Source organism: Dendrobates tinctorius, unplaced genomic scaffold (genome assembly GCF_039654945.1).
Source record: "Dendrobates tinctorius isolate UK_male_01 unplaced genomic scaffold, ASM3965494v1 ptg000020l, whole genome shotgun sequence".
Taxonomy (NCBI): domain Eukaryota; kingdom Metazoa; phylum Chordata; class Amphibia; order Anura; family Dendrobatidae; genus Dendrobates; species Dendrobates tinctorius.
The window spans coordinates 2815426-2876373 of record NW_027361688.1 but is presented as its reverse complement, the minus strand read 5'-3'; the positions used below and the strand labels follow the sequence as shown (position 1 = coordinate 2876373).

The 60948-nt window shown below is 47.0% G+C and overlaps 1 protein-coding gene and 1 pseudogene across 2 annotated transcripts; both read left to right on the top strand.

The window, feature by feature from the left end:
• The first annotated feature begins 7636 nt into the window (after positions 1-7636).
• LOC141083283 (aldo-keto reductase family 1 member C2-like) lies at positions 7637-32626 on the top strand. Of its 2 annotated transcripts, none has more exons than XM_073567460.1 (9): positions 7637-7794; positions 8455-8622; positions 8812-8928; positions 9090-9167; positions 10629-10751; positions 23270-23379; positions 28787-28952; positions 30009-30091; positions 32129-32626. In XM_073567460.1, the coding sequence occupies exons 1-9, from the start codon at positions 7708-7710 to the stop codon at positions 32169-32171; spliced, it is 975 nt and encodes a 324-aa protein (XP_073423561.1). In that variant the 5' UTR covers positions 7637-7707; the 3' UTR covers positions 32172-32626. The 2 variants fall into 2 exon arrangements, with proteins under 2 accessions (XP_073423561.1, XP_073423562.1); XM_073567461.1 differs by lacking the exon at positions 7637-7794 and adding an exon at positions 8012-8215.
• Positions 32627-32757: 131 nt separating this feature from the next.
• On the top strand, positions 32758-47276 carry LOC141083289 (prostaglandin F synthase 1-like; annotated as a pseudogene).
• The last annotated feature ends 13672 nt before the right edge of the window (positions 47277-60948 follow it).

Sequence of the window (60948 nt, the reverse complement as noted above, 5' to 3'; positions counted from 1 at the left end):
GATAAGCCGTTTATCCTTGAGGTAGACGCTTCTTCCGTCGGTGCAGGAGCAGTCCTTTATCAAAAGGATGCTCAAGGTCGGAAGCACCCCTGCTTCTTCTATTCCAAGACCTTCTCACCGGCGGAGAAAAATTACTCCATCGGCGACAGGGAGCTGCTAGCCATGAAGTTGGCTTTTTCTGAATGGAGACATCTCCTGGAGGGAGCCCGGTTTCCCTTTCTGGTATATACGGACCATAAAAACCTGGTCTATCTACAGACGGCCCAACGCCTGAATTCCCGTCAGGCCAGGTGGTCGCTCTTCTTCTCACGATTCCGCTTCACCCTCCACTACCTCTCTGGAGAGAAGAACGTCCGTGCGGATGCTCTCTCACGTTCAGTGGTCTCAGTGGAGGAGGGAGAAGCTGAGCCTCGGTTAATTCTCCCGCCGGAGAGTTTTACGACCGTGGCTCCAGTTGCGCTCGAGTCGGTACCACCGGGCAAGACCTTGGTGCCTCCTCAGCTACGGCCGGAGGTCCTCGCCTGGGCACATGCCTCCAGAGTGGGTGGCCATTTTGGTAAAAAACGGACCGCCGAACTCCTGGCAAGGTCATATTGGTGGCCACATATGGCTCGAGATGTCAAGGAGTACGTGCAGGCATGTGTTTCGTGTGCTCGGAACAGACCCTCTAGACAGAGGCCGGCGGGGCTGTTGTTTCCCCTGCCAGTGGCGGATAGACCATGGGAGATGGTTGGCATGGACTTCATAGTTGGCCTGCCCAAGTCTGGTGGCAGTACGGTCATCTGGGTGGTCACCGACCATTTTTCCAAAATGGTGCATCTGGTGCCACTCGCACGCCTGCCTTCCGCTCGAGGTCTGGGCACCTTGTTCATTAAACACGTATTCCGTCTACATGGCATGCCGGACAAAATCGTGAGTGACCGTGGTCCCCAGTTTGCGTCTCGGTTTTGGAGGGAGCTCTGCAGTTTACTCAGCATCGAGCTAAATCTATCCTCCGCTTACCATCCCGAGACGAATGGCTTGGTCGAGAGAGCCAATCAGACCTTGGTCACCTATTTACGACATTTTGTCTCTGCCAGGCAGGATGACTGGGCATCCTTGCTACCTTGGGCAGAATTTGCCCTAAACAATGCGGTGGCTGATTCCACTGGTCAGACGCCCTTTCTCCTAAACTATGGCCAACATCCACGTGTCCCTGTCCCGATGCCAGTGTCCTCCACTGACTCCAGGGTGGCAGACTGGGCAGTGGAGGCCCGGGACATTTGGGATCGCACTCAGGATGCTATCCGGGCATCTAAAGAAAGGATGAGGGCGTCCGCCGACATGCATCGGCGGCCTGCGCCAAGCTTCTCCCCTGGCGACATGGTATGGCTCTCCACCCGAAACATTAAACTGCGGGTTGAGTCTCCCAAGTTCGCACCGCGATACATTGGACCATTCAAGGTCCTCGAGCGACTTAGCTCGGTGGTCTACCGCCTGGCTCTACCTCCACATTTGGCCATTTCGGACGTGTTCCATGTGTCCCTCCTCAAACCAGTTCACATGGTCCGGTTTTCTGAGTCATCTGCCGGGTCATCAGACTTATCGTCTGATGAGTTTGAGGTTAACGCCATCGTGGGGCGCAGGTTTGTCCGTGGCAAAAAATTTTATTTGGTGGACTGGAAGGGTCATGGGCCCGAGGCTCGGACCTGGGAGCCGGTGGAAAATATTCACGCACCGCTCCTGATCGCGGCCTTTGAGCGCAGTGAGGCTCAGGCCCTAGGAGGGGGGGTAATGTTAGGCGTCGGATTCCTGGCACTGCACAGCAGGAATCCAGAGCCAGACATCCTGCGGTCTCCCATTCTCCTCCGACCGCTCGGACTCCTGCTCAGCAATCTCGGCGAGCCAGGCATTCCCCGCAGACTCGTTCTGTGAGCCTGGATGTTGCTGCCACTTCTGGTGCAGCAATGATAACGCAACCTGCTTTGCAGGGAACTGCTCTAGAGGCTAAGTCCTCGCGCCGTGCGACTGGGCATGCCCGCAACTTGTCCTCTCAGTGGAGAGCAGGGGTCACATGTGAAGGTCCTATGTCGGATCTGATTGGTCCTTCCTATAGTACTGGAAGGTCCCGGAAGCGCATGGCTATAAAAAGCCTGCATGGCGGCTCGGCCATGCGCTAGTGTAGCATATTATGCTGTGTGTGTATGGTGATGGATGCATGGACTGGTGTCTGACTTATTATGAAACCCCTTCCCTCGGATATTACGAATGGTGACAGTATGTTGGGTTAGTCAGCTCCAGATTGTGGCAGGCTACACGCCACTGAGCCTTCCTCACCTACACTAGCGTCCGTCGGTGCCCGGCTCCTCCGGCATCGTCGCTTAGCGGCTTCAGTTACGGCCGCGCTGCAGTAGTAGCAGCTTTTGGTGTTCGCGGCTGCGACGCCACACGCCGGCTGACCTGTGCAGCTAACAGGTTCAGCCTTTACGTCTAGTTCATACTTTGGCGTCTCTGTGACTAAACAGAGTCCGCTCTCAGGCTCTCGGGTGACGTTAACCCGAGCGCTGTATCGCACTTCTAGCGTATCTGCCATTGTCCAGCAGCGGTCTTGTCATCTACCGCACGGTGGACCCCGGGCGGCGAACGCGCCTTCCATTATTTATATCTGGTGCGTTCCGCCGACCCTAACAGTAGTTTTATTAACCTCAACAGGAAATGCCTATTACGTGACTTTTGTGTCGTAGCGTTTCAGCCCAATTCAATGTCAAATTTTATCTCTAAGATTATAGCAGAGCCAAGTCTGGAACTGGTTCCTGTTTGTTACCCCTGCAGAAATATACTGGCATCTTGTACCTGGGCCAGAAAAGAAAAAGAGGAGATATTTAAAGGGGTTTTCAGCCTTAAAGGGATTGCCAAGAAGTTTTGTTTTAAAATCTGCAGTCACTCTACGGTGCAAAAGTTGCGATGATTCCACGGTATTGCCAGTGCGAGCTGGCGGTCTTGTGACTGCGGTCACATGCCAACTAGTCTCGTCCAGCTTCTCTCAATTCATTAATATTGTGAAAAGCCCAAAGCATCTAGTTGGCAGGTGACCGCAAATGAAGAGACAGACTGTAGGAGTTGCCATAGTGGCTGGGAAAATTCTTCTACAGAGAGGTAAGGTGCAAGACCCAACTTGATTGGTATGGCTGCAAAGCCAATCCACTACAACGAGTATGGTTCACTGTGACGAATGCCCATACTAAGGTGTGGACGCAAACTTCTGAGATGCCCATGGCCCAAATCACTGAAGCCAAGTGATTAATGAGTTAATTTACACTTAGGAAATGAAATCTCTGTTGAGCTCTCCATCTAATATATAAAGCTGAATGTGTGTGTGTGTATGTACAGTATGTATGTGTGTATGCCCGGGATTGGCATCTGCACCGTCGCAGCTACAGCCACAAAATTTTGCACAGTCACACGTCTGGACCCAGAGAGCGTCATAGGCTATGTTGTGAGGCGAAATTTTAACCCTGCGCGTTCCAATTCACCAAACAATTTTGCCCCTAGGTACATAATGGGGAAAAAGTGTATGTGTGTATGCCCGGGACTGGCATCTGCACCGTCGCAGCTACAGCCACAAAATTTTGCACAGTCACACGTCTGGACCACGAGAGCGTCATAGGCTATGTTGTGAGGTGAAATTTTAACCCTGCGCGTTCCAATTCACCAAACAATTTGGCATATTATTCTTATCATTTCTATGGTGTTATCGTCTTTCTGTTAAGCTGGAAATAACACAATTTATTACCGTGCCAACACAGACCACCCTCTGACACAGACTGCAGGGGGAGCCCAGTATCACACAGGAGAGGATTAGACACATGGCTCAGCATTCAGTATCACACAGGATAGGAATACATACACAGCTCAGCAGTCAGTATCACACAGGATAGGATTAGATACACGGCTCAGTAGACAGTATCACACAGAATAGTATTAGATACATGGCTCAGCAGTCAGTATCACACAGGATAGGATTAGATACATGGCTCAGCAGTCAGTATCACACAGGATAGGATTAGATACACGGCTGAGCAGTCAGTAACACACATGATAGGATTAGGTACACAGCTCAGCAGTCAGTATCACACAGTATAGGGTTAGATACACAGCTCAGCAGATGGTATCACACAGGATAGGATTAGATACACTGCTCACCAGAAAGTATCACACAGGAGAGGATTAGGTACACAGCTCAGCAGACATTATCACACAGGATAGGGTTAGATACACAGCTCAGAAACAGGATGTGCCAAAGAAGAGGACATTTTCATTCCAAGAATTCCACTCATTCCATCTGATTTGTTTTTTGATTTTAAACGCCTCTGGTTTCCAGTTCAACTGCTATTTGCAATGTCCATTAACAATGCTTAGGGACAGTCCTTGAAAGTAGTAGGGATCGATTTGCAATCTCCATGCTTTTCTCACGGTCAACTTTTACGTGGTCTGTTCAAGAGTTGGAACTGCCAAAAATCTGTTCATCTTTGCACCGAAAGGAAAAAACAAAAATGTTGTTTATCAAAAGGCTCTTGAATGAGTTGAAAATAAAATACTATCAATACTTGGGTAATCATTTAGTTAATTTGTGTTGCAAATCTGTAGTGTTGAATATATGATGTGAAATGTTTTTATGTGAAATATAATCATTATAATTTGTTACAACTAACGACAGTTGGTTACTACGCCCAGGCAACGCCGGGCTCTTCAGCTAGTATTCCATAAACTTTGAAAGAGGAACGGATTACAGACCACGTAAGGCATTGATACCATGTGCATCATGGTTTCCATTCTTAAGGGATGTCACAATGCACCAGAAGAATGTCTTTGACTTGTTAATGGGTGCATTTGGGTTCTTTAGAATATTGCTCAACGATGCACTTTTTGAGCCTCCTTAGATTGACTTTGGAGAGGGTGAAAACCTATGGTTGGGACTTTTATCCTAGACTTTTGATTCTGGCCACAAGACATGGTCTCAGGCCACTACAAAGCTCGCGATCACCAACCACAGCCATGAGCAACAACCACCATGAGCATGAGACAAAACCTTGAAGCCTCTTGGATCTACCACGTCCACGTCTTCCATGGCATTTATGGAAAAACTCTACGTTAAAGTCCGTCAGTGAGCAACCGAACCACAGTGGGCACGGTGTCTGCCCAAACTTCTTGGACCCATTGCCCAGGAATATTGTCAATAGAAAGAATCAAAAAGATTCACAAGATAGTCTCACTGGAAAAAAGACAGCAAAAGAGGCAATGTGTAAGATCTTGTGTAGTGAAAAAAGTATATGGAAGAGCAATACTCTCCATGTTAACGCAGTATGTTGCATACTCTGATCTGGTCAGCTTTACCAGGGGTCGGCACCATTTATGGTTGCACTTTGGTTAGTTCAATGTTTACTATCAGAACTGATGATCTCAGCATCAACGTCTAAGATGTGGTCAAGAGTTCCCTTAAGTTGGGAAAAAAAAGTTCCCATAAATAGCACACAAAGCTTGTTGGTTGCTGCATTCTACGTGAAGCTGTTGTGCTTGGTGGTTACTTACAAAATGGTAACAATGTCATCTCCAAATGGACCTGTTAGACTCACCCAGTGAGGTGGATATACTAAGCCTCTGGTCTAGGTGGGCATATGGACACTGGGCGTTGGTGTAGCAGGTAGGAAGGCTCATGTGGAGTGAGGATTTGGCACACTGGAAACCACAGGAGGACAGGTGCAGAGACAATGCAGGCAAATCCGAAGTAATGAAGACAACAGGTATGTGGGGTCATAAGGCAGATGTAGACCAGGAGCTGACTGAAGAGCACAACAAGCAAGCAGAAATAGGCTTAGGCAGATGATGTCATGGGAGCATGCCAGGCCACATGTGAAACACAATGTGGAGCACAACAGAATGCAGCGGCCATACAGGAAGGTGGAGAAGCCATGCCCGGCTGAGACAGGTGCGTAACAACTTGAAACAATGAAATGACAACTCAAGGTATAACTAGCACAATACAATTTTTTTTTCAATAGTACAGGAGGATGGTCACTCTCACACCTGGCTGTTGTGAGTTCATTTTTCCCTTCACCGTTGAGGTCTGATGAACTCCCTCCTCTGGTGAAGGAAGGTAGTGAGGCTGATTACCAAACACCTGGGCAGCTAGATGATGACTGGGTAGCTGGAATTGAGGACTGGATATAAGGCAGCCGACGCCCTTCTGCCTTGCTGGTGATCCTGCTGGATTCTTGGAGACCAGTCTGATTCCTGCGTCTCAAAGCTAAGTTTTTCTGCTCTGCTTTGCACACTTCAGTTTTGTTTTGCCTTGTTTTTTGGGAGTTCTGCCATCCCCGGCCGGGGGTGAGCTGAATTCCATTTTTGTCTCTGATCTGTTGATCTGTTGCTCTGTCTTCAGAATATACCTGAGTGCTGATTTAGTCTTTTGAAGCCTAGCGACTTCAGGGCCTGTTTTTCCTATCAGTCGGTTGGCACATTTTGGATAGGGTTTTTGCGGATGGCAGACAGCAGCTTTCCTATCGTGTCCTATTTTAGTTAGCTTGGGCCCCATCATTTACTCAACCTATCTTTCTATCTGTGTTAGTGTTTTCATCTTGCTTCACCGTCATTATATGTTGGGGACTGCCTATTGCTTTGGGGTCTGCTCTGGGGCAGTTTAGTTTTTCCCCTTTCTGTCTTTAGGCTATGTAGTTCTCCGGCTGTGATTGAGGGGTCTAGGGCACCGTAGGAACCCCCCACGGCTACTGCTAGTTGTTGTGGATAGGTTCAAGGGTCTGCAATCCGATAGCTGCCAACCTCTCTGGTTTTTCTGGACTTAGCTAGTATTTTGTTTTTTCCTCCTTCGGTGACTCATCTAACACCTGGCCTTATCTTAAAAATACTCTTCTTTAAGCAACTCCTATTCAGTCCTAAGTATTATAAGACTGATCTCTCCATGTTACACCACTGACCTCAAGGCAGACAGTCTCCTGCTCCTTGCTACCTCTCACCCCATTTCAAATTAGGTTTGTTACCAAAAAAATAACAAATGTTCTGCTTTCTGCATCAAGAGCCTTTGAAACAACTCAGTACGTGTTAGATTTCAGGTAATTCACCCCAAAAGTCCACTTTTACTGTTTACAACAGTCTAAGAATTCTTCCAAAGTGCTGCCAGACCTGCAACAGGTCACAACAGCCAGAGGGGCTGCAAGTTATAACAGCCAGAGAAGCTCCATTTAGTACTAAAGATGTTTGTCATGAAGGGGTGTATAATTCTGAGGCTGCAGTAATCAGTAAAAGTGGCATTTTTGCAGAAATCACTGGTTAATGTAGTGCTCTTGAGCTATTTTATTATTCACGTTTCATTGGTTTACTGAATTTGCAATGATGGAAGATGGGTGGGGAGGTCGTTATAATTATAATTGCAGCTGTATATAAATAAACATGACATTTATAATATACAGTATGTACCAGCCAGTAACAAAATGAAAAGGCATTCTCTTAAAAGTAGAAGATAAGGCTTTCTCCCACTGCTCAGAAGCTGGCACAGGCAAGCAGTGACCCAGAATAATCTATGCTCAGTGAGAGCCGGCTAGTCAGTGGACTATAATAGAGCCAAGAGGTGGGGCGGTGCTCCTGGGGCTCAGCCAAAACAAGTCAATGTTCACAGAAGAAACTTCGGGACGGATCTGAGCCACAAGCAGGATTATGGCGCTGACAAAACACTCACGATTTACACTGAACGATGGGCACAAAATACCGGTGGTGGGACTGGGCACCTATGCCCCTCAGGAGGTAAGTTGTGATAGCTCATAGCTACAAATTTAGGATGGCTTCTTAAATCTTCGGAACTTTGCGATACGATTCTAAAAGTTAATGAGGGTGGAATAATTTACTGCCACCATCATAGCAGTGCTTATAATAGTACGGGCATGATATAAGAGGAGTGGTTGACTTATGTAACTGTCTATAATGTAATCATGGAGGGCAGGGAAATTTCTGTGCTTCATATCATTCATCGCATCGAAGAATGCCATGAGAACAGTGGTTCCCCTTGGAATTGTCCAGGAGACATTCACTCATTCTTCTCTTACAGCCTGAACATTCAGTAGGGCAGATAGTGCATGGCAATGAGGAGCTAACAAGAGGAGCTGATGTTGGCATATTGCTTGGAGACACAGTAGACATAAGAAATGGCATACAAGAAGAAGCGCAGGTAGAAAATTGTGGGTACCTGGAGGGGCGTAACAAGCACAGTGTTAGAGATAATCAGTCAAGTTGTAGCCTGAACAAGCCTTGGTGAAGGTAGAATAAAGAGGTAGGATAAGGGGAAAGGACACAGTCGGAGAAGATGTCAACTATGATGGAGACTTCGACCTGGATGTGGTTTTGCAAAATGAAATGTTCACGTAACCCTATGTTCCTGTCCACCCTTGTCTCCTATCATTATTTTAGTTCCCTAAGTCTATGGCGGGGGAAGCTGTGAAAGTCGCTCTTGATGTTGGGTATCATCACATTGATTCCGCATTAATGTACGGGAATGAGGTTGAGGTCGGGCGAAGCATCAACGCGAAGATCATGGATGGAACGGTCAAGAGAGAAGACGTGTTCTACACCAGCAAGGTGATCATGAGATGCTTCCATAGGCAGCCATCAGTTGTCCTGTTTGGCCGCTATCTCGGTCATTGTCAAAAGTAACAGATGCAGGGTGGTAGCTCTTTTTTACAGTATTTCGTAGCCATCATCCACTCTTCCTTGGATGCTTAACTTTTAAATCAATTTTTAAACAATTTTTACCTTTCCCCCTTTTAGCTGTGGAGCACCTATCAGTCCCCCGAGTTGGTCCGTTATGCTCTTGAGAAGTCTTTGAAGGATCTACGTCTGGATTACTTAGATCTTTATCTTATTCATAGTCCTATCGAATTCAAGGTCTGTACATGACCCCCAACATTTTCTAAACTGGTCATAGCTTGAACTCTTGTGGTGGCTAAAGAACAGATCCAACTTATTTCACGGTCTTCCTTCTTTTTGACACTGAATTTCATAGATTATGTTTTGATATACATATATTTTTTATTTTTACTTTTAAGCCTGGTGATGAACTACGGCCAACAGATGAAAATGGAAAACTGATTTATCACAATACTGATATTCGAGACACTTGGAAGGTATGTAGACAAACCTTAGACTTTTCAGAGGTTTCAGTCTGATATTGTAGTCACATGGTCCTTCCACATGCCACCGGTGACATCTCAGTTTACGAGTGACTCTAATGGCTTGTTTCTTCTTCAATGATGATGAATTCAACACTTACGTAACAGCAACTCTGCAGAATGACTAAAAGAGAAGGTATCATCAGAAAATGACCAATTGCATAAATCAGATTTTTGTGTTGCATGCATTTTTTAAAAATTTTGGCAATTTTTTTTTAAACATATCACAATCTGTATTTATAATGAAAAATAAATACTTTGCAGATTTGAAACTGGCCACTGGGGCTTTTATTTTAGATTTTAACTTTCTACTGTTTCAGGAAACAACATATGTACATAGCCACAATGTTCAGACCCAGAATGTATCTTTTGCATTGAAGCATCTAATGAAGGTCATCATGAAGGGACAGGGAGCAGGCTCAGCTTCGATATACCCTATTGTTAATGGTGAATCCTATGTTATCTACTGTACATAGCGGTGTTATCAGTTACTGTATAGAAGAAGGAGGAGGTGATCTGTGACATCACCTATTGTGAATGTTGAATCCTCTGTTATCTTCTGTATATAGAGATGTTAACAGTCATTGTACAGGAGGAGGTGAGCTGTGACATCACCTATTGTGAATGGTAGATTCTGTGGTCTCTACTGTATATAGAGGTGTTATCAATCATTGTACAGGAGTAGGAGGAGGTGAGTTGTGACATCACCTATTGTGAATGTTGAATCCTGTGTTATCTACTGTAAATAGAGATGTTATCAGTAATTGTCCAGGAGGTAGAGGAGGTGAGCTGTGTCATCACCTATTGTGAATGGTCCTGTGTTATTAATGATGTATAGAGGTGTTATGAGTCTTTGTACAAGAGGGGGAGGAGGTGAGCTGTGACATCATCTATTGTGAATGTTGTATCCTGTGTTATGTACTGCATTTAGAGGTGTTATCCGTCATTGTCCAGGAGGTAGAGGGGGTGAGCTGTGACATCATCTATTGTGAATGGTATATCCTGTGTTATCTACTGTTTATAGAGGTGCTATCAGTCATTGTACTGGAGGAGGTGAGCTGTGATCTTTGGAAACACATAGGCTTGTATAGGAGATAAATACCCAATCCATGTTGTCATACTTCCAGCTAAAAGTTCAATCCCATGTACCGATATATGAGATGTTATTTTAGAGTGTGCATTGGGATGTCACTTTTATAAGCAGTGCCACCGGAATATAAGGGGTAAAAAATAAGTCCTGGCCAATGATTGGACGGGGAACATTTTTGACTATCTCGTGAATAGGTTGTGACCGGAATCCTCCAGTAGACAGTGATAACAGATCTACAAGGCAGAAATGGGCTCAGTATAGTTGTCACTTCTCATCCCACTCTTCTTAGAAGGTTTTTCCCTTTTTGAGATTTTTTTTTCTTTTAGGCTATGGAAGATTGTAAAGAAGCCGGACTGGTCAGATCTATAGGCGTCTCCAACTTCAACCATAAGCAACTGGAGCTCATCCTCAACATGCCGGGGCTGAGATACAAACCTGTGTGCAACCAGGTAACGCAGAACTTATCTGTCTCCAAGATCATGGAACACATAAGTTTTTTACATTTTTTTTTTTTAAATAAGACATTGCCAATAGCAAAAAAACAAAAATCCACTAGATTTAGATATGACGTATGCTTAGAAAAGATTGTCTAATAGCACATTGGTAATGTAGTCACTTGAAAACCTTAGCATTGTAGCTGGATCCACTTAGAGGGCCCCTGTCAGTAGGATCAACTCTCCTAAGCTGTCTATATGGGCACATAGGATATAAAAAATGAATAAAATGATACCTTGATATCTGCGATCTGATGGCTTATGCCAGAGAAAGCCACATTTTTCATAATATGTAAATGAGCAGTCAGGGCCGGTTTTAGGCAAAGTGGGGCCCTAGGCAAAGTTTAAAATTGGGCCCCAAATGCTGACATATTGCACATCACACAGAAGCATTTCGGTTCAGGCCGCTAAATGAGTGTGATCGACAATATTGAAGTCGTTCAATACTTGTTTCCCGGCCTCTTTCCACCGTCTGAGAAAGAATGATGGGGACAGAACGATCACTAGTGGATCACTATGGGTGTGTGCACACGTTGCGGTTTTTGCTGCGGATCCGCAGCGGATTTGGTCATCAGTTTCCATGCGGTTTACGGTACCATGTAAACCTATGGAAAACCAAATCCGCCGTGCACATGCTGCAGAAAATTCTGTGCAGATTTGTTGCGGTTTATTTTCCGCGGCATGTTACTTCTTTTTTGCGGAACCGCAGCTGCAGTGTACGTTCCAGGACATACAAATCAATCTCTCTCTCTCATCCTCACTGCCAAACCGCACTAGAACCTTCATCAAATCCACTGTGCACATGCTAGGAATCCGCAGGAAAAATGCATGTGTTTTACCCTGCGGTTTCTGCCAAGAGATATAGATTCTCTGCAGAAAAAGATGCAGACTAATCTGCAACGAGCGCACACACCCTAACAGATCACCATACAGTATCATGTTATCAGCAGCACATCTACAGTTTACACCCCATAGTCCTCCATGTAATATAATCTGCCCCATAGTCCTCCATATAATACACTCCTCAGTCCTACATATAGTATAATACACTCCTCATAGTTCACCATATAGTATAATGCACCACCATAGTCACCCATGTAGTACAATTCACTTCCCATAGCATAATGCACCCCATAGTTCTTCATATAATTTATTCCCCATAGTCCTCGATACAGTATAATGCAGCCCACATATAGTATAATGCAGCCACCCAATAGAGCATAATGCATCCACCCCACAGAGTATAATGCAGCCCTGCCATACAATATAATGTAACCCCCATATAATATAATGCAGCCACCCCTTAGAAAATAATGCAGCTACCAGAGTATAATGCAGCCACTCCACAGAATATAATGTAACCCCCCATAGAATATAATGCAGCCCCACCCCCCATATAGTATAATGCAGCCCCTTCATAAAATATATGGCAACCCCCTCATAAGATATAATACTGCCCCTTATATAGTATAATGTAGCCCCTCCATGGAATACAATGTAGCCCTCCTCATATAGTATAGTGCAGATCCCATTGAATACAATAAATATAATACAGCCCCCCATAGAATATAATGTAGCCCCAAATAGAATGTAATACAGCCCACCTCCCCATAGAATATAATGTAGCCCCCCATATTATATAACACAGCCTCCCCCTATAGAATATAATGTAAAATGTACCCCCCCATGGTATATAACACAGCCGCATAGTATATAGCCCAGCACCACATGGTATATAGCCCAGCAACACATGGTATAAACCCCAGCACCACATGGTATACAGCCCAGCCCACAATGGTATACTGTCCAGCCCACCATGGTATACAGCACAGCATGGTATATAGCCCACCATGGTATAATACAGCCCACCGTGGTATAATACAGCCCACCATTGTATACAGGCTGTATACCATGCTGGGCTGCATACCATGGTGGGCTGGACAGTATACCACTGTGGGCTGGGCTGTATACCATGGTGGGCTGGGCTGTATGCCATGTGGTGCTGGGGTATATACCATGTGGTTCTGGGCTATATACTAGCCCAGCATGGTAGAATACAGCCCAGCATGGTATAATACAACCTAGCAAGGTATATAGCCCCCCAGAAAGGTATAATACAGCCCAGCATGGTCTAATACAGCCCAGCATGGTATATAGCGCCCCGGAATGGTATAATACATCCCAGCATGGTATATAGCACCCCCAGAATGGTATAATACAGCCCACCATGGTATAATACAGCCCACCATTGTATACAGGCTGTATACCATGCTGGGCTGTATACCATGGTGGGCTGTGTAATATAGCCCAGCATGGTATAATACAACCTAGCATGGTATAAAGCCCCCCAGAATGGTATAATACAGCCCAGCATGGTCTAATACAGCCCAGCATGGTATATAGCCCCCCAGAATGGTATAATACATCCCAGCATGGTATATAGCCCCCCCAGAATGGTATAATACAGCCCAGCATGGTATAATACAGCCCAGCATGGTATATAGCCCCCCCAGAATGGAATAATACAGCCCAGTATGGTATAATACAGCCCACCATGGTATAATACAGCCCAGCATGGTATAATACAGCCCAGCATGGTATATAGCCCCCTCAGAATGGAATAATACAGCCCAGTATGGTATAATACAGCCCAGCATGGTATATAGCCCCCCCCAGAATGGTATAATAGAGCCCAGTATGGTATAATACAGCCCAGCATGGTATATAGCCCCCCAGAATGGTGTAATACAGCCCAGTATGGTATAATACAGCCCAGCATGGTATATAGCCCCCCCAGCATGGTATAATACAGCCCAGCATGGTATAATACAATCCAGCATGGTATATAGACCCCCAGAATGGAATAATACAGCCCAGCATGGTATAATACAGCCCAGTATGGTATAATACGGCCCAGCATGGTATATAGCCCCCCAGCATGGTGTAATACAGCCCAGCATGGTATAATACAGCCCAGCATGGTATATAGCCCCCCCAGACTGGTATAATACAGCCCAGCATGGTATAATACAGCCCAGCATGGTAGAACACAGCCCAGCATGGTATAAAGCCCCCCAGAATGGTCTAATACAGCCCTGCATGGTCTAATACAGCCCAGCATGGTATATAGCCCCCCAGAATGGTAAAATACATCCCAGCATGGTATATAGCCCCACCAGAATGGTATAATACAGCCCAGCATGGTAGAATACAGCCCAGCATGGTATAATACAGCCCAGCATGGTATATAGCCCCCCAGACTGGTATAATACAGCCCAGCATGGTCTAATACAGTCCAGCATGGTATATAGCCCCCCAGAATGGTATAATACAGCCCAGCATGGTATAATACAGCCCAGCATGGTATATAGCCCCCAAGAATGGAATAATACAGCCCAGTATGGTATAATACAGCCCAGCATGGTATATAGCACCCCCAGCATGGTATAATAAAGCCCAGCATGGTATAATACAGCCCGGCATGGTATATAGCCCCCCAGAATGGAATAATACAGCCCAGCATGGTATAATACAGCCCAGCATGGTATATAGCCCCCCCAGAATGGAATAATACAGCCCAGTATGGTATAATACAGTCCAGCATGGTATATAGCCCCCCAGAATGGTATAATACGGCCCAGCATGGTATAATACAGCCCAGCATGGTATATAGCCCCCCCAGAATGGAATAATACAGCCCAGCATGGTATAATACAGCCCAGCATGGTATATAGCCCCCCAGAATGGAATAATGCAGCACAGTATGGTATAATACAGCCCAGCATGGTATATAGCCCCCCCAGAATGGTGTAATACAGCCCAGCATGGTATAATACAGCCCAGCATGGTATATAGCTCCCCAGCATGGAATAATACAGCCCAGTATGGTATAATACAGTCCAGCATGGTATATAGCCCCCCAGCATGGTATAATACAACCCAGCATGGTATATAGCCCCCCCAGCATGGAATAATACAGCCCAGCATGGTATATAGCCCCCCCAGAATGGTGTAATACAGCCCAGCATGGTATAATACAACCCAGCATGGTATATAGCCCCCCCAGCATGGAATAATACAGCCCAGCATGGTATAATACGGCCCAGCATGGTAGAATACAGCCCAGCATGGTATTTAGCCCCCCCAGAATGGTATAGTACAGCCCAGCATGGTATATAGTGCCCCAGAATGGTATAATACAGCCCAGCATTGCATATAGCCCTCCAGCATGGTATATAGCCCCCCCAGAATGGTATAATAGAGCCCAGCATGGTATATAGCCCCCCAGCATGGTATGATGCAGCCGAACACAGTATATAGCCCCCCAGAATGGTGTAATACAGCCCAGCATGGTATATAGCCCCCCAGAATGGAATAATACAGCCCAGCATGATATATATAGCCCCCCAGAATGGAATAATGCAGCACAGTATGGTATAATACAGCCCAGCATGGTATATAGCCCCCCCCAGAATGGTGTAATACAGCCCAGCATGGTATAATACAGCCCAGCATGGTATATAGCCCCCCAGCATGGAATAATACAGCCCAGTATGGTATAATACAGTCCAGCATGGTATATAGCCCCCCAGCATGGTATAATACAACCCAGCATGGTATATAGCCCCCCCAGCATGGAATAATACAGCCCAGCATGGTATATAGCCCCCCCAGAATGGTGTAATACAGCCCAGCATGGTATATAGCCCCCCCAGAATAGTGTAATACAGCCCAGCATGGTATAATACAACCCAGCATGGTATATAGCCCCCCCCAGCATGGAATAATACAGCCCAGCATGGTATAATACGGCCCAGCATGGTAGAATACAGCCCAGCATGGTATTTAGCCCCCCCCAGAATGGTATAGTACAGCCCAGCATGGTATATAGTGCCCCAGAATGGTATAATACAGCCCAGCATTGCATATAGCCCCCCAGCATGGTATATAGCCCCCCCAGAATGTTATAATAGAGCCCAGCATGGTATATTGCCCGCCCAGCATGGTATGATGCAGCCGAACACAGTATATAGCCCCCCAGAATGGTGTAATACAGCCCAGCATGGTACATAGCCCCCCAGAATGGAATAATACAGCCCAGCATAGTATAATACAGCCCAGCATGGTATATAGCCCCCCAGAATGGAATACTGCAGCACAGTATGGTATAATACAGCCCAGCATGGTATATAGCCCCCCCCCCCAGAATGGTGTAATACAGCCCAGCATGGTATAATACAGCCCAGCATGGTATATAGCCCCCAGCATGGAATAATACAGCCCAGTATGGTATAATACAGTCCAGCATGGTATATAGCCCCCCCCAGAATGGTGTAATACAGCCCAGCATGGTATAATACAGCCCAGCATGGTATATAGCCCCCCAGCATGGAATAATACAGCCCAGCATGGTGTAATACAGCCCAGCATGGTAGAATACAGCCCAGCATGGTATTTAGCCCCACCAGAATGGTATAGTACAGCCCAGCATGGTATATAGTGCCCCAGAATGGTATAATACAGCCCAGCATTGCATATAGCCCCCCAGCATGGTATATAGCCCCCCCAGAATGGTATAATAGAGCCCAGCATGGTATATAGCCCCCCAGCATGGTATGATGCAGCCGAACACAGTATATAGCCCCCCAGAATGGTGTAATACAGCCCAGCATGGTATATAGCCCCCCAGAATGGAATCATACAGCCCAGCATGGTATAATACAGCCCAGCATGCTATATAGCCCCCCAGAATGGAATAATGCAGCACAGTATGGTATAATACAGCCCAGCATGGTATATAGCCCCCCCCAGAATGGTGTAATACAGCCCAGCATGGTATAATACAGCCCAGCATGGTATATAGCCCCCCAGCATGGAATAATACAGCCCAGTATGGTATAATACAGTCCAGCATGGTATATAGCCCCCCAGCATGGTATAATACAACCCAGCATGGTATATAGCCCCCCCAGCATGGTATGATGCAGCCGAACACAGTATATAGCCCCCCAGAATGGTGTAATACAGCCCAGCATGGTATATAGCCCCCCCAGAATGGAATAATACAGCCCAGCATTGTATAATACAGCCCAGCATGGTATATAGCCCCCCCAAGCATGGTATAATACAGCCCAGTATGGTATAATACGGCCCAGCATGGTATATAGCCCCCCAGCATGGTGTAATACAGCCCAGCATGGTAGAATACAGCCCAGCATGGTATTTAGCCCCCCCCCAGAATGGTATAGTACAGCCCAGCATGGTATATAGTGCCCCAGAATGGTATAATACAGCCCAGCATTGCATATAGCCCCCCAGCATGGTATATAGCCCCCCCAGAATGTTATAATAGAGACCAGCATGGTATATAGCCCCCCCAGCATGGTATGATGCAGCCGAACACGGTATATAACCCCCCAGAATGGTGTAATACAGCCCAGCATGGTATATAGCCCCCCAGCATGGTATAATACGGCCCAGCATGGTATATAGCCCCCCAGAATGGTGTAATACAGCCCAGCATGGTATATAGCCCCCCAGCATGGTATAATACGGCCCAGCATGGTATATAGCCTCCCCAGAATGGTGTAATACAGCCCAGCATGGTATATAGCCCCCCCAAGCATGGTATATAGCCCCCCAGCATGGTATAATACAGCCGCATGGTATATAGCCCCCCCAGAGTGGCCCCACAGTCCAGTACTCACACTGATTTTAAAAAAAAATCCTCACCTTCTCCTCGTGCCTGTGGAGCTCCCCACCAGGGCCTAGCGGGGTACTCGGTACCGGGCCGTTGATCTCAATGGGAGTTGTCACGGAAGCTGTGACCCGGTCCGTGGCCCTGGGGCTACATGGCAAAAAGGGGGTGAATGAACAATGAAATAAAGTTTATGAATAGTTCGTGACACCACCTGTGGTGTTTGGCAAGTGAGGTGTTGGGCTGATGCTGCATGCAGATCTTCTGGGACTGGTGGTGGGTTGCAGCCAAGATGGTGAAGCTCCCCACAGGTGGAGCTGTAGTCCCAGGGCACTGTAGATGTAGCAAAGGAGGAGAGGCACAGGCGGTGTAGAGGCTGGTGCCCAAATGTAGTAGTGCGGGGTGTAGTGGTGCGGGAATAAGTGGAGGACACCAGGGCATGTAGTTCCAAAGCTTTACTCACAGTCTGCAGTTCACACAGATGCCTGCCTCCATGCTGTGTCCTCCGGGTCCTGGGCTCAGTCAACCTCCAGGCAAGATAGGATGCTCCCTTCCAACACTCCGCCAACATGTACCTTTCAGAACGTCTCCTCTATAGCGCCTTTAAGTGAAGTACTCCTAGTACTGAGTTACACTGGAGTGCCTCCTGACAGATGTTCCCAAGAACTCTACTTGTACGGCAGACAGCTGTAGCCTGCTTCGGGGACTCCTTACTCCTGAGTCCCGGCTCACTATCAATGTTGCTGTTGTGCCCCCAAGTCTTAGATGGGAGTAGTGCATTTACAGCCCACTACTCCACCGGTGTCTGCTGCAGAACCATTAGTGTCCATACAACCTCGGGGACCGGGCCCCGACCTTGCGCTTAGAACTTCTAGGCAGGGTTCTCCTCTAACCCACGTCCTCTCTGTTCCCTCTTACTCCTTCATTCCGTACTTAACCCTCTCTCTCAGAAGAGAGATCAGGTTTCAGTCCAATGTCTTTCTCCTTCTTTCCTTTCCCGTGCCAGCTGGCTCAGATCACTGAGGCAGCTGCAGCACTCCTTCCTCCATCCCTCTTCCAGGGATCCTCTCTCCTCACTCCTCTCTGAGTGACTCTCTCCGACTGACTGACCTGAAATCCTATACCTTCCCACTCTTTTATGTATTCTAAACTCCACCCACCTCCCAGCACGTTTCGTGTTTCCAAGCAGGGAACTACCAAAGGTGCTCTGCTACTCTCTAAGCAAGGAGCCGCAATGTGGCTTTGCTACACTACTTTGTGGTGAGGGGTGCAGGTGTTGGAGCCTGGTTAGGAGTTCCAACCTTACCTGGATGGTGGGGCACCACACCTCAGGAGGAGGTGCAGTACCTCTGTGGCGACTGAAGCCTCAGGGGCGCCACATTCCCCCCCTGTTAAACACAGCACGTCCGTGGCCTGCAAGTCAAACAGAGTTAACAATATAGGAACATACAAAATTTTGGTAATGCTGAATAAACATTTCTTATACTAAGCTTCCTAATATAGGAGGCACGGTTTCTTGAACGTTACAAACAAATTAACTATCTAAATGTTTTAAATTATTCTACCTAATGTAAAGTGCTACAGGAGCAATATCAATAACAATTCACATTTTCTAGCAACACATCTCTTTCCATTATCTTTCACATTTTCTACTTTTCACTGTCTCTTCTAGACTTAGGATGATAACCGTAGATACCTGGTTCGTCACCTGTAATTTTCAATTCTGCATTCACATTCTCAACATCTTTATTCAAAAACTCTGTAAAACATTCACTATGTTTGTTTCTCAATATGCTTCTCTAAAATCTGTCATTAATACTTTCATTATACACTATTACGTTCTAGCTTCTTATTCAGAGAATAACATTAAGCATTATTATCAAGTGCAAAGATAGACACTGGTCCGGCCATCGCGTCTGGAAATGTCCCTATGTCGAGATAGATCTTTCAAAAAGAGAGTCCTACGTAAAACCAAGAGAGCGCACCTAAAGAGGTGCAAACTATATACATTAACAGTTCTGGACCATTCAGTGGTCATGATCTCCACAGTTCAAGTGTAAAGGCTGCCAACAAAACTGGGCAACTCTGGGAGAATAAACTAGGACATGATAACCAAAAATAGGAAACTGGTGCAAAAAATAGAAAACAATGGCACAACTGTGCAAATACCCTCCTGGGTAACGACATTTACTTTAAAGTAGCATCTTAACTAATTGTTTTTGTCACCTCCTGGGGTTCTGGAAGCTGATGATTGGGAACTGCTACCAGATTAAATGCTCTGGGTGTCTTCATCTTGTTGCTGGTTGCTTGCCATACGCATGTACTCTGCCTCCCAAAGGGTGAGATAGGGACTGATCGGGGTAGTGGAAAGGGCCATGGAAACGTCAACTGCCTGCGGAGACGGCATATCCGCTACCACCGATGGCACTTCTGCTGCTGTCGGGGACTCAGCTGGCGCTGTCAATGGTCCCTCAGAATCCGATTCTTCGGTGTCCATCGGGACCTCAGCTAGCATCACTGCAGTCTGGGGCTGCCAGCGGAGGCCAATTGGGCCTTTCCTATTCGTTGGTTCCGCTCCTAACACCAGGGTCATGTCTGGAGCAGTAATCATACCTTGCGCTCCCGGCTGAGGTTCCGGTCCCGGTGCTTGGTAGTGGACGGCGGCAGCCGCAACTCCCGGAGTTGCCGACGGGGTAGATCACAGCTGGATTTGGACAGGGGCAAGGCCGGTTTCTGCCGGGGCCGGCGGTGGAGGCCTGTGCAACCGCGCCCGGTCCAGACGAGGACGCGGTCCTGGCCCTCCAATCTGCTCCGGAACCCTCATATACCTCCTCCGGGCAGGGCTCATCCAATGGCAATATCTGTTGTAAGGTGGTGGCGGGCGCTGCAGAGGGTGTATCAGCGGTCGTGTCCTCCGCAGGGGCGGCCGGGGGGCGAGTGGCTTCCCCTCCCCCCGTTCTTCTGACTTCTTTTCTCCTTCCATCATGGCGTTCTGGCGTTCTCCTTCTTCCTGTCTCGGTGCCTTTCCCGCCGCTGGCTTCCGCTCCTCCTTCCGGGGGCGGCGTCTTCTTCCAGCGCCTCAATACCAAGCCAGTATACGAACCCCTCGGGGGGTGGGCCATGTTGCTGTCGCATAGAAGTTTAGACAGGGGAGGGCCAGGACAGTCCACGCTCTTTTTTTAGGACCACCCATATGATCACGCCCTTCTTCTCCAGGCTGTCGGCCATTTTCAGTATTCATTTCACAGTCTATCAAATTGGGTCTTCTGTACATTCTCAAAAGTTTTAAGTCCAACAAATCTTAGGCACACAGAACCCGATGGCATCGGGTCTCGTCATCCTGTTCGTGACGCCGGAATGGAGCACCCCACCAGGGCCTAGCGGGGTACTCGGTACCGGGCCCGTTGATCTCAATGGGAGTTGTCACGGAAGCTGTGACCCGGTCCGTGGCCGGCAAAAAGGGGATGAATGAACAATGAAATAAAGTTTAAGAATAGTTCGTGACGCCACCTGTGGTGTTCGGCAAGTGAGGTGTTAGGCTGACGCTGCATGGAGATCCTCTGGGACCGGTGGTGGGTTGCAGCCAAGATGGTGAAGCTCCCCACAGGTGGAGCTGTAGTCCCAGGGCAGTGTAGATGTAGCAAAGGAGGAGAGGCACAGGCGGTGTAGAGGCTGGAGCACAGATGTAGTAGTGTGGGGTGTAGTGGTGCGGGAATAAGTGGAGGACACCAGGGCATGTAGTTCCAAAGCTTTACTCACAGTCTGCAGTTCACACAGATGCCTGCCTCCGTGCCGAGTCCTCCGGGTCCTGGGCTCAGTCAACCTCCAGGCAAGATAGGATGCTCCCTTCCAACACTCCGCCAACATGTACCTTTCAGAACGTCTCCTCTATAGCGCCTTTAAGTGAAGTACTCCTAGTACTGAGTTACACTGGAGTGCCTCCTGACAAATGTTCCCAAGAACTCTACTTGTACGGCAGACAGCTGTAGCCTGCTTCGGGGACTCCTTACTCCTGAGTCCCGGCTCACTATCAATGTTGCTGTTGTGCCCCCAAGTCTTAGATGGGAGTAGTGCATTTACAGCCCACTACTCTACCGGTGTCTGCTGCAGAACCATTAGTGTCCATACAACCTCGGGGACCGGGCCCCGGCCTTGCGCTTAGAACTTCTAGGCAGGGTTCTCCTCTAACCCACGTCCTCTCTGTTCCCTCTTACTCCTTCATTCTGTACTAATCCCTCTCTCTCATAGAAGATCAGTTTTCAGTCCAATGTCTTTCTCCTTCTTTCCTTTCCCATGCCAGCTGGCTCAGATCACTGAGGCAGCTGCGGCACTCCTTCCTCCATCCCTCTTCCAGGGATCCTCTCTCCTCACTCCTCTCTGAGTGACTCTCTCCGACTGACTGACCTGAAATCCTATACCTTCCCACTCTTTTATGTATTCTAAACTCCACCCACCTCCCAGCACGTTTCGTGTTTCCAAGCAGGGAACCACCAAAGGTGCTCTGCTACTCTCTAAGCAAGGAGCCGCAATGTGGCTTTGCTACACTACTTTGTGGTGAGGGGTGCAGGTGTTGGAGCCTGGTTAGGAGTTCCCACCTTACCTGGATGGTGGGGCACCACACCTCAGGAGGAGGTGCAGTACCTCTGTGGTGACTGAAGCCTCAGGGGCGCCACACCTGCGCTGCTGGCTGCTCCTGTCTCTTCCTGCTCTGTCTGGCACACAGTGAGAACATGATGATGTCATCGCGCCCCCGCTGTGTCAGAGGTAGAGCGGGGAAAGATGGGAGAGGGAGCGTCAGCTGGTGCTCTCTCCTCTATCACTGCCTCCTTCAATGCGGCGACGGCGGCGGGAGTCGGTGCTGGGGGCAGGTGGGCCCCCCTGCCTCACAGGGGCCCCATAGCGGCTGTGTGATGTGCCGCTGGCTGGGGGCCCCTGGAGGAGCGGGGGCCTAGGCAGCTGCCTGGTCTGCCTGCCCCTAACGCTGGCCCTGTGAGCAGTTTAGATCTCTGGGCCGGACAAAGATCTCCCTACATCTCCACCTCAAGAGCTTATTTTAAATGAAAGGCGGTGTTACCAGTGTGAGACATGCGGATCATGAGAGCAGACTGTCAGTCATTACATGTCTCACACTGGTAATGCCCCCTTAATTTAAAATAAGGTTTAGAGGCAAATTCCTAGGGAGATCTATGCCCCACCCATATATCTAAAAAGCTTATCTACATATTAAGAATAACATGGATTTATTTCGAATAAGCCGTCGGATCATAGATATCAAGGTATCATTTTATTCCACTTCCTATGACCTACATGCCTATATACACAGCTTAGGAGGGTTGATCCCATTGCAAAAATCTCTTTAAGGAGTGTTCCCTGGGCAGACATTTTTGAGTCTACCAGAGCTAGGAACATCACCGTCCTCACCCCACTGCTGGTGCACGCATGGTCGAGATCATAAGCTTAGTCTATAGACTGTAGGTTTTGAACAAGGGGTAGGAGAAGGTGCTTGATACTGAATTGTCCTTCAGCCAAATTTATTTGTGTAGTTGTGATTTAGCGTTTGTAGACCGGGAGGTTTACTAGTGAGCCACCGACCTTTATGTCTCATAGGAGTGGCCTCAATACTAAGCCAGAATTTTGGGTTCAAGCATAGCAAGCAGAGTAGGAAAAGTTGTATTGGCTTCAACCAAACCAGACGATACTCCTCGTTTCATTTCCTTACAAATTACCATTGGAATCTGTCTTTGGTCCTTACATTAGACATGTTGTACATCTCCAGGTGGAATGTCATATCTACAATAATCAGGCCAAGATGCTGGAATTCTGCAAATCCCACGACATAGTCCTGGTGGCATACGGGGTGCTGGGCTCTACTCGAGATGCAAACTTGTAAGAACTCTCTTGGAACTGGACAAACCGAACCTTCAACTGCAACTACTCCGAATCCTTCTTCTCCATACAAAGGGAGAACCTGGGGTGCCATGTTCCATGTTTAATAAGCAAATCTTACTGCACTCAAATTTAAAGAGGTTATCTGGGACTTTTGTTTCCCTATCGGTATAAGCGCTTATAGTCGGATTGTTACTGACTACCTGACTGTCCTGTGGCAAACTCTACCAGCTCAGAGTGGTTATGGACCTCTCATGCCATTGATTTTCCTGCTTCCTGTGATGTCATTTCAACAGAGTAGTTCATTCTCTTCCTCTCTGCTCTGTTGACAGGTCATCACTCCTGATGTCTTGTTGACTGACAGCCAACACCATGCTGGGTTAGGCTGAGCTGGCTGCCAATCGACATGACGTTAATCGTATGCTCCTTCGATAGAGCATCGATGAAGAGAAGGAACTATGACATCACAGGAAGCAAGAGAGTTGCCGGTAAGCGTGGTCCATGACTGTTCTGAGCTTGGAGAGATTGGCGCATGGCAGCACAGGAAGATAGTTAGCAACTACCTACCAATAAGCGCATAGCCCCTGTGAGAATCATGTGGGAATAGTGGATGAGGGCAGGTATATCTCGCCCAGATTCCTTTCCTATGTGGCCTAGTCTGGTCAGTATCGCACCTGCTTGCTAATGAATAATGGGAGGTGGATATAAAAGGATGCAAGGTGGTTGTGTGAGTGTCTCAGCCTGGGAACACAGAGAGCCTGTCTGTGTGTGAGACACACGTGAGTGAGAGCAGTGCCCACTGCAACTGTGGTTTGGCTGGACGGGAGAAGCCCGCCAGTTGGTAGTTAGGTTGTACTTTGTTTAGTTAGTGCCGGACAGGCAAGGATTTGTTTTATGTTTTATTTCCTTTTGCATTGCTTTCACCGTTAATAAACCTGACCCAGGGTCAGTTACACCCGAATCCCAGCTCTGCGCCTGAGTTTCATGCTGAACGCACGTGACCTTTGACCCCAGCAAAGGCGATCCCGGAGTGTTTTATCACATTGTGGTGGAGAACACGGGCATCACGTTGCAAGCATGAGCATGGAGGATGTGGTGAAAGCGCTGGTACAGTCCACCGCCGTCCAGCAAGAAGCTAATCGGGTGATGATGGCCCAGCTGAAGGAGTTGGTGGACATGACAGCTACCGATCGTTCGCTTCTCCAGCAGGTGGCGCAGCGCCTGGCAAGCTTACATGAGGTTAACCTGGAAGCCGAGTCGAGAGTGATTCACGTGAGTCAGTACTGGCAGAAGATGACGACCGAAGATGACGTCGAGGCATACCTGACCACGTTTGAACGGACAGCGGTACGAGAAAAATGGCCGAAGGCACGATGGGCCGGCCTGATTGCCCCGTTTCTTTCCGGTGAGGCCCAAAAGGCTTATTATGACTTAGAGCCTGAAGCTGCGCAGGACTTTGACAAACTGAAAGCCGAGATCTTGGCCCGGCTGGGAGTGACGACCGCTGTCCGTGCACAGAGAGTGCATCAATGGACTTATCAGCCGGATAAACCACCGCGGTCACAGACTCTAAAAACCGCATGTCTATGGTTGCACGGGTAGTGAGTGTGAATGCCGGTCAAAAGGATGTGGAAAAACACTTGTGTGATTTAACTGTTGATGGCAAAAAGGTGGTGGCATTGTTAGACTCGGGAAGTGTGGTGACTCTGGTGAAGGCCAGTCTGGTGTCAGCCCCGACTGGACCATCAGACAAATTTTCTGTAACGTGTGTGCATGGAGACACCTGTTCGTACCTCACCACGGTCATATGCATTACAACTTCCTATGGGTCTGTGCAACATAAAGTGGGACTCGTCCCGGCGTTATTGCATGATGTTATCCTGGGCCGGGATTTTCCCCACTTCTGGCAATTGTGGGAGAATCAGTTGATACCCCAGAGTAATAGTGTACATGATTCTTCTCCCAGGGCGCGTGTGGGTCCCGAACCCCTGGAAGAGGTCTCCCCGGAAGACTCTGGGGAAGAGTCTGCGGGAAATGACCTGCAGTTCCCGTTTTCAGTCATGGCGGGTGATACGGAGGAGACCGGGGAAGAGGAGGAGGCCGACAGCCGTCCACCTCCCCGTTTGCCGGATTTAGAAGTTCAGAAAGATGACTTCCAAAGCGAGCAAATAAAGGATCCTACCCTTTCTCAGGCTAGGACAAATGTACAAGTGATAAATGGGGTACCCGTAGAACCTGGCTCTAGGCTGGCATATCCTTACATCGTTCTGGAGAATGATTTACTCTATCAGATAGAGAAAAAGGGGGAAGATACGGTGCAACTATTAGTCGTGCCAAAACCCTACCGGCGGCAGGTGCTGGACCTGGCCCACGGACATGTGATGGGAGGTCACCTGGGAGTCCAGAAAACCACCGAAAGGATATTACACTGTTTTGTTTGGCCAGGCATGCATCACGATATTCGAGTATATTGTGAGTCTTGTCCTGACTGCCAAGCCTCTGCACCTAAGCCCCGTTTCTGTAGCCCTTTGGTACCCCTACCTATTATTGAAGTCCCGTTTGAGAGGATTGGGATGGATTTAGTTGGGCCCCTTCCACGGTCTGCACGTGGACACCAACATATCCTGGTCATCTTGGATTATGCCACTCGTTACCCGGAGGCCATCCCTTTGCGTAACACGGCCACCAAGACGATTGCCAAGGAACTGGTGCATGTGTTTAGTCGGGTCGGTATACCAAAACAGATACTCACCGACCAGGGGACCCCCTTTATGTCCAGGATAATGAAGGAGCTCTGCCGATTGTTACAAATCGAACCGTTACGCACATCCGTGTATCACCCTCAAACAGACGGGTTGGTTGAATGGTTCAATAAAACTCTGAAGCAGATGCTGAGAAAGGTGATAGACAAGGATGGGAAGAACTGGGACTATTTACTTCCATATTTGCTTTTTGCCATCAGGGAAGTACCCCAGTCTTCCACGGGATTCTCGCCTTTCGAGTTATTGTACGCCCGACGTCCTCGCGGACTGTTAGACGTTGCAAAAGAAACCTGGGAGGGTCAGATCACTCCGTTTAAAACAGTGATAGATCACATCACACAAATGCAGGACCGTATTGCGGCTGTTATGCCTATCGTCAAAGAACACATGATACAGGCCCAAGGAGCCCAAAAAAGAATCTATGATAGGGGCGCCAAGATCCGTACGTTTGCACCCGGAGATAGGGTGTTGATCCTGGTCCCCACGGTGGACAGTAAGTTCCTGGCAAAGTGGCAGGGCCCCTTTGAGATCAAGGAAAGAGTTGGTGAAGTAAACTACAAAGTGTACCAGGCAGGTAAACGGAAACCTGAACAGATTTATCATGTAAATCTGATAAAGCCCTGGAAGGATCGGTCTGCCTTGTCAGCGGAGCTGGCCCGTCCTGTCTGCTCGCATACCGTACCGGAGGTACGGGTTGCAGAGACTCTCTCGGAGCGGCAAAAGACTGAGGTCAGGCAGTTTCTACTTCACAACCAAAAGTTTTTCTCAGAAAAACCCGGGCAGACTAGGCTAATGAAACATGACATCTTAACGGAACCTGGTGTCACAGTTCACGTAAAGCCCTACCGAATCCCGGAAGCGCGCCGTGAAGCCGTTTCCCGAGAAGTGAAGGCAATGTTAGAGTTAGGAGTCATTGAGGAATCGCACAGTGCGTGGTCCAGCCCGATTGTGCTAATTCCTAAACCGGACGGCACCATCCGGTTCTGCAATGACTTCAGGAAACTGAATGCGGTCTCAAAATTTGATGTCTATCCTATGCCCCGGGTCGACGAGTTAATAGATCGGTTAGGAAAAGCCCGGTATATTACGACCCTAGATCTAACAAAGGGGTATTGGCAGATCCCTCTGGCTGAGGCTGCCAGAGAAAAGACGGCATTTGCTACGCCGGAAGGTTTATTTCAGTATGTGTATATGCCGTTTGGACTGCACGGGGCACCGGCGACCTTCCAGAGACTGATGGATCGAGTCTTGAGGCCACATAGGCGGTACGCTTCGGCCTATTTGGATGACATTGTCATTTACAGCTTGGACTGGGAGACTCATCTCCACAAAGTACAAGCTGTGATTGACGACCTGTGGGAGGCAGGTCTAACCGCAAACCCCAAGAAATGTCACATCGGGCTAGAAGAAGCCCGGTAATTGGGAGGGGTGTTGTTAAACCCCAGGTTGATAAGATTCAGGCGGTTCAGGACTGGCCACAACCTGTCAACAAGAAGCAGGTGCAAGCCTTCCTGGGGATCGCCGGCTATTATCGTCGGTTCATACCCAATTTTGCAGCCATTGCTACCCCCCTGACGGATCTTACAAAAGGGAAAGACTCCGTCATGATTAAATGGAGTTTAGTGGCTGAAGAAGCCTTCCATAGCCTAAAACGGGCACTTTGCTCTCAGCCCGTACTGGTGACTCCGGACTTCCGCAGCGAGTTTGTGGTACAAACGGATGCCTCTGATACCGGTATCGGGGCCGTACTCTCACAAGTGAGGGACGGAGTGGAACACCCAGTCCTCTATCTCAGCAGGAAGCTGAATAAACACGAGCAAAGGTATGCAGTCGTAGAAAAAGAGTGCCTCGCCATTAAGTGGGCTCTAGAGGCCCTCAAATATTACCTGGTGGGCCGAAAGTTCAGACTGATCACTGACCATGCCCCTCTCAAGTGGATGCACTTGAACAAGGAACGGAATAGCCGGGTGACCCGGTGGTTCCTTGCCCTGCAGGCCTACACTTTTACGGTGGAGCACCGCCCAGGGGTACAGATGGGAAATGCAGATGCCTTGTCCCGAGTGCACTGTTTGGCGGGTGTCATTGCTCGACCGGAGTGGTCTGAGCAAAGGGGGGGGATATGTGAGAATCATGTGGGAATAGTGGATGAGGGCAGGTATATCTCGCCCAGATTCCTTTCCTATGTGGCCTAGTCTGGTCAGTATCGCACCTGCTTGCTAATGAATAATGGGAGGTGGATATAAAAGGATGCAAGGTGGTTGTGTGAGTGTCTCGGCCTGGGAACACAGAGAGCCTGTCTGTGTGTGAGACACACGTGAGTGAGAGCAGTGCCCACTGCAACTGTGGTTTGGCTGGACGGGAGAAGCCCGCCAGTTGGTAGTTAGGTTGTACTTTGTTTAGTTAGTGCCGGACAGGCAAGGATTTGTTTTATGTTTTATTTCTTTATGCATTGCTTTCACCGTTAATAAACCTGACCCAGGGTCAGTTACACCCGAATCCCAGCTCTGTGCCTGAGTTTCATGCTGAACGCACGTGACCTTTGACCCCAGCAAAGGCGATCCCGGAGTGTTTTATCACACCCCATAGAAAAAAAAGTCCTGGATACCTCCTTTAAGTTTATCTATGTTGCATATTTACTCTTTCAGTATTGAACCCACTGCTCCAATGTTACTGGAGGACCCTCTGCTCGATGCAATTGCAAAAAAACATTGCCGAACTCCTGCCCAAGTTGCCATGAGACATATGCTACAGAGAGGAATAGTGGTTCTTGCTAAGAGTTTTAAGCCGGAGAGGATCAAGCAGAATTTTGAGGTATGAGATGTGGTATTTAGAAGGTCACACTTTAGATAAGAAGTGGTCCAGTAAAGAATTACCCAACTTCTTATAGCCAAAACACATCCATCACATAACATAGTGAGCATTCAATTCCTTCCTTGTACCTGGGTGATAATACCTCTGTTCTACTGTGGGATATCCATACCCAAAAACAACATTTTCGAACAACCAAAATTGCACCCAACTGTACCAAATTAAGTGCTGACATGAGAATGAGTGGTCTAGAATGCCAAGAGTTAACTCGAGAGAAAGCATGTAATCGTGAAGTGACCCTCTTGCTTGAGAAAGCTTCTCTCCGGGTTCAAAGTACTCTGCCAACCTTTCCAGCAAGTCACTGCCAACATAACTGTAAAACTGTATTTAGGCTTGGTTTGAGAAGCTAAAGAGCAAAGTCTCCCAGCATTAGGAGTCCATGGCAGGTGGAGATCAATGGATAATCGGTAGCAAAATCCCCTGCAATTGGGTTCTGTTGGAAACTTTGACCACAGTATTGAACACAAAGGGGAAAAATCTGCAACAAATCGGCAGAGAAAATTTCTGTAGCAAGTGGCTGCAAATTCTACAAATCGCATCCACTTTCTGCTACTGCACTTCCAAAGATCCGAATTTAATATCCTCAGCAATCCTTGTACATTTAGGATAGATGGCACAGGATTTGCTTGTAGCCTTGGTGACACATATGAGCACATTACATACAAAATGGCAGGAAATTTTGCATAGTTGCCTGTGCCTTTAGTGGAAATGCTCTGCAGCAATGAAACATTTGGTTGCAAAAGTAAATACGTCTTTTTAATAGTTAATGGAAAATGGCAGGGGTATGCTAATATCTGGTAAATATTGCTAGTGCCAATTTTCTACTATCTTCATGGACTTCCATCAAATGTGGAGATTTTATCTACATTCTTTTGGGTTCCTCTTTTACAAATTCTAAGATCCAGTTTCCAAGAGATCGGTAATTGTTCACTGACATGTTAGTGAGTTTTAGAAGTATAGAATAAGTTGACTTCTACCTATGGTAATTTATAATTTCAGGTTTTTAAATTTGAGTTGAGTGAGGAAGAAATGAAAAGCCTCAATGGACTGAATCGAAACCTACGCTACGTGCATCTGACCAAGTAAGTACAACATATTGGAGAATATTTTCCAAAAATTCTGGACAAATTGCATTTAGGCTCCATATATATGGAATACACATATACTGCACATAAGCGCACATAGAGTCGTACACCTACATCATACAGTACAAGGAAACTCTAACTGATGGTCCAGAAAACCCTCAGAAAAAGGACAATCTGCCCAAACTCTCGGAGGAGATTCCATATTTCTCAGGAGCTGCTGAAAATTTCTTAAAGCTGGAAGGTTTCAGGAGTTAGAGTACCCCAATCTATTCCAGAAAATGTCACCTTCTCAGATTGTGTTTTCTAGCTACGACTGGAGAACACACCGACAATACTCTTACAAGGATCCTGCCACTTGATTCATGCAAGCTAGAGATGAACAGATCAAGCAAAATTTGAACTCGCCTGTTTGAGCTTTTTTTCTCCAGGAAATTTGATTCATGGACAAGTTGTTCTCTACAAATTTAATGTCCCTAATGCTCACCTATAAGGTCCCTCTGCTACTCACCACCACCCGTCCCTTCCTTGCCGCATCTTCTGATCAGACGCCAATCACATTGGAATCTTCGGGCCTCTCAATCTGCGCCAAAATTCCAGCTGTCATGGTGCCTGGCAGGGATATCAGCAAGAGCACAGGAAGTCAACGGTGTCATGACGTCATGAGGTGCGATGTGACCTCCATGCTCTCATGTACAAAACCCTCCCGGGTACCAGGAAAGCAGGAAGTCCTACACACTATGAGAGGCCCGAAGATTCCAACACGAGCGGTAGGCGATCAAAAGATGCAGTGAGGACCGGATGGGTGGTGGTGAGTAGCAGAGATGAGTGGTATGGGAAGTTTAAGGATTTTTTATTTTTTAATCTGTCAATGGCTCATTATGGTTCAGAAATATGGTGGCCAGCAGCTATCTATTTGCTGAATCGACATGGAAGCAAATTAGAGAAAAATCTGCGTTTTGGCAAATGCAGTATTTTTTTTTTTTAAATTCAAGTAGAATCAATTCCATTTATTCCCTCATCTTTAATGCTGGCTAAACCATAGGCCTGGTTGTGTGACTACAGACGGTTATGTCTTTCTCTGAAACGCACTTTGAAGAACTGGCTGGGAGAGACGAGATAAATCTGAGACGGCTTCTCCTCGCCTCACTCTAGGTGATTGACAAGTCTCTCCCTATGTACACACATATTTTTCTCAGAAGGTCAAAAAGTCACATTCTCTTGGAGAACTAAGACATATTTTATCAAGCATGACAGATCGGTAAAATTATTGAATCATACCGGTATGTTCCTTCATTAGGTGGAGCTTGTGACATCCTAGTGCACATTTGGATACGTATCTCTAAAAGTTGGCAAATATGAAGGTGTCTTATTCATGAACCGACATGGAGAAAGCATTACATGGACACATGCTTGAGTTAGATTAGTTGTCCAGGACCTTACCATTGATAGCCTATTTTTTATATAGGTCACCTACAGCATATCTTTTGGGGTACAGCATTACATTCAGTACCCGGGAACGACCACTAAATAGCTGTGGTTTTTCAGCGCCATACAATGCAGATAAAATAGGCCATTGGATCAGAATATGTCTAGCAAGTGGTTCTAATTATTCGAAGTGGATGAGAAGAATCAGCTGAATTCTCTCCCTTCTCCAGGTACGGACTGGGGCTGAAATTCAGTCCTGGTATTTGAAATCCCACAGGCCCATGCTGTCCCCGTCCCCAAGCACCAGATGGGATATATTACTAATATTACCTTGGGTGGAGGAAAGCAAGATTTACTACAAGTCCAATATTACTAATGATATCCGTGGCTGCTGCGGAAAGTGACGGAGTCAGAGACTTTGTGCTCCGTCACAACTCTTAACAGTATAGGTGTCTTGAGAACACCAATTCTCCTAACAACGTAGCAGACAATGTGGCCCATGACCAGACAGGCCCTTCTGGCATTTGCCAGAATTGCCTGATGGCCAATCCGGCCCTGCCCTTCTCCCATACTTCAAAAGATATAACACCACCTTTTCTGATTTTGCAGGTGGAGAGATCACCCGAAGTTTCCATTCAATGAAGAATATTAAATTCATCGGTTTTGTTGGTCTCTGACTTTTGTGGATTGATTATTGAGAACTTTTTAGAAGTTCTAATTTTTTCCTAACAGAATAAAGAAATCACTGAAGATACAAAAGGGTCTGGGAATATATTACACCGGTCACCTGAAGGCTGCTATTTTACTGCATTTTAAAGAAGCCAAGAACAAAAATGTAATATTCCGGAGAATCTGAATTTTTTTGTAAAAATTGGGGCAAATTCTCTTAATCTCGAGCCGATTTTCTCATAGTTAGTGACACTGGAATGGGCCATGTTTCCCATACTGTACATAAATACTTGGGCCCCATTCATCATTTGTGCTTTTTTAAGTTACTTTTCTTTTTTATCTTATTGCATTCAATTAAGGTTTTTTGTGCTTAATTCTTCAAAATATGATTAATGGCTTTTCATCAAATCAATAAATGCTCTATATTTTTGTTTGTTTTTTTATGGTCTTTTGCCCTTTTTTTTTGGACAAAAACTCACAAGTTCTGCCAAAATGTCACAAAAATTGACCCCAAAAATTACAGCATTGACAAAATCACTCCATTGTGAGACTGGCGTACATTTGGACAAAAAGATAGCTATTTTTTTAAAAAGTGGCATGTAATGAATAGGTGACAAAAGTATGGAAAAATAAAACCAGATCCACAATGGTGACAATAAAAAATATAAACGTAAAACACATATAAAATGAAATAAAAAATTGGCTTAAATCAAAAACGCAGGTGTAAAAAAAACACCAAAAGCAAAGTCAAAAAGTAGTGAATTTGGCCCATATTCTGTCTACTTACTTTGAAGTTTGTACTATGGTCAACAACCAGGTAGACCTGTCATGTAGTAATAGTCACAGAGACTAGAAACTCGGAGAAGGCAGCAATGAATGTGTGTACGTGTCTGATGGGGTCACACAGCTCATAAAAGGACAACTGCCCGGCCTCATAATCCAGATATATCCTGAACCTATCACTGGAGATCTGGTGAGGTAAGAAGAGGCCATGACAATTATGTTTCACTGAATACTGATTATTACAAGTCCACCCTCTGCCTGAACACCAGGATTTCCTAATATATCCAATAGATGTGTAGCGCCCCCTCCTGTCTATACTGGGTCAGCACATCTCCATAATCCTGATCTACTGATCTCCACATCCTAGGAAATTGTTAAGGAAGTTAAGGTGGCTGGGAATTTAATAGGCAGCAATCATGCTTTCCTCAAATGTTAGAAGAGGAGGAAGATCATCGATGAAGAATATTTTAAATTTAGACTTCAGAAAGGCGATTTTAATGGACTCAGAAAGAGGGTAATAAATGTCCTTTTTGTATTGAAGAACTGGAACAAATTAACTTTTTGATGATATTCTAATTTTGTGAGAAGCACCTGTATGTAAGTCCTTGGATAAGAATACAGTAATTAACCAGAGCAAGCATGGGTTTGTAGCAAACAAGTCACGCCAGGCTAATATAATTTCCTTCTAGGATGGAATCACTGACTGGGTGGATCAGGGAAATGCAGTAGATATAGTATATCTTGATTTCAGCACAGCATTTGTAAATTAGTTTACATACAGTACTTACATACAGGTGCTTTCTTCTTTATTTACACTTCTAATAGCAGAGTATTGCTCTAGTTTAGAGCTCTCCTGATGAGTGTATCCAGGCATCTATCAAATATGTGTTTTCCGGTTTATGTAAGATGTAACCCATCTCTAGCAAGAAGCCCATCATACATGTACTTCACTCCATGGCCAAGAAACCCAAAATATTTCTGAAGACACCATCGACATAGCCAGTTGTTCACGTGTAGAATCCTGTTCAATTTCATTGCTCTATGTCTATCCACCGGGAGGATGGATGAGAAGACGACCTGCTGTTATGACTCTGGTGTAGCACTGCTAAAATCTAAGGAAACCAAAGGAGCATGAGCAGGAACAGCAAGCAGTAATAGAAGACCTTGGAGACAGTAGAGGAATTGTAGGAAACAATCTGGGGATAAATGAGAACTGTCTGGGTAAGACAGTTCAGGAGCTGGAGACTGGACCTAGGCTAACAGCTAGACACAATGCTCAAGCAATAAGTGAGAGATCCATGTGGCCTTAAAGCGAACCTGTCAGCAGTTTTGGCTGCTATAAGATGCGGCCACTGCCTTTCAGGGCATCCTGCTGGATTGCCCCCTTTTATTGAGGCTGTTCTTTTGTGATGCCAGTGTATCTATAATGAGCAGGGCTGGTTTTAGACAAAGTGGGACCCTGAGCAAAAGTTTAAAGCGGGGCCCTAAATGCTCACATGCCAGGGTCAGAATACCAGAGAAATAGCGGATAAGCAAAGGAGAAATAACACGCAGGTAATCAGAACACGGTTCAAAGGTCAGCAGCAGAATATCAAATACAGTACAAAGGGGCAATAACAAACGAGTAGTCAGAACACAGTCCAAAGGTCAGCAAAGGAATATCAGAAAAAGGGGCAAATACAAACAGGTAGTCAGAACACGGTCCAAAGGTCAGCAGCAACAGATCAGAACTTACCACACAGGGAACAGGAGAACACACACCAGGGAGCACAAACTTAAAACAAGCATTTGACTTGCAGTGATCTGGGCCAGACAGCTCACCTAAATAGCAGGGCAATCACCAAGCGCAGGGAGCACCGGTGGAAATGTCTGCTCCTTCCAGTTCCAGATAGGTCAACCGAGCCATCAAAGCACTGACCACTCAGCACGCCCCAGTGCAGGATAGGATGACAGAGCTGCCCATCACCGAGTCCCAGACACTCTGAGTAGAGGAATTGTGACAATATCATGGATTAATGTAGGGTTCTTGAGCTTATTTTAATTATGTTTTGTTGGTTTACTGCAAACTTTGCTAATAAACTGAATTTGCAATGATGGAAGATGGGTGGGGAGGTCGGTATAATTATGATTGCAGCTGTATATAAATATTACGTTTATAATATACAGTATGTACCAGTCATTAACAACATAAAAAAGCATTCTCTTAAAAGTAGAAGATAAGTTTTTCTCCCACTGCTCAGAAGCTGGCACAGGCATAGCAGTGACCCAGAATAATCTATGCTCAGTGAGCGCCATGGTCTATATTGGAGCCAAGAGGTGGAGCGCCGCTCCTGGGGCTCAGCCAAGCAAGTCAATGTTCACAGAAGATACTTCAGGATGGATCGAGCCACAAACAGGATTATGGCGCTGACAAAACAGTCACGATTTACACTGAACGATGGGCACAAAATACCAGTGGTGGGACTGGGCACCTATGCCCCTCAGGAGGTAGGTTGTGATAGCTCATAGATACAAATCTAGGATGGCTTCTTAAAACTTGAAATCTTTGTGATAATAGCAGTATTATTAATACAGGCATGTTATAAGAGGAGCGATTGACTTACATAACTGTCTGTAATGTAATCATGGAGGGCAGGGAAATTTCTGTGCTTCATATCATTCATCGCATTGAAGAAGACTATAAGAACAGTGGTTCCCCTTGGAATTGTCCAGGAGACATTCACTCATTCTTCTCTTACAGCCTGAACATTCAGTAGTGCAGATAGTGCATGGCAATGAGGGGATAACGAGAGGAGCTGATGTTGGCATATTGCTTGGAGACACAGTAGACACAGGACACGTCATACAAGAAGAAGAGCAGGCAGAGAACGAGACACCTGGAGTGGCATAGCAAGCACAATGTTAGAGATAATCAGTCAAGTTGTAGCCTGAAAAAGCCTTGGTGAAGGTGTAAGGGGGGACGACGAACCCTCGCCTGTGGAATGGCGAGCTTTAAGAGAGGAGGAATGTAAGGGGGCGAAGAAGAAGAAGAGCCCAAAGGAGGCTATCTTCCCTGCTCCATACCTGGAACCACTTAGCCAGACAGCAGGGTTGCCAGGAGGAAGACTTTCTGCCCTGGAGCGACTGGATCATGTGACTGCAAGGGGCAGAGAGGAAGGAGAAGGGGCGATGGACCGGAAGGTATGCAGGCAGAGGGCGCGAAAGAAGAGCGTGCCAGGCACAGAGGAGAGCGCACCAGAGACAGGGGGGGAGCGCAGCAGAGAGAAAGCAGGCTACATCACCGTGCTCCCAGAGGGAGAGGACTCCCCATCAGAGCACTGAGACTGAGATACGAGCCATAGTGAGAGCTGTATGTGAGTACGTGGACTCGGGAGCCTCCGTGACCAGAGGAGATTTCCCTCCTGACAGTGCAGAGACAGTGACTCGAGCGCGCAGCGCCAGTGACAGCAGTGGCAAGCCGAGACCCCTGAGTGTGTCAAGTAGACTGCCCAGTGTGTGCAGCATCGTTACTGTGGAGAGACTGTCAGTTTAACATACAGAGACTTAGTGCAGGGGAGACTCAAGTTTGCAGCGTCCCCCTGCTTCCTGCTTTAACCCCTGAGGTTCCAGCTTCACCCTGAGAAGAGAATGCAGAGACTTAACCCCTTAGGTTCCAGCTACATCCAGAGGAGACTACAGAGACTGTGAGCACTGCTGTTGACGGCGCCAATGTGGGAGAAAGAGAACCTGCAATCAAGCTTTCCCCGGACTGATAAGTCATATTAATTCCAGTCAAACCGTCTCAACTCTGCATAACTGTTTAGTCATTTTCTTAGTCTATTTTGCTGTTTATATTGTTACTCCTACTCTTACTCATTCAGTCCCCTTACTGCTCCTTCCTGCGTGGAAAATTTATCTCCTGTAAATAAACCCTTTAACTTTTGGTCTGTCTCTGTTCCGTGGCGACATCCTCAGTACCTGCAGGGTTACTACAAGTGGCGCACTCGGTAGGATGTCGCACAATAGTGCGGAGGGGGCAGACCAAATAGTTGGGGGAGGACCCAGGTCTAGCATCTCCCTGGGAGCCATGTTAGTTAACTTGCCAAAATTATCTGGGAGCAAAGTTATGTTTAACTCTTGGTTTTTCTCTGTTCCGTGGCGACATCCTCAGTACCTGCAGGGTTATTGCAAAGGTAGAATAAAGAGGTAGAATCAGGGGAAAGTACACAGTCGGAGAAGATGTCAACTATAATGGAGACTTCGACCTGGATGTGGTTTTGCTAAATGAAATGTTCATGTAACCCTATGTTCCTGTCTACCCTTGTCCCCTATCATTATTTTAGTTCCCTAAGTCAATGGCGGAGGAGGCTGTGAAAGTCGCTCTTGATGTTGGGTATCATCACATTGATTCCGCATTAATATACGGGAATGAGGTTGAGGTCGGACGAGGTATCAATGTGAAGATCACGGATGGAACGGTCAAGAGAGAAGACGTGTTCTACACCAGCAAGTTGATCACAATGACATGCTTCCATGGGCAGCCATCAGTTGTCCTCTTTAGCCACTATCTTGGTCATTGTCGAAAGTAACAGATGCAGGGTGGTAGCTCTTTTTTTACAGTATTTCTTAGCCATCATCCACTCTTCCATGGATCCTTAACTTTTAAGTACATTTTTAAGCAATTTTTACTTTTTCCCCCTTTTAGCTGTGGAGCACCTATCAGTCCCCCGAGTTGGTCCGTCATGCTCTTGAGAAGTCTTTGAAGGTTCTACGTCTGGATTACTTAGATCTTTATCTGATTGATAATCCCTTTGAATTCAAGGTCTGTACATGACCCCCAACATTTTCTAAACTGTTCATAGCTTGAACTCTTGTGGTGGCTAAAGAACAGATCCAACTTATCTCATGGTCTTCCTTCTTTTTGACACTGAATTTCATAGATTGTGTTTTGATATTTTTGTTTTATTCTTGCTTTTAAGCCTGGTGATGATCTATGGCCAACAGATGAAAATGGAAAATTGATTTATCACAATACTGATATTCGAGACACTTGGAAGGTATGTAGACAAACCTTAGACTTTTCAGAGGTTTCAGTTTGCTATTGGAGTCACATGGTCCTTCCACATGCCACCGGTGACATCTCAGTTTACGAGTGACTCTAATGGCTTGTTTCTTCTTCAATGATGATGAATTCAACACTTACGTAACAGCAACTCTGTAGAATGACTTAAAGAGAAGTTATCATCAGAAAATGACCGATTGCTTAAATCATATTTTTGTGTTACATATATTTTTTTCTAAATGTTGGCAATTTTTTTCAACCCCTCTCCAATATCGGGCGTAATGTGTAATAGTACGTTGATGTCGGATTCCCCCTGCTTGGTGCAGGCTCCGGCGCTGAACCCGCACCTTTCTGGGCATGTCAGCTGATATATACAGATGACATGTTCCAGCAACAGCTGCGAATGGAATCGCGATCCACCCATGGCTGTTAACTAGTTAAATACCACTGTCAATTTCTGACAGCGGCATTTAACTCGCGCTTTGGCAAGACGCCGGAAATCCCGCCCATCGGTGACCTCGTCACGTTATCGTGGGTCCCCGATGGGTTGGCATGACAACTAGAGGACTCCGGCAGACCTCTATGGTTGTCATAGCCAGATTGCTATGAGCACCGCCCAGTGGTAGTGATAAAAAAAGTAAAAACTCCAGAATTACGGTTTTTTGGTCGCTGCAACATTGCGTTAAAATGTAATAACGAGCGATCAAAAGATCGTATCTGCACAAACGTGGTATCATTAAAAACGTCAGCTTGGCACACAAAAAATAAGCCCTCACCCAACCCAAGATTGCAAAAAATGGAGACTTCCCGGGCATCCGAAAATGGTGCAAATTTTTTTTTTAACAACTTTTAATTTTTTTTCACCTTTTAAATAAAAAAATAAGTTAGACATGTTTGGTGTCTATGAACTCGTAATGACCTAGAGAATCATAATGGCAGGTCAGTTTTAGCATTTAGTGAACAAGGTAAAAAAAACCCGATAAATAACTGTAGAATTACAGCTAGTTTTGCAATTTCACCGCACCTGGAATTTTTATCCTGTTTTCCAGTACATTATATGGTAAAACCAATAGTGTATTTCAAATGTACATCTTGTCACCGCAAAAAACAAGCCCTCACATGGCCATTTTGACCAAAAAATAATAAACGTTATGGCTCTGGGAAGAAGGGGAGCAAAAAACGAAATCGCCAAAAACGGAAAATGGCCCGGGATATCAGGGGTTAAGATATCACAATCTGTATTTATAATGAAAAATAGATATATTCAAGTTTTAAAACCAACCACTGGGGCTTTTATTTTAAATTTTAACTTCCTGCTGTTTCAGGAAACAACACATGTACATAGCCACAATGTTCAGACCCAGAATGTATCTTTTGCATTGAAGCATCTAATGAAGGTCATCGTGAAGGGACAGTGAGCAGGCTCAGCTGTGATATTCCCCATTGTTAATGATGGCTCCTGTGTTATCTACTGTACATAAAGCTGTTATCAGTTATTGTATATCAGGAGTAGGAGGTGAGCTGTAACATCTATAGTGAGTGGTGGATCCTGTGTTATCTACGGTACATAGAGATGTTATCCATCATTGTACAGGAGTAGGAGGTGAGCTGTGACATCACCTATTGTGAATGGAGGATCCTGTGTTACCTACTGTATATAGAGGTGTTATCAGTCATAGTACAGGAAGAGGGGGTGAGCTGTGACATCACCTATTGTGAATGGAGGATCATGTGTTACCTACTGTATATAGAGGTGTTATCAGTCATTGTACAGGAGGAGGAGGTGAGCTGTGACATCAGCTATGTTTCCATGGTAACAGACTACAAATGATTCCAGTGTAGTCTGATCCTTTAGTCACGTTGCTATCTATATGACTAAAGCTTATTTATAAGTATCTGAATGTATATCTGTAATTCGTAGGTTGAGAAGTAGAAGGTTTGCATAACTACACAGGGTTTATTTCATGTTTGTGATCTTTGGAAACACATACTCTTGCCTAGGAGCTGTATACAAAATCCATGTTGTCATACTTCCAGCACTTTTATAAGCTGTGCCTCTGGAATATAAGGGGTAAAAAAATAAAAATAAAAACATTTTTGCCTATCTCATGAATAGGTTGTGACCGGAATCCTCCAGTAGACAGTGATAACAGATCTACAAGGCAGAAATGGGCTCAGTATAGTTGTCACTTCTCATCCCACTCTTCTTAGAAGTTTTTTCCCTTTTTGAGATTTTTTTTTCTTTTAGGCTATGGAAGATTGTAAAGAAGCCGGACTGGTCAGATCTATAGGCGTCTCCAACTTCAACCATAAGCAACTGGAGCTCATCCTCAACATGCCGGGGCTGAGATACAAACCTGTGTGCAACCAGGTGACGCAGAACTATCCTGTCTCCAAGATTATTGAATATGGGCGACATGGTGGCTCAGTGGTTAGCACTGTACGGTGGCTCAGTGGTCAGCATGGCAGCCTTGCAGCGCTGGGGTCCTGGGTTTACATCCCACCAAGGACAACATCTGCAAGGAGTTTGTATGGTGTTCCGGTGGGTTTCCTCCCCCATTCAAAAGACATACTGATAGGAAACTTAGATTGTGAGCCCCATCAGGGACAGCGATGACAATGTCTGTAAAGCGCTGTGGAATTAATGGCGCTATAAAAATGAGTAAAATAAATAAATTTGCATTTTTTTACTTTTTTTTTAATAAGACGTTGCCAATAGCGAAAGCCAAAAATTTACTAGACTTAGATATGATGTATACTTAGAAAAGCTGGATCCCCTTAAGGGGCTTCTGTCAGTAGGATCAACTCTCCTAAGCCGTTTATATGGGCACGTAGGTTATAAAAAAATGAATAAAATGATACCTTGATATCTGCGATATGATGTCTTATGCCAGAGAAAGCCACATTTTTCATAATATGTAAAATAACCTGTTTAGATCTATGGGCTGGACATAGATCTCCCTGAGGCTCTGTCTCCAGAGCTTATTTTAAATGTTACCAGTGTGAGACATGTAGATCAGGAAAGCAGACAGGCAGTCATTACATGTCTCACACTGGAAACACCCCTTTAATTTAAAATAACATTTAGAGGCATATTCTCAGGGAGAGCAGTGCCCCGCCCATAGATCTAAACAGCTTATTTACCTTATATTAAGAAAAACATGTATTTTTCTTGAATAAGACATCGTATCGCAGATATCAAGGTATCATTTTATTTCACTTTCTGTGACCTTAGGACGGTTGATCCTATTCCCAGATTCCCTTTAAGGAGTTTTCCCTGGGCAGACATTTTTAAGTCTACCAGAGCTAGGAACATCACCATCCTCACCCCACTGCTGGTGCACGCATGGTCAAGATCATCAGCTTAGTCTATAGACTGTAGGTTTTGAACAAGGGGTAGGAGAAGGTGATTGATACTGAATTGTCCTTCAGCTAAATTTATTTGTATAGTTGTGATTTAGCGTTTGTAGAACGGGAGGTTTCCTGGTGAGCCACCGACCTTTATGTCTCATAGGAGTGGCCCAATACTAAGCCATAATTTTGGGTTCAAGCATAACAAACCGAGTAGAAAAAGTTGTGTTGGCTCCAACCAAGCCAGACGATACTCCTCGTTTCGTTTCCTTACAAAATTACCATTGGAATCTGTCTTTGGTCCTTACATTAGACATGTTGTACATCTCCAGGTGGAATGTCATATCTACAATAATCAGGCCAAGATGCTGGAGTTCTGCAAATCCCACGACATAGTCCTGGTGGCATACGGGGTGCTGGGCTCTACTCGAGATGCAAACTGGTAAGAACTCTCTTGGAATTGGACAAACCGAACCTTCAACTACAACTACTCCGAATCCTTCTTCTCCGTACAAAGGGAGAACCGGGGGGTTGCATGTTTAATAAGCAAATTTTACTGCACTCAAATCTAAAGGGGTTATCTGGGACTTTTGTTTCCCTATTGGTATAAGCATTTATAGTCGGATTGTTACTGACTACCTGCCCTGTGACAAAGTCTACCAGCTCAGAGTGGTCATGGACCTCTCATGCCATTGATTTTCCTGCTTCCTGTGATGTAATTTTCGACAAAGTAGTTCATTCTCTTCCACTCTGTTGAAGGGGCCATCACTCCTGATGTCATGTTGATTGACAGCCAACACCATGCTGGGTTAGGCTGAGCTGGCTGCCAATCGACATGACGTTAATCGTATGCTCCTTTGATAGAGCATCGTGGAAGAGAAGGAACTGTGACATCACATGGAGCAAGAGAGTTGCCGGTAAGCGCGGTCCATGACTGTTCTGAGCCGGGAGAGATTGACGCATGGCAGCACAGGCTTATGTGGCACTCTAATAGGGTGCTCAAATATGGTTCCACCCAAGAAAATAGAACTTGGCACTTCTTCAATGCTGAAATAATATATTTATTGCACGAAAAGAAAAAAACAAAAGGATCCACATAAAAAAAAGTTGACGTTTCGGCCTAAATGGCCTTCGTCAGAACTAAAATACAACAGATAAACAAGCACAATATAAACAAACACATATAAATCATTATACATCAGTCCATAATAAATGAAAAAAATAAAGAAAATGGGATCTCATAAGAAATATGAAAACTTAAAATTAGAGATCATACATGACAAACCTAAGAAATAAGTACTCAAAGTATCATGATAGAGTAGCAAAGAATAAACCATGAACGCTACTCCAGATCATCCAATCAAGCGAATATCACAGCAATAAACGTAATACAGATTGGAGAGGTGACTAAAGGTAACAGCAGTTCAAATAGCGTAAAAGAACCACATTGCCAGATGGTGGATCAATTGTGAATAATAAATGCTGTATAAGAGGGAAAAAAAAATGTAAGTGTGTGTGACTCCCTGATTGTGACTTGGCTTGTATCCGGACCTCCTTCTGTCTTTTGTCCTTGGCTCACCCGCTCCCGATCGGCTCTGACCTTCTGGCTTGCCTCTGACTTCGCTTTTGCTCCTCCCCTTTTGTACCACGCTCTTCGCCTGTTACCGACTCGGCTTGTGTGATTATTCTGCTGCCACCTAGTGGTAGTTTGCGCTGCTGCATTGCAGGCCTGCCCTGGGAGTGTGCAGTCCTTACTCCACTCTATTGCCATCTAGTGGAGTCCGAGCATACCTGCATTGCAGCTGCATGATAGTTAAAATTCCTTTTTATTCAAGACATTCCTTAAAAATAGCTTTGAATTGATGCAGGGGACTCTTGTAATCAACCGACGCGTTTCGACCTTTCAGGTCTTAGTCATGGTGTGAATACGGTCCCTCATTATGAATGTTATATACATAACAACATACAAAACACAGGTGCAATCATTAAAACCATCAGGAGATTCAAGGGAATATTCCCTTAATTGAATTAACCTTGCTCACAAGACTTTAAAAAGGAGATAAAATGTTCCCAAATAAGGATGCTTTTTTGGCCATTTTCTTCTATGGCAGGAACATAGTTAGCAACTACCTACCAATAAGTGCGTAGCCCCATAGAAAAAAAAAGTCCTGGATAATCCCTTTAAGTTTGTCTACATTGCATCTTTGCTCTTCCAGGACCGAAGCGACTGCTCCAATGCTGCTGGAGGACCCTCTGCTCAATGAAATTGCAAAAAAAACATGGCCAAACTCCTGCCCAAGTCGCAATGAGACATATGCTACAGAGGGGGATAGTGGTTCTTGCAAAAAGTTTTAAGCCGGAGAGGATCAAGCAGAATCTTGAGGTATGAGATGTGGTATTTAGAAGGTCACACTTTATTTAAGAAGTGGTCCAGTAAAGAATTACCCAACTTCTTATGGCGAAAACACATCCATCATGTGACATACTATGCATTCGATCTCATTCCTTGTACCTTGATGATAATACCTCTGTTCAACAGTAGGATATCCATACCCAAAAACAACCTTTTCAAACAACCAAAATTGCACCCAATTGTATTAAATTGAGTGCTGACATGAGAATGAGTAGTCTAGAATGCCAAGAGTTGACTCAAGAGAATGCATGTAAGTGTGACGCAACCCTCTTGCTTAAGAGAGCTTCCCTCCAGGTTCAAAGTACTCTGCCAATATTTCCAGCAAGTCACTGCCAACATGATTACAAAACTGTATTTAGGCTTGGCTCGATCAGCTAGAAAGCAAAGTCTCCCAGTATTAGGAGTCCATGGCAGGTGGAGATCCATGGATAATCGGCAGCAATATCCACAGTTCAGTTTTGCTGGAAACTGTGACCACAGTATAGAATGCAACAGGGAAAAATCTACAACAAACTTCTGTAGCAAGTGGCTGCAAATTCTACAAATCGCATCCACTTTTCAGCTACTGCACTTCCTAAGATCCGAATGGGAAATCCTCAGCAATTCTTGTACACTTAGGATTAGATGGCACAGGATTTGTTTGTAGTCTGTTACCTTGGAGACACATATGAGCACATTACTTACCAAAAAGCAGGAAATTTTGCAAAGTTGCCTGTGCCTTTAGTGGAAATGCTCTGCAGCAATGAAATAATTGGTTGCAAAAGTAAAAATGCCCTTTTAATGGTTAATGGAAAAGTACAGAGGTATGCAAATATGTAGTAAATATAGGTAGTGCCAATATTCTTCAATCTTCATAGACTGAGGATATTTTAGCTTATTCTTTTGGGTTCCTCTTTTACAAATGCTAAGGTCCAGTTTCCAAGAGATCGGTAATTGTTCAGCGAGGTGTAAGTGGTTTTTAGAAGTATAGAATAAGTTGACTTCTACCTATGGTCATTTCTAATTTCAGGTTTTTAAATTTGAGTTGAGTGAGGAAGAAATAAAAAGCCTCAATGGACTGAATCGAAATTTTCGCTACGTGGATGCGACTAAGTAAGTGCGACGTATTGGAGAATATGTTCCAAAAATTCTAGACAAATTGCATTTAGGCTCCATATATATGGAATACACCTACACTATACATAAGCAACACATAGAGTTGTACATCTACATCATACAGTACAAGTCAACTCTTCCTGATGGTCCAGAAAACCCTCACGAAAAGGACAATCTTCCCAGAAGAGACTCCATATTCCTCAGGAGCTGTTGAAAATGTCTTAAAGCAGGAAGGTTTCTGACGTGTAATGCTGGAGTTAGAGTAACTCAATCTATTCCGGAACATGTCACCTTCTCAGATTGTGTTCTGTAGGTACGGCTGGAGAACACACCGACAATACTCTTAGGCCGGGATCACACATGCGAGAAACATGGCCAAGTCTCGAATGTTAATACCCGTCACTCGGATATACCAATACATGGAGCCGCACTCTCCGCTCCCGAGTGCCGGGTATTAACATGCGAGTCTTGGCCGGGTTTCTCGCATGTGTGATCCCGGCCTTACAGGGATCCTGCCACTTGATTCATGCTAGCTAGAGTTGAACAGATCAGGCAAAATTCGAATTCGCCGGTTTGAGCTTTTTTTTTTCTCCAGGAAATTTGATTCACGGAAAAGTTTTTCCCTGCAAATTTAATGTCCCTTATGCTCACTTCTAAGGTCCCTCTGCTTCTCATCACCACCCATCCCATCCTTGCCGCATCTACCGATGAGCCACCAATCAAGTTGGAATCTTCGGGCCTCTTACACTGTGCCGAATTTCCGGCTGTCATGGCACTGGCAGGGATCTCGGCAAGAGCACAGGAGGTCAACGGTGTCAAGACATCACGAGATGAGAAGACCTTCATTCTCTCATGTGCGAAACCCTCCCTTGTGCCAGGAAAGCAGGAAGACCTGTACAGTGCGGGAGGCTTGAAGATTCCAACACGAACGGTAGGGAATCAAAAGATGCGGTGGGGACCGGACGGGTGGCGGTGAGTAGCAGAGGTGTGTGGTACGGGAAGTTTAAGGATTTTTTGACTCATTATGGTTCAGAAATATGGTGGCCAGCAGCTATCTATTTGCTGAATCCATAGTGAAGCAAATTAGAGAAAAATCTGCGTTTTGGCAAATGCAGAAATTTTTTTGAAAAATTCAATTCCGTTTATTCCCTCATCTTTAATGCTGGGTAAACCATAGACAGCCTGAACCAGAGCCTGGTTGTGTGACTATAGCCAGTTATGTCTCTCTCTGAAACGCAGTTTGAAGAACCGACTGGGAGTGACGAGATAAATCTGAGACGGCTTCTCCGGGTGATTGACAAGTCTCTCCCTAAGTACACACATATTTTTCTCAGAAGGCCAAAAAGTCACGGTCTCTTGGACTACTGTCACCACATCGGCCAACCTGTCTACATCCGTGGTGTGAATCCATGCAAGACATATTTTATCAAGCATGATGACAAATCAGTAGAGTTATGGAATCAGTTGCACATTTGGACACGTATCTCCAAGAGTTGGCAAGTAGGAAGGCGTCTTATCCATGAACCGGCAATGAAAAAGCATTACATGGACAAATGCTTGAGTTATATGGGTTGTCCAGAACCTTAACATTGATAGCCTATTTTTTATGTAAGACACCTCACCTACAGCATATATTTGGGGGTACAGTACATACTACCCCTACTATCAGCTGGTAGAAGGTCCCATGGCATTTGGAAGTAGATAGTGTATGGAGCTGAAAAACCACAGCTATGTAGTGATCGTTCCCAGATACTGAAGCTCAGCACTTTCTGAAGCACCTGAGACCGACCACTACTCACAGTATACTGAGGAGTAAACAGTGTAGTGAGCCGAAGCACCACAGCGCCACACAGTGAGGAGTGGTCGGTCTCAGGTACTGCAGCTCAGATCACATTCACTTCAATAAGTGCTGAGCTTCAGTACCTGGGAACGACGCAGATAAAACAGACCGTTGGATCAGAATATGTCTAGCAAGTGGTTCTAATTATTCCAAGTGGATGAGAAGAATCAGCTGAATTCTCCCCCTGCTCCCATACTTCAAGAGATGTAACATCACCTTTTCTGATTTTGCAGATTGAGAGATCACCCGAAGTATCCATTCGATGAAGAATATTAAATTCATCGGTTTTGTTGGTCTCCGACTTTTGCGAATTGATTATTGAGAACGTTTTTGAAGCTCTAATTTTTTTAAAGAATTTTTTTTTTAAAATAAAGAAATCACTGAAGATACAAAAGGGTCTGGGAATATATTACACCGGCCAACCACAAAAATGTAATATTCCGGAGAATCTGAATTTTTTGTAAAATTTTAGGCAAATTCAATTAATCTGGAGACGATTTTCTCATATCTGGTGACACTGGAATGGGCCATGTTTCTCCTGCTGTACATAAATACTTGGGCCCCATTCATCATTTGTGCTTTTTTTAAGTTACTTTTCTTTTTTATCTTGTTGCATTCAATGAGTTTTTTTTGTGCTTAATTTTTCAAAATGTGATCAATGAATTTTTCCTCAAATCAAAAAGTGCTCTTTATTTTTGTGGTTTTTTTTTGGTCTTTTTGCCCTTTTTTAGGACATAAAGTCACAAGTTCTGCTAAAATGTCACAAAAATTACCCCCAAAATTCAAGCATTGACAAAATCACTCCATTGTGAGACTGACGTACACTCGGACAAAAATTTAGCGACTTTTTAAAAAGTGGCATGTAATGAATCGGGTCACAAAAATCTGGAAAAATAAAACCAGATCCACAACGATGATTATAAAAATATAAACGTAAAACACATAAAATAAAAATTTGGCATAAATCAAAAACACAGCTTAAAAACACCAAACACTAGACTAAAAAAAAAGCTCAAATGCAGTAACGACTTGGGCCCATTTTACTATGATCAACAATCAGATAGACCTGCCATGTAGTAATAGTCACAGAGACTAGAAACTAGAGAGCGTCCTCTAATCTGAGGAACAATTTGGAAAAAAAAAGTTATGAATTTCATCAGCAATGACCCTCGAGATATCTACTCGGTCAGCAATTCTAAAACATCAAAGTGACATTGGCTCTTTATTATCTCTCAGTAATAACATATTCGTGAACGAGCCAGTACTGATACAAATGGATAGGAGCCAGTAAACATCTGAGAGGTGCACCATCACTGCAGACAGATTTGTAGACATATTTGAGCAGTTTATGAGACTGAGATCTGGTGAGGTAAGAAGAGCTTGTGACAATTACTGATTATTACAAGTCCACCCTCTGTCTGAACACCAGGATTTCCTATTATATCCAAAAGATGTGTAGCACCCCCTCCTGTCTACACTGGGGTAACACATCTCCACATTCCACAGTCCTGATCTACTGTAGCCATCCACATCCCAGTAATGTCGTCCTGAGGTAAATCCCCTCCCGCTCATCACCTGATTATTCTGGAATCTCTCTGCTGTTTCTGGATGATTCTGTCTTATTTCTGTCCAGGTCGCAGTTTTCAGATCGTCTGATATAATGAGATTATTAGCAGTCGTGTTTACATCCAGTAATATGTCTGCAGGACCCTCCATATAGATCCCTTAATTTCCTGCAGCTGTTACCATCCCCCAGGGGCATAACTACCATGGTTTCAGCAGTCGCCACAGCGACTGGGGCCGGGGGGAGCCAGGGACCCGGCAGGTCAGACTATATCTCCCAACCATCCCAATTCTCACGGGACAGTGTCATTTTTGACCCCATCCTCGCCCTCCCGCAGAAACCCACCGCAGCCCCCCACAGCCTGCAATGACGTTGCTAGGCTGTTCTCTAATGTGCGTGTGGCGCCCCTGAGGCTCAGTCGCCACAGAGGTACTGCACCTTCTCCTAAGGTGTAGTGCCCCACCATCCGGGTAAGGTGGGAGCTCCTGACCACACTCCAACACCCGCACCCCACACAACAGGGTAGTTCTGCACAACCACATTGCGGCTCCTTGCTTAGAGAGCAGCGGAGCACCTCTGGTGGTTCCCTGCTTGGAACACTGGACGTGCTGGGAGGTGGGTGGAGTTAAGAAACATAAGAGTGGGAAAGTGTAGGATGACAGGTCAGTCTGACAGAAGGTCAGTCGAGTAGGAGGTCACTCGGACAGGAGTGAGGATCCCTGGAAGAAGGGATGGAGGAAGGAGTGCTGCAGCTGCCTCAGTGACCTGAGCCAGCTGGCACGGGAAAGGAAAGGAAAGAAGGTGGAAAGACGTAGAACTGAACCCTAAGCTTCCATAAGAGAGATTTGTACGGAACGAAGGAGTAGAGAGAACAGAGAGGACGTGGGTTGGAAGAGGAACCCTGCCTATAGGTTCTCAGCACAAGGCCGGGGCCCGCTCCCCGAGGTTGTATGGATGCTAATGGTCCTGCAGCAGACACCGGTGGAGTAGTGGGCTGTAAATGCACTACTCCCATCTAAGACTTGGGGGCACAACAGCAACACAGATAGAGAGCCGGGACTCAGGAGTAGAGAGTCCCCAAAGCAGGCTACAGCTGTCTGCCGTACAAGTAGAGTTCTTGGGAACATCTGTCAAGAGGAACTCCAGTGTAACTCAGTACTGGGAGTACTTCACACTTAAAGGCGCTATAGAGGAGACGTTCAGAAAGGCACATAAGTTGGTGGAGTGTTGGAAGGGAGCATTCCATCTGGCCTGGAGGTTGACTGAGTGCCTGACCCGGAGGACATGGCACAGAAGCGGGCACTACAGACTGTGAGTAAAGCTTTGGAGCTACATGCCCTGGTGTCCTCCATTCCTGCCTGCGTCTGCCTGCCTGACACTGCTACATCCCCTGCGCCGAACACTACACCATCTAAGTGTCACTTCAACTACACTGCCCTGGGACTACAGCTTCACCTGTGGAGGGCTACACCATCTAGGCTGCAACACACCACCATCCCCAGAGGATCTGTCTGCAGCGTCGGCCTAACATCCCACTTGCCGAACACCACAGGTGGCGTCACAAACTATTCATTTAAACTACATTACAAACCCCCCATTGATTTGGGCGCCCAGGGCCACGGACCAGGTCACTGCCGCTGTGACACATCCCCCTGACACCGGCCCGGTACCGAGTACCCCACAGCCCTGGGAGGGCGACCCAAGCGCACAGGACCTGTGATGAGGTCACAGGAGGGGAGGAGTCAGGGGTCACATGATCAGAAGCCTGGGTGTATGCAGGGCTCTGCTGTGCTGGTTGTCATGGTGCTGGATGAGGTGAAGTTTATGTGTGGGGTCAGGAGGGGTTTACAGTGTGGATGTAGCAGAGCTGTGTGTGTACAATTTTGGACAGAGCGGAGCTGTGTGTGTACGAGGTGTACGGAGAGGAGCCACGCGTGTACGAGGTGTAGAGATGTGTAGAGATGTGCGTGTATTTTGGCATGGAGGGCCTATTTGAAAGTTTGCACCAGGGCACATAACTTTGTAGTTACGCCACTGCCGTCCCCCCTAGTCCTGACTATTATATTATCACCGCCATGTTTTGTAACTGTTAAAGGTAAATATTGGGAGTGAAGGGGCACAAATCTGGCGCTGGGTAATAATGGCCTCATTTTTTCTGCATTTACTTGTGAGATGTTCTGTAGATAAGTCATTATATCAGAGAAGCCTGCATGTAGCATCCCTGTAATTTAATTACATCCACATCTACATCATGTGTCTTATGTCCCCCTGTGTCCTCATCACCTCCATCATGCCCCTTGTGTCCTCATCTCCTCCATCATGTCCCCCTGTGTTCTCATCACCTCCATCATGCCCCCTGTGTCCTCATCACCTCCATCATGCCCCCGTGTCCTCATCACTTTCATCATGTCATCACGTCCCCTGTTTCCTCATCATCTCTATGATATCCCCGTGTCCTTATCACCTCCGACATGTTTTCCTGTGTCCTCATCTCCTCCTTCATGACACCCCATGTCCTCAAATCTCCCATGATCATTAAGTTGTACTTTTTTTAAAAAAAAAAACAGGGATATCTGATGTAAAAAGAGTTCATCCATATCTTCAGTGGGTCCAGTTGGCCTATAGTAAACACCTACAATAGTGTCCTTACTGTTCTTCTTTCCTTGTATTCTTACACAAAGAGTTTCTATAGAGCTACCATTCTCTTAAGCTTGGATCTCTGTGGAGATATACATTTTCCTAAAATACAATGCAACACCTCCTCCCCTCTTGTTAATCCTGTTTCTAATAAATAAGTTGAAGCCTTGAAGGTTTGAATTCCAATCATGTATATCATCCCACCAAGTGTCAGTGATGCCTATGATATTATATCTCTCTTTCTGTGTTAGTAGCTCCAATTCTCCTTGTTTGTTTCCCATGCTCTGTGCATTTGTATAGACACATTTTAGTTTGTAGTCAGTTTCTCTTGCTCCTTTATTTTCAATCAGAATTTGTTGTTTTTGTTCTTTATTTCCACTTCTAATAGCAGAGTTCACAAAATAATGAATTTCTCATCCCATATTGCTCTAGTTTAAAGCTCTCCTGGTGAGTGTATCAAGGCATCTACCAAATATGTGTTTTCCTGTTTTCGTAAGATGTAACCCATCTCTAGCAAGAAGTCCATCATACATGTAATTTACTCCATGGTCAATAAACCAAAAACATTTCTGATGGCACCATCAACGTAGCCAGTTGTTCACCTGTATAATCCTGTTCAATCTCCTTGTTCCATGTCCATCCATTGGGAGGCTGGATGAGAAGACAACCTGCTGTTACAATTCTGGTGTAGCACTGCTGGAATCCAGTTGTTAGATTCCTGCAGCTGCACAGCAGGAATCCAGAGAAGTACATCCAGCGGTCTCCCATTCCTCTCCGACCGCTCAGGAATCTGCACAGCAATCTCGGCGATCCAGGCACCCTGCTCAGACCAGCTCTCTGGGTCTGGATGTTGCTGCCACCTCTGGACCAGCAATGGTAGTGCAGCCTGCTTTGCAGGAAACCACTCCAGAGGCTAAGTCCTCTCACCGTGCTACTGGGCATGCCCACGAGACGATCTCCCAGTGGAGATCGGGGGTCACGTGCTCAGGTCCTTGTCCTGATCCGATTGGCCCATCTCAGAGGTCTGGAAGGTCCCAGAAGCGCATGGCTATAAAAGGCCCGCATGGCCACTCGGCCATGCGCTAGTATAGACAATACGTGCTATGTGTGAATGGTGACGGATGTATGATTCTGGTGACTGACTCATTTGAAACCCCTTCCCTCTGATATTACGCATGTGGTTAGGGAATTAGTTTAGTAGTCAGTGCCAGTCAGTGGCAAGCCATACGCCAAGGTGCATACCGCACCGCTACACTAGCGTCTGATAGTGTTATGCCTCACGACACTGTCGTACAGCGGCAGTAGTTACCGCTGCGCTGCAGTTAGCAGCACTTACCAGGCGTCCGCGGTAGCGACGCCGCACGCACGGTAGGTCAAGACGGGCACCGACCTCTGCCTTGGGCCGTGTCCTGTGACCGTATAACGTGTGTGCAAGCCAGCTGAGACCTGTGAAGCTAACAGGCTCGGCGTTTATGCTTTACTTATACTAAAGCGCCTCTGTGTGTTTAACAGAGTTCGCTCTGCGCACCTCGGGTGACGGTTAACCCGAGCGCAGTATACCGCCATATGACGAGTCTGCCATAACTCAGCAGCAGTTGTTACACCTACTGCAGGGTGGACCCCGGGCGGCGAACGCACTTCCTATTATTTATATCTAGTGCGTTCCGCCATCCCTAACATTATACCAGCGCCAGGGTCTGGCTAGTAATGGCGGACCTGCAGCAGCTGCAGCGGTACATTCGGCAGCTGGAGAGCAGGTTGGCGGCTATCGAGAGCTCCACCTCAGCTGCGAATGCTACAGCAGCCGCTGCTCAGGCAGTCGCAGAGGCTGTCTCACGAGTGCCCACACTCATGCGTATGCCGACAATATCTCGCCTCCCGCTCCCCGATAAGTTTTCGGGTGACAACGCCACCTGTAGGGGATTCGTGAGTCAGTGCTCTGTCCAGCTTGAGTTACTGGCTGCGCGGTTCCCTACAGAGCAGGCTAAGGTGGGGTTTATTGTTTGCCTTTTATCTGGCAGGACATTAGAGTGGGTTACGCCATTGTGGGAGCATGATGATCCCGTGGTTCAGGGGGCTGCTCAGTTCCTCGCGGCTCTGAAGCAGGTATTTTTGGGGCCACGGATCACGCACGACACCTCTCTCCAATTATTGGCCCTAACACAGGGGTCTCTCTTGGTCAGCCATTATGCCGTCCGATTCCAGACATTGGCTTCCGAACTAGAGTGGCCCGATAAAGCACTCACCCCTGTGTTTTGGAGAGGGTTAGCAAAGCATGTCAAAGATGCTCTAGCAACCAGAGAGGTCCCCACAAGTCTGGAGGAAGTGATTGCCGTCTCCACCCGCATTGATCTCCGATTTACGTAGCGCGGGCTGGAACATGCGCAATCCAGATGAAGGGTTAATTTGGCTCCCACCTTCACCGAGCCGCTAAGATCTCCCGCTCAGGAGCTTACATCCTCCGAACCCATGGAGGTGTCTCGCGCCGGCTCCAAGCCACGTCCGGTACGAGTCTCCGCACGTTGTTACCAGTGCCAGCAGTTTGGTCACTCGGCTAGCACGTGTCCTCTGCGGTCGGAAAAGCGATCACGTCCAGTGGTCGTAGGTGGTGGTCAGACAAATATGAAACCCTTTTCTCCCAAACCGGTATTCCAAGGGACATTAGATAGTGGGGCCTCCACCTGGGAGGTAGAGGTTACCGTGGATTCCGGGGCTGAGGGGAACTTTTTGTCTTCGATCTTCGCCCAGAAACACGCTATTCCACTGGTGTTACTGCCCCAACCTCTGACCATCAGGGTGGTGAATGGTGCACCTTTACCATCTCAGGTGACCCACCAGACAGCCCCACTCGGGCTCTCAATCTCTCCCTCTCATCGTGAGATTCTGTCCTTGTTCATTTTGCCAGATGGCATCGACCAGGTGCTTCTCGGAGTTCCCTGGCTCCGTTGTCACTCCCCTCACAGTGATTGGGCTTCGGGGAATATACTGGGTTGGAGCAAGGACTGTGAGGTAAGGTGCCTGAGGGGCAGTGTTCAGGTAGCTTCCACTGAAGTGCCCGCGGATCTCTCCACGCTTCCTAAACCTTACCACCAGTACGCGGACGTCTTCTCTAAAAAATCTGCTGAGACGCTCCCACCGCACCGTCAATACAATTGCCCGATAGATCTTCTGCCAGGCACAGAACCTCCTAGAGGCTGTGTTTATCCGCTGTCACTTCCTGAGACAGAGGCTATGTCTCAATATATCCGGGAGAACCTGGCCAGAGGTTTTATCAGAAAGTCCGTGTCGCCGGCTGGTGCAGGGTTCTTCTTCGTGCAGAAGAAGAGCGGAGAGTTATGTCCCTGCATTGACTACAGAGGTCTCAACGCCATAACAGTTAAAAACAAATACCCTCTCCCCTTGATCTCTGAGCTATTTGACAGGTTGCGAGGGGCCCAGATCTTTACAAAATTAGATCTAAGGGGGCGTACAACCTGATCCGCATTCACGAAGGAGACGAGTGGAAGACAGCCTTTAATACCAGGGATGGCCACTATGAGTATCTGGTCATGCCCTTCGGCCTTTGTAATGCGCCTGCTGTCTTCCAGGATTTCGTCAATGACGTCTTCCGCGATATGCTCTCCACCTCGGTGGTGGTCTATCTGGATGACATCCTCATCTTCTTGCCAGATTTGACCTACCACCGGAGAGACGTCTGCAGGGTCTTCGACCGTCTGCGGGCGAACTCTCTTTTTGCCAAGCTGGAGAAGTGCCAGTTTGAGCAGGAGTCCTTGCCGTTCCTGGGCTATATCATCTCGACCCAGGGGTTGGCTATGGATCCGGTCAAACTGCAAGTGGTGCAGCGCTTCCTAGGGTTCGTCAACTATTACCGCCAGTTCATACCTCACTTCTCCACACTGGTAGCTCCTTTGGTTGCTCTCATAAAGAAAGGAGCTAATCCTAACGCTTGGTCTGAACAGGTCTCCAAGGCCTTCTCGTCTTTAAAATCTAATTTTGCTGGCGCTCCCATCTTACACCGTCCCGATGTAGGTAAACCGTTTATCCTGGAAGTGGATGCCTCTTCCGTCGGTGCAGGAGCAATCCTTTTCCAGAAGGATGCTCAAGGTTGGAAGCATCCCTGCAACGGCCCAGCGCTTGAACTCTCGTCAAGCTAGGTGGTCGCTCTTCTTCTCCCGCTTCCGCTTCACCTTGCACTATCTCTCTGGAGAGAAGAACGTCCGTGCGGATGCTCTCTCGCGCTCGGTGGTCTCAGTGGAGGAAGGGGAGGCTGAGCCATGGTTAATTCTCCCTCTGGAGAGCTTTACGACAGTGGCTCCAGTTGCTCTCGAGTCAGTGCCACTGGGCAAGACCTTTGTGCCTCCTCAGCTACGGCCGAAGGTTCTCGCCTGGGCGCACGCGTCCAGGGTGGGTGGTCACTTTGGCAATAAGCGGACCACAGAACTCCTGGCAAGGTCGTATTAGTGGCCGCACATGGCTCAAGACACTAAGGAATACATACAAGCATGCGTTTCGTGTGCACGGAACAGGTCCTCTAGACAGAGGCCGGCTGGGTTATTGTACCCTTTGCCGGTGGCAGATAGACCTTGGGAGATGGTTGGCATGGATTTTGTGGTTGGCCTGCCCACGTCTGGTGGCAGTACGGTCATCTGGGTGGTCACCGACCATTTTTCTAAATTGGTGCATCTGGTGCCACTCGCGCGGTTGCCTTCCGCTCGTGGTCTTGCCACACTGTTCATAAAACACGTATTCCGTCTGCATGGCATGCCGGACAAAATTGTCAGTGATCGAGGTCCCCAGTTCGCGTCCCGATTTTGGAGGGATCTCTGCAGCCTACTCAGCATTGAGCTACACCTGTCTTCCGCTTACCATCCCGAGACGAACGGCTTGGTTGAGAGAGCCAACCAAACCTTGGTCACGTACCTGCAGCATTTCGTCTCTGCCAGGCAGGATGACTGGGCATCCTTGCTACCATGGGCTGAATTTGCCCTGAATAATGCAGTGGCTGATTCCACTGGTCAGATGCCGTTCCTTTTAAATTACGGCCAGCATCCGCGCGTCCTTGTCCCGATGCCAGTGTCCTCCGCTGACTCCAGGGTGGCAGACTGGGCAGTGGAGGCTCGCGACATTTGGGATCGCACTCAGGATGCTCTCCGTGCCTCTAAAGAAAGAATGAGGGCATCCGCCGACACACATCGGTGACCCGCTCCAAGCTTTTCCCCCGGCGACTTGGTGTGGCTCTCTGCTCGAAACATCAAGCTGCGGGCCGAGTCCTCCAAGTTCGCGCCGCGATACATCGGACCTTTTAAGGTTCTCGAGCGAATCAGCTCGGTGGTCTACCGCCTGGCTCTTCCTCCACATTTAGCCATTTCTGACGTTTTCCATGTGTCCTTTCTCAAGCCTGTTCACATGGCTCGGTTCTCTGAGTCATCTGCCGGGTCATCAGAATTGTCTTCGGACGAGTTTGAGGTTAACGCCATTGTGGGACGCAGGATTGTGCGAGGCAAAAAGTTTTATTTGGTGGACTGGAAGGGTCATGGTCCAGAAGCCCGGACCTAGGAGCCAGTGGAGAACATCTATACTCCGCTCCTGATCCCGGCCTTTGAGCGTAGCGAGGTTCAGAGGGGGGGGGCCCTAGGAGGGGGGGGTAATGTTAGGCGTCGGATTCCTGCAGCTGCACAGCAGGAATCCAGAGCCATACATCCAGCAGTCTCCCATTCCTCTCCGACCGCTCAGGGACCTATACAGCAATCTCGGCGATCCAGGCGCCCTGCTCAGACCAGCTCTCTGGGTCTCGATGTTGCTGCCACCTCTGGACCAGCAATGGTAGCGCAGCCTGCTTTGCAGGAAACCACTCCAGAGGCTAAGTCCTCTCGCCATGCTACTGGGCAAGCCCACGAGACGATCTCCCAGTGGAGATCGGGGGTCACGTGCTCAAGTCCTTGTCCTGATCCGTTTGGCCCATCTCAGAGGTCTGGAAGGTCCCGGAAACGCATGGCTATAAAAGGCCCGCATTGCCGCTCAGCTATGCGCTAGTATAGACAATACGTGCTATGTGTGAATGGTGACGGATGTATGATTCTGGTGACTGATTCATTTGAAACCCCTTCCCACTGATATTACGCTTGTGGTTAGGGAATTAGTTTAGTAATCAGCGCCAGTCAGTTGCAAGCCATACGCCACGGTAAGTAGGAGGCTCCTGACCACGCTCCAACATCTGCATCCCACACAACACAGTAGTTCAGCAAAGCCACATTGCTGCTCCCTGCTTGGAGTGTACCAGAGCACCTTTGGTGGCTCCCTGCTTGGAACACTAAATGTGCTGGGAGGCGGGTGGAGTTGAGAATACATAAAAGAGCGAGAAGGTTTAGAATTACAGGTCAGTCAGACAGTAGGGGAGTCTGAGGGAGGAAGCCACTCAGAGAGGAGTGAGGAAAGAAGATCCCAGAGAGAGGGATGGAGGAAGGAGGTGCTGCAGCAGACCTCAGTGACCTGGGTCTGCTGGCACGGGAAAGGAAAGAAGGAGAAAGACATTGAACTGAAACCTGATCTTCCATAAGAGAGAGAGATTAGTACGGAATGAAGGAGTAAAAGGGAACAGAGAGGACGTGGGTTAGGAGAGAACCCTGCCTAGAAGTTCTAAGCGCAAGGCCGGGGCCCGGTCCCCGAGGTTGTATGGATGCTAATGATCCTGCAGCAGACACCGGTGGAGTAGTGGGCTGTAAATGCACTACTCCCATCTAAGACTTGGGGGCACAACAGCAACTTGGATAAAGAGATGGGACTCAGGAGTAAGGAGTCCCCGAAGCAGGCTACAGCTGTCTGCCGTACAAGTAGAGTTCTTGGGAACATCTGTCAGGAGGCACTCCAGTGTAACTCAGTACTAGGAGTACTTCACACTTAAAGGCGCTATAGAGGAGACATTCAGAAAGGCACATGTTGGTGGAGTGTTGGAAGGGAGCATTCCATCTTGCCTGGAGGTTGACTGAGTCCCTGACCCGGAGGACATGGCACGGAGGCAGGCACCTGTGTGTACTACAGACTGTGAGTAAAGCTTTGGAACTACAAGCCCTGGTGTCCTCCATTCATTCTTGCGCCAATGCACCCGGCACCGCTACATCTGGGTACCGGCTTCTACACCGATTGTGCCTCTCCTCTAATTCCACATCTACACTGCCCTGGGACTACAGCTACACCTGTGGGGAGCTTCACCATCTTGGCTGCAACACACCACCAGCCCCAGAGGATCTGCAAGCAGCGTCGGTTTAACACCTCACTTGCCGAACACCACAGGTGGCGTCACAAACTATTAATTTAACTACATTCCACCACCATTTAACTTTCCCTATTAATAGGGAGCCCAGAGCCACGGACCACTGCTGTGACACATCCCGCTGACACTGGCCTGGTACCAAGTACCCCACGGCCCTGGGAGGGCGACCCAACTTGGCGTCACGAACAGGATGACGAGTCCCGATGCCATCGGGTTCTGTGTGCCTATGATTTGTTGGACTTGGAACTTTTGAGAATGTGCAGAAGACCCAATTTAATAGACTGTAAAATGAACATTAAAAATGGCCGCTGGTGCGGAGAAGGGCGTGACGATATGGGAGGTCCTAGGAAAACACCGCGAACAGTCTTGGGCCTCCCCCGCCTGAATTACTACTGTATGTGACAGCAACATGGCCCACCCCCCGAGGGGTTCGTATACTGGCTTGGTATGGAGGCGCAGGAAGAAGACACCGCCCCAAGAAGGAGGGGCATAAGCCAGTGGCGGGAAAGGGGCTGAGGCAGGAAGAACGCCAGAACACCATGATGGAAGAAGAGGGAAGAAGGCCTGTGGAGCGCGGGGAAGCGGATCTCCCCGGTGCCATGGCTGAAGGCTCGGACCCTGCTTCTAATATGAATCGATGGCAGCTGGAGGAGGAGATTGCCCGGCTGACCCAATGTTTGCGACTGAGGCAGGAGGCCTTGTGGAGGCCGAACTGGCAGCGCGCCCAGGAGGGGCCTACACCTGCCGTAACCGCCGCTGCTGCACCAGAGCTTCCCCAGGCAGATTCCGTGGAGCCTGCCGCCGCCATCACACCACCGGTAGCATCCGGAGCCCCTTCGCTGCCGCCACAGGAAGAATTGTATGAGGCCCCGGGAGCCGAAGCGGAGGAAAAGGAGCTCCCTCCCGGACCTGACGCGGCTGCGCAGGTCCCGCCAGAGACCCCTGCGGACCCGGAGCCGCCGTTAGCTCCACCGCCATCCCCGGTGTCCCACCGGGCAGCGCCCACCGCCACTACGCCTGCACCGGAGCAGAGACCACACTGCCAGGAGGCTCCAGGTACGTCCGATGCCCTGACACCTGGGAAGGCCCTGGGGTGTACCATGGTCACAGCGGCTGGCCAGGTTGTGCTAGATCTGGTCTGGGACCGGGATACCTGTCCCCGGGGGGAAACACCTGAACCCCTGATGGTGGCGCCGCGATACAAAACCAGCCTGGATCGGTCCCGTGAGGAACTGGAGGATGATGAGAACTGGGCTAGTTGTCAAGCTACCATCCGGCAACTGGCAGCTGAACACCGGTAGAGAGAGCAGTGCTGGCTAGCGGTACTAGGCCCAGATTTGGACCGGAAGGAACAGGTCAGAGGCGGTCATTATGGTCCCAGAGATGCAGCAGGTTGGGGCCACGTCCTGAATGTGAATCATGAGAGGGGGTTCGGCTTTATCCATGACCCTAGCCGAATCTCTGATCTGTTTTTTAACCGGAGAGACGTGGAACCTCATTTGAGAAAAGGGCACCCTGCCAGGAACCTGAGCCCGGGAGATCACGTAACCTTCACCAGACACGAAGGTCTGAGAGGCTGGTACGCTATGAACACCAGGCGGGTCCCGGAGGATCTCATCAAGACCTGCAGGCAGAAACCACCCACTGCCCCCATGTGCCAAGCTGGAGCCGTACCAGTCCCACAGCCAAAGGTACGGAAGGCCGCAAGCTTCACCCCACTGGAGGAAGAGCACCTGAGGACTGCCCATGTGTTTCTTTCATCTGGTAGCAGTTCCCAGTCATCAGCTTCCAGAACCCCAGGAGGGAACAACAACCATTAGTAAATCTCGTTACCCAGGAGGGTATTTGCACAGTTGTGCTTTGTTTTCTATTATGTTTTAGTTTTGTTTTTTTTCCAGTGTTGCCCTGTTTTGTTGGCAGCCTTTATACTTGAACTACAGAGATCATGAACGCTGAATTGTCCAGAACTGCAATTGTAAATAGTTTGCACCTCTTTAGGTGCCCTCTCTTAGTTTTACATACACACTTTGCGAAGATAAGGTCTACCTCATCTGGAGTATGACTCCAATCAAAGGACACTGCAAGAGATCCCGGCTGGGAGCGGTTAACAGCGTTTACAAGAATTGTTGAAAGTTTTAATGTGAAGTATTTGATAATGATGTGTCTTATGAGAGTACTGGTAACTAGGAAATGGCTTTTATATAGAATTAGGAATGTTTTGATACAGAGATGAGAGATTTGAATAAAGAATTGAAAATGTTGATGATGAACCAGGCACCACGGTTGTCACTCAGAGTTAAAAGAAAGTAGAAAATGTGCACTAAAGATGGAAAGAAATGTGTTGATGAAGAATACTGAAGTGATAGTGAATAACAGACAATAGCACTTTGAATTACGTATTGTATTGAAAATTGCACTTTTGACGTAAGATTTTAGATAGTTAATTAAGAATTGTTTGCAACATTCAAGAATGAGTGCCTCCCACATTGGGAAGTTTAGTATAAGAAATATTTGTTTAGCATTACAAAAATGTTGTATGTTCCTGTGTTGTCAACTTTGTTTGCCTTGCAGCCCGTGGACGTGCTGTGTTGAATGGGGGGTGTGTGGCGCCCCTGAGGCTCAGTCGCCACAGAGGTGCTGCACCTCCTCCTGAGGTGTGGTGCCCCACCATCCAGGTAAGTTGGAGGCTCCTGACCACGCTCCAACATCTGCATCCCACGCAACACAGTAGTTAGGCAAAGCCACATTGCGGCTCCCTGCTTGGAG

Excerpts from the sequence above, each read along its gene's own strand:
- LOC141083283 (XM_073567460.1), top strand. The coding sequence starts at position 7,708 with ATGGCGCTGACAAAACACTCACGATTTACACTGAACGATGGGCACAAA. Across the intron at positions 9,168-10,628 it reads ATATTCGAGACACTTGGAAG|GCTATGGAAGATTGTAAAGA; the intron begins GTATGTAGACAA and ends TTTTTCTTTTAG. Across the intron at positions 28,953-30,008 it reads GGATCAAGCAGAATTTTGAG|GTTTTTAAATTTGAGTTGAG; the intron begins GTATGAGATGTG and ends TTATAATTTCAG.